This window comes from Dipodomys merriami, unplaced genomic scaffold, assembly GCF_024711535.1.
Source record: "Dipodomys merriami isolate MVZ:Mamm:240054 unplaced genomic scaffold, mDipMer1.0.p SCAF_584, whole genome shotgun sequence".
NCBI classification, from domain to species: domain Eukaryota; kingdom Metazoa; phylum Chordata; class Mammalia; order Rodentia; family Heteromyidae; genus Dipodomys; species Dipodomys merriami.
In genome coordinates, this window is record NW_027206162.1 from 386,389 (window position 1) to 458,477 (window position 72,089).

General features: G+C 37.3%; 1 long non-coding RNA gene, 1 other non-coding gene and 1 pseudogene across 2 annotated transcripts in view; 2 read left to right on the forward strand and 1 right to left on the reverse strand.

The window, feature by feature from the left end:
• Positions 1-1,468, forward strand: part of LOC138813094 (uncharacterized) — a 5,442-nt gene extending 3,974 nt beyond the window's left edge. Inside the window, exon 3 of the long non-coding RNA XR_011367723.1 lies at positions 1,201-1,468. This is a non-coding gene — a long non-coding RNA (uncharacterized lncRNA). The remainder of the gene's footprint in view (positions 1-1,200) is intronic.
• Positions 1,469-7,966: 6,498 nt separating this feature from the next.
• Positions 7,967-8,066, forward strand: LOC138813098 (U6 spliceosomal RNA; annotated as a pseudogene).
• Positions 8,067-38,650: 30,584 nt separating this feature from the next.
• Positions 38,651-38,757, reverse strand: LOC138813101 (U6 spliceosomal RNA). The gene has a single exon (XR_011367725.1). It is a non-coding gene; the product is annotated as a U6 spliceosomal RNA (small nuclear RNA).
• Between the last annotated feature and the right edge of the window lie 33,332 nt (positions 38,758-72,089).

Consider the following 72,089-nt stretch of genomic DNA (forward strand, 5'->3'; position numbering starts at 1 on the left):
CATCAAAATTTGTGAATTGCCAAGCAGTAATTCTCTGAAAAACATAATTTGGGTCAAAATATTTAGGGAGAAAGTGTTCTCCACAATGAAAGAAGGTATTGGGTTTACACTTTTCTGCTTGTAATACTTTCCATAATGTCTTTGCACGTGAAGCAGTGAAACAGAAAAAAATCTTATTGGATACTTCAAACCAATGATTTCACATTTCTAAGTAGCTCACAAAATATAATATCCTTATTAACATGAGATAGTGAAGACTTTCCTTATTACATAAGCCAAAAAGGTTTGGAATCAGAAAAGAAGTAAGCAAATTGAAAAGGAAAGAAAAGGCGTTCTTAGAAGCCCTACCTAAGCATATTGGCTCCAACAGTGGAGGGAGGCCAAAACTTTATGATATAGATTGTGATAATATTTTTGGTACCTAATGTGATTTTACAGAGCTTATTTGGCTCCTTAATGCAGAACAGATTGAATGAAAACATGACAGTAAATTCCACATCCAAATAAATGAGCTTTAAAAGAGAAACCATCAACATGTAGCAGTGAGGGAGGCCGAATAGTCCTTCAGCTTCACTAGACTTGAAGTCCAGAAGCTGTGATTAATTGGAAATCAGGCAAGAGCTAAGAGGAGGACATCAAAGTAGAACACAGAAGTATTGTCCTTTGTAACAGACACAGTCATTCAAGGTATGGGTGATTTAAATCTGGTCGCCTTAGTAAACCTTGTTGAGCAAATGAAAGACCAAGAAAAAAATAATCGGTTGAAATCATTTTGCAACGAGTAACTTCCTGTTCCCGATATGGCATCAAAGGAGAATACTGAAAGAGAAGATAAAAGTGGAGTATTCTTCGATTTCCTCTAAACATCTTGTTAGCAAAATATATCTTTGAGTTTAGAAGTGTTTGAACCAAAAAGTGGTGGAGTACTTATTTTTGTGGGCACTTTAAACACAGGAAGACTTTAAAGGTAAAAGAAAAAAGAAAACGAATAGCTAAATATTTGTGATCACAGCTTCTTGGACTGGTTTTTTGGAGACAAAGATTTACATTAGAGTTTGTCCTCATTAACATAGATGTTGGGTTTTCATGGCAACCAAATACAAGTGTAAAGTTTAATGGCTCGCTTGGACAAGTAAACAGCATGACAGAAAAAAATGGCAAATAATATTTAGTGAATTACTTCGACCAATTATTTTCCAGAACAAAGAAGAAAGATATAACTCAAAATCACTTGACTGAAAAGTACGAGAAAAGAGTAGTGAAGAGAGATGAGCGAAAACATAGAGGACTGTTTTGTTTCCAGTGGAGCACTGGGTTCTTGATCTTGTTTCTTCCATTCTATTCACAAGCTATCAAGTGTGTCTCAGGACTGGAGTATCCAGTTCAGAAAAAGAAAACTCGCTGAAGAAAATATTTGCAGCAGATATAGGTGATTTATAACCTTAGACAATCTATTTAAATCTGTTCAAAACTCTCCCCTGCCCCAAACTGCTCTTTCGAACAGCTTTGTTTGCTTTTCCAAAGACTGCACTTCATTAACTATTTAAAATTTTGAGAGGTCATATTCAACAATCTAGGGATTACTGTTTGGTTGCGATTTCTGTGTGTTTTTGTTTTTTTTGTTGTGTTTTTTTTAACTGAATTTCAGAAGGTTTGCAAGTGTGTTACAATAAAATATGTCCATCTAATTGTCCAATGCTACTGGATTAGAGTCACTCCTTCTATCATTCTCAACCAACCCCTTCTGCAAGATTAATTTCAGATTTACTAATTCCTTTATCCCATGTGTACATTGAGCATTCTAGCTGTACTTGCTCCTTGTTCTATTTTTCATTCATTCTATGTCTTTACTATTATTCCTCTCTGGTTTCAAATTCGTGATAGTCATTCTGTTAAACTGTTGGTTAATATTTTGAAAGTTTTATATACATTCCATGGAGTTTCAATCCTGCAAAAACTTGAACTGATGTCAGTTTATATTTCCATAAATCACTCATCTGCAATAACAATTTGCAAGACTGGAGACGTGAAGCCCCTAGACATGATTTTATTCTCATCGATTTGGAAGATGAATCTTTAGTAAACAAGAAAGTATAAAAATGGCTTAGAATGTATTCCTAACTACCAGTTTTTATAAATGGCTTTGTACAATGGTTTTTGATTATTTTATTTTACATGGGATAATATTTTCTACTACCTATAAGTTTTGGAAAAAGAAGGAAGCTTCGATTTACTAGTATAGAGGAATATGATAGAAATAGAAGACAGATTTTATGTTTGTCACATCTCTGATGAGTACCCATATTTAAGGCTTAAATTTATATTTCTTCCTATGTTAGACAGATAGGGAAAACATAAAACAACATATGCTAAGGCAAATATTTGTGACTTTTTAAAATGTACCTTATTAAGTAATGAAATTTACTTTATTAGCTAGTTTGGGTTTGAATTATGGGAGGCTGATCTATTAACACATTTCTGGAAGGCACATATTGAACAACACAAATGCTGGTGGGTATTATTTCTACACTTTAATGAATGGTTGAACCTGTTTGGCATTAGTGCTGGGTAAATAAATCAACTCTGTTGTAACTTGCTCCCTACACATGAAAAACTTGTAATGTCACTAAGTATCATCTACTTGTCAAATGTTATTTTTGCGAATGTGATTTTAAAAAGTTTATTTGAAAAGGAATACACTTTCAGGAGATTAAATGTAGGTTATCATTGGTTTGAGAATGACAACATTTTTTACTATAAAACCAAGTTTTACTGAAGTACCAGTGTTTTGAAGCACTAAGGATCTTCTCAATTAATGTTTTACTGTATTATATTTGATCTCTAAGTCAAATTTACCTAGCCTTGGTAGACCAATTATGGATCTATCGTTTCAGGAACTATTTTTTTGGCCTACTTATGCTGGACTGAAATTTTTCATTAATCATTAGAGGAAGGGTATTAAAAAATCCTGTGACATTTGTGATTTGTTCACTCATATGGCCTGGTCATTTGTAAATTGAAAGTTTGAATTACTGTACTTTCTCTCAGATTTTGTGATCTCATTTTTAAATTTTTTTAAAATTTCTTTTTTAAAATTTTTTTTAAAATTTTTTTTGGGTCCAGTTGTGGGGCCTGAACTCTGGGCTTGGGCTCTGTCCCTCAGCTCTTCAGCTCAAGGCTAGCGCTCTACCACTTGAGCCACAGTGCCACTTCTGGCTTTTTCTTTTTGCTTATGTGGTGCTGAGGAATCCAACCCAGGGCCTCATGCATGCAAGGCAAGCACTCTACCACTGAGCCACCTTCCCAGCTCTGTGATCTCATTTTTAATTTTAAGTTGCCTTGCATTTCACAATTGCTTACTGTCTTAAGCAATTGGGTCCCTGAAATAGGAAATGAAAAATTGAGATGGGTCTTCAATTACTTTTTGTTGGCATGTTACAAGGGCCTAGAGGAGAAGTCTTGTCCTTGTTATATGATGATGGGAGCTGGGATCCTAGGACCCGTGGGTCCTGCAGAAGAATAATACATTTTAGACATCATATTGGGTATAATCAGTAGGAATGCTTCAGAAATATGTTGAAAAACAGTTTGAGACCAGAGAGTTAAAATCCCTAATAGATTACAGAAAAACAACATCTTTTTTTTACCATGTGAATTCAGAAGATCAAGAACACTTAGTAGGTATCACAGGTTTATACCGAAGACATTGCATTGATTCTTTTTATATTCTAATATATATTCTAAACTGAATTATTTATATTCCAATCTATTTATTGGCATAAATATCAATTTGTCAAATTATCAATTAATTCTAGTAAGATTCACTGTGTGAAACACTGTGATTAAAACATTACCAATTTAAGGCCTAATATCGAGGAGAAACCTATGGACTGCTGTAGAGAGCTGTGAGAGGCCGCACCTGGAAGATGGTGCCAGCTTCCGCCCTCTGCCTTCCCGATGGCGAGTGCTCTCGTGGTAAACAACTCCTGATATGGCTAAGGCAAAGAATCTGGCTTGCTTCTGCGCACCTGAACCTATTGGTGGTTCCCACGTGGCGTATCAGGGTTGGCTACCCAGCGGGTACTTAAGGCTGTGGGGAATTCTCCCCGGGGTTGGGGTCAGAAGATTACAAAAAGGTCCTGAATAAACTGCAGAGAGAAGAGTCCGGTGTCACGTCTTCCTTGCTGGTCGAGGCGGTAGCGACACGTGGTGGCCCGTACGGGGACTCAGCCATAACCCCAACGAGGACTCAGAACTCTCTGCGGTCAGGGTGGTGCACCGGTAAGTCCCCAGGTAAAAGGGGAATGGGCCACAAGAGCGGGGTGTAAGTTCCCAGGTAAAAGGGGAATCCGCCACAAGAGCGGGGAGTAAGTTCCCAGGTAAAAGGGGAATCCACCACAAGAGCGGGGAGTAAATTCCCAGGTAAAAGGGGAATCCGCCACAAGAGCGGGGGGATTTTTGCTCTTCTCGGTAGATAAAGAGAGAGCGAAAACCCAGGGCTAGTCAGTAGAGTAGCCAAAAGTGAAAGTAAAAGTTTGTTTACCAGCTTTAAATGTTTAAAACATGGGCGCTTCTTCTTTGCACCCAATTTTTTTGGCTCTCAATGAGCTACAGCACTCAAAACAGTTAAAAATAAAAAAGAGTACTTTAGAGAGATTTTTGAATGAATGTGACACCGTTGCCTCATGGTTCGCTGTCTCCGGAAGCCTCACGGTGGCCTCTTGGGAGAAACTAGGGAGGGACCTAGATTTTGCCTCTGAACAAGGAACGCTTAAGAGTGGAGTGAGACCAATATGGAAACTGATAAGAGGCTGTCTCGAGGACCAGCGTTGCAGTGAGGCGGTAGAGAATGGTCAGGCCGCCCTAGAAATGCTGCAGGAAGAAAGATCGGAAAGGGCAGACAGCGAAAAGGAGGAGAGCAGGGGGGGGTTATACCCTGATTTTGCCGAACTAGAGACCTCTGAGTCTACAGACTCAGAGGAACTACAATCACTCATAGAACAAATAGAAAAAACAAAGATAAGAAAGAGGAGGAAAGGGAAGGAGAGAGAGGACCCAGATAAAGACGAATGCATGCCCTCCATGTGCCGCGCCACACCTTTGGCCCCTCAGCTCTATGCGGAGGACCCTGGAAGTGGCAGCCCCGGCTGTTCTTTCAGCCCAGGCATGTGGAAAGCGGTCAGAACCGAGTTACATCTAGCCTGTCCAATATTTCAGGATCCACAGGGACAGCGGTATCATGAACCCTTAGATTTTAAGGTGATAAAATCTTTAGCTGAGTCTGTGCGGACATACGGAATCACGGCCTTCTTTACTGTAGCCCAGGTGGAGGCCCTAAACAGACATTGCATGACACCCGATGATTGGAGTGGGCTCGCACGAGCTTGTTTGAGCCCAGGTCAGTATTTAGATTGGAAGGCCTTTTTGATTGAATTTGCTAGTGAAGAGGCTGCAGCCAATCAGGCTAGGGGGAACCCAGCTTGGGACAGAGATATGCTGCTTGGACAGGGGAGATTCGCCAATCAGCAGATAGGCTACCCGGTTCAAGTTTATGAACAAATCAATAAAATTGGCATAAAGGCATGGAAGGCCTTACCAAATAAAGGCGAGGTGAGTGGCAATCTCACCAAAATCCTGCAGGGCTCTACGGAGCCGTTTTCGGACTTTGTTGCCCGTATGGTCGAGGCCGCTGGCAGAATTTTTGGTGACCCAGATGCAGCCATGCCATTAATTAAACAGCTTGTTTACGAGCAGTGCACTAAGGAATGCAGAGCCGCCATAACCCCATATAAGAACAGGGGACTGGAAGCATGGATGAAAGTTTGCAGAGAGCTGGGCGGACCACTAACTAATGCTGGATTAGCTGCTGCTGTGGTGCAATTAACCCAGAAGAATGGGGCTGGGAAGGTAGCTCAGTGGTAGAGCGCTTGCCTTGCATGCATGAGGCCCTGGGTTCGATTCCTCAGCACCATATAAGCACAATAAAAAAAGCCGGACGTGACGCTGTGACTCAAGTGGTAGAGTGCTGGCCTTGAGCTGAAGAGCTGAGGGACAGCGCCCAGGCCCAGAGTTCAGGCCCAGGAAAAAACCTATTCAAAAAATGCTGCAAATTTGTCTAAACAGTTGTTTAGTTATCTTTTAGGTAATTGAACTGGGGAGTTCGACAGCCTGATGGAACAGCTCAGGGTTGCCATCGTCATGGTGAACTCGACCGGAGTGGATGCCGGATTGGCGGAGGGGTTATCTTCATGGATCTCCGCTGCTATGATTCATCTCAAGGAGGGGGCGGATTTGGGAGCCCTGATAGGCCTCCTGGTGTTAGCCTCCTTGGTATGTCTGTGGTGCATTTGCCAAATTAGAGGTTCTCAGCGTCACAGTGCAGCCATGATTATCCAAGCCTTTACAGTCATTGGAGCAGGTCAGTCCCCATAAGCGTGGCTTGCCACCCTAAAACAATGAACACAGATTGCAAAGCCAAAGTACTGCAGTCGAGAGGCATGAGTTTTGCCCTCGAGGAGAGCATGTTTGATTGCACACGGGTTCGATTCGCCTTTTCCCATCCTTGTGAAAAACGAATCAATGGACAGGCTGAGTCATCCCTAGAGAAGGCTCCCTCTGGGAGAAGGCTTGTATGCAGTCCTTGCAATTGCACAACAGGGATCAGACCTCTGTTCTCATCTGTGTTCTTTAAACAAAAAAGGGGGAACTGTAGAGAGCTGCGAGAGGCCGCACCTGGAAGATGGTGCCAGCTTCCGCCCTCTGCCTTCGCGATGGCGAGTGCTCTCGTGGTAAACAACTCCTGATATGGCTAAGGCAAAGAATCTGGCTTGCTTCCGCGCACCTGAACCTATTGGTGGTTCCCACATGGCGTATCAGGGTTGGCTACCCAGTGGGTACTTAAGGCTGTGGGGAATGCTCCCCGGGGTTGGGGTCAGAAGATTACTAAAAGGTCCTGAATAAACTGCAGAGAGAAGAGTCCGGTGTCGCGTCTCCCTTGCTGGTCGAGGCAGTAGCGACAGACTGCTCCTGGAGCTATGGAAATATTTTGTGATAGAATATCAGTGGTGTGAGTTCCTGCCTGGTTCGATGGTAGACAGACCAGGACATTAGGTAATCATGCATATGAACATTTTTTTCATCTTCTTGGCTTTAGCTACTTTTGTAATGGTAGGTATAATAATTACATTTTGATAAAATACCTTCTAGTCAGAACAGTTATATCTGAACTGTTCATCTCTCTATGATCCCTTGTTACTAATATTAGTTTTGTTCAAGTAAGATAATCTATGCTGTCAGGGTAACATATTCTGGTTGGTCTGTTCCTACATTGAAGAAGGGTAAAGTGTCAGGTAGACATTTGTGCCTGTAAGACCTCATTTGGGAATTTTAAGCTGTAGAAATTTAGAAGTAGCTCTTAAGCAAGGCTTACTTTGAATATATTAGTTCCACAAAGGTAACTCATTAGATAAATAAGTACTTGAAAAGCCATCACCTTTTTTTGAGGTCGTGGGGCTTGATCTCTGGGCCTGGGCGCTGTCCCTCAGCTCTTCAGCTCAAGGCTAATGCTCTACCACTTGAGCCACAGTGCCACTTCTGGCATTTTTTCTTTTTGCTTATGTGGTGCTGAGGAATTGAACCAAGGGCCTCATGCATGCAAGGCAAGTGCTCTACCATTGAGCACCTTCCCAGCCCCACAGCCATCACCTTTGGACCTAGGTATAAAGACTTCAAAGTATGATCAAATTTAAAATGAAAAAGATGTAAAATAGTCATTGACCAAAAAAATTGCAAATGTGAGCAATCGACTGAACAATATAAGTATTTCCCACTATACAGAGAATTTAGGAGAAATAAGATCAATAGCATTTTTAGGAACAATAAGATTTCCTTGTTATAAAGAGGCAACCAAGGATATATTCCTGTATAAAGATTGCATCATTAACTACTTAAATTTACAGGATACTACATGCTTCAGCAGTACGAATATCAAAGTTACAACAATACAAATATTAACATGGCACTTGCACAAGCATGATATGAAAATTTGTAAAGTATTCCATATTTTTCATTCTTCAGATGCAAGAAATGAAAAATAGTTATTAAAAAGTTGATTGCAAAAATACAAGTGTGACAATACATGTAAATCATAGAATTAAAGTTAATTTGATATAGTGTATTAAATCTTCACCTTAGAAAGGCTTTTACATAGCATAACCTTTACAAAACATTTGAAATTAGATAACATCTTCATTTTATCCCAAAGAAATAAAATACTATAAGGAGCTAGGAAAAAAGGAATCTTAAACTGTTTCTTTATGGAATGTAATCTGAAAGGACACATTTATTAATGAACCCATATATTATAAAACAATGTAGAATTCAACGTATTATACCTAGGAGAGAATGTAATAGATTATGGACATTATACAATCAGAATACAGAATATTTTAAAATGTACTTTTCTCAGACAAGCACCAGACATATCTTTAATTTCTGTACTACTAATGTCAACAGGTAAGTTAAAATTATTTCTGATTTAAAATAATCACAAACTCATGGGGCAGGGAAGGTGGTTCAGTGGTAGAGCACTTGCCTTGCATACATGGGGCCCTGGGATCGATTCCTCAGCACCACATAAGGAAAAAAGAAAAAAAGCCTGATGTGGAGCTGTGGCTTAAGTGGTAGAGCGCTAGCCTTGAGCTGAAGAGCTGAGGGACAGCGCCAAGGCCCAGAGTTCAAGCCCCATGACCGGAAACCCCCCCCAAAATCACAAACTCTGGAGAAATCATTATAGACGTATACAAACAACTCGAATACATTTTGACATCAAAGTCAGGCAATTCACTTGGAAGAATACAATGGAATCCATGCATTTTTAAAGTAAGATATTGCTGTTATTTTGTATTGTAGAAATATTTTGTAAGGACACAATGGCTGGACTGGCGTTTTTGAAATTTAAGAAACCTAATCAAACCATTATGACTTAGGAGAACAATTTTTAAAGCTTTCCACAATTTCAAAGAGGTAGTGATACATACTTATCCTTTTGGCAATATCAAATGCAGTTTCTTCCAACTTGTTCTTCATACCTGGTTTGATATAATGCTTCAACAGAAGGAGATCCAGCGTATCTTTGCTATTTCTATTCCCAGCAGCAAGATTAAAGGTGGTCAAGAGGAATTTAGTTTGGGCATTGGTATCTGCATCATGATGAAGTAATAAAGAAGCCACTCTGGTATTATTCCATGTGTAAGCATTGAGCAGGGGTGTCCATCCATTCACAGTTATTGCATGAATATCTGCCGTGAGCCACCAACTCATGGATATTGTCTAAGTGTCCACTGTAGCCTTCCTGATGAAGAGGGGTATACTCATCGTCATCCCGAGTATCCACATAAGTAGCCTTTTTGGGAAGTAGTCTCCCCATTGTAGTTACCTTATAATTTTCGGCAGCTCAAAAATGAAATTTGCTGGGATCCTTCTCCATCTTTTCTTTTTCTTGCAAATGATACCATTCCTCACTTTTTCATCTTGTTCTTTGTCTTCATTAGAATTGCCTAACCAGAGACTTTGAGTACCAGTGGGCATGAGGTGTACATATATTTCCCAAATAGTTCCCGATGGATGGTTGGACTCATCAGAAAAATCCGGTGAATTTTCTGCATCTGTTTTTTCACCATGAATTATTTTCACATTTTCTAGTTTTACTATTCTAAATTATTCTAACTCGAGAGTAGGGAATTAATTGGAAGCAGAGGAAAGATTTTCCTCTATATTCAAAGGTACAGAGAGAAAATGAGGACCAATAGTGCCTTAGTGTGCAGTTGATTCTAGGAATGAGAAAATAAGAAATAATGTGTTTTATGTAAATAATTTGGGAAATGGCATAGCAGAAAGTTAAATGATGCAACCAAAAATAGAAAAGCAAAATAAATTAGGAAAGTAATGGATCAATCATATTATCTGTGAGAACCATGAAAGGGAGAGAGGAAGAGAGAGACAGATGTGCAATGACCTAGCAAGCCACAAATCCATGCCTCTGATAAATTTATACGGCAAACAATTTTATTTTTTAAAGGAGATGTAAATAGAATTTCTGTATTTACTTGAAATTAATAAATGCATTTTTAGTAGCCTAGATAAAGAGACATAGCTTTGACCAATTTACAAACAAGAATCTAAATCTTTGATAATTCTAATAACAGATATGACTGAAATCAGTTGAATCACACTTTTCCTGTACAGTGAAGGAATAGGTCCTTGTTAGGAAAGCAGTTAGAGAAGGCAGGCCGATTGTATCTGTGACAAAACTTTGTGGAAAATGGTATTGAGGATTACTTACTGGTGATCCACTTGCACTGGAAGTGTGATTCTGAACTATTGCTTGCTGATTCTAAACTATTGCTTTAATCATTATATTCTCCAAGAACAAAAAGTGAGATTAAATTGATAGCAAAGGACTACTAAAGGACTTCTAATTATGCACATTCAATCATCAAAATCACATGGAGACAATAGAAAGGCCTACTTTTTTAGATGAAAAGTTTCTTTAAAAAACAAGGAAGTTAAGGAGTCCTACAAAGGACTTCTACTTTATTACTTAATTATACATTTTTTCTAGTATTGGGTAACAATAAAGAATGGACCTATTAGAAAGATCTTTAAGCTCATATGTTCAATAGTGAGTTCCTTGATATTATAACATGGTATTATTTATGCTCTTAAGAAGAAATTTACTAGCTTAAATTTCTGACAGCACAATATCATCATGTCCATCTTGCTTCTATACTCTCAGTTTTAAATTACTAATTATGTGCATTAGATAACTATAGAGGAAAAAGTAGAAGCCACAATGTTGTCTCAAGTCTTTAATCCTAGCTAATCACAAAGATAAAATCTCAGGATTGTGGTTTGAAACCAGACCAAGCAAAAATAAAAAGTCCATTAGATTCTGATTGGAAAGTAACCATCAGTTGGGCTGGGAAGGGGGCTCAGTGGTAGAGTGCTTGCCTGGCATTCTTGATATCCCGGGTTAGATTCCTCAGCATCACATAAGCAGAAAAAGCCTTAAGTAGCTATGTGGCTCTAGCGGTACAGTGCTGGCCTTGAGCAGAATTGCTGAGGGACAGTGCCCAGGCCCAGAGTTCAGGCCCTATGACTGACAAAAAAAAAAAAAAAAGAGAAAGTAACCAACAAAAGCTAGAAATGAATCTGTGGTACAAGCAATAAAATGTTTTAGAATGTCTGGGAAGTGACATCTGTCATTTTTGTATGACCCTAAGTGATACTTACATGCAATCTTTTTTTAAAACAATATGCCACTCAGTAGTTGAACGAATTGACAAAATGTGGTATATATATATATATATATATATGTGTGTGTGTGTGTGTGTGTGTGTGTGTGTGTGTGTGTGTGTGTGTGTGTGTGTGTGTACATATATATATACATATATATATATGTATATACACTGTGGATTTCTATGTTTCCAATTTATAAGGAAATGGAAAGACTTGGTAAAATCCTACTAAATAATATAAACAAGACACAAAGAAAGAGATTCCATGGATTCGCTAATTTGTAATAATTAGGAAATATCTAGGATAGTCCTAGCAGATGAGCAGAATGGCTCAATAGCTATGTATAAGATGATGATGAGGGACTGGGAAGGTGGCTCAGTGGTAGAGCACTTGCCTTGCATGCCTGAGGCCCTGGGTTCGATTCCTCAGCACCACATAAGCAAAAAGAAAAAAGTCGGAAGTGGCGCTGTGGCTCATGGGAGAGTGCTAACCTTGAGCTGAAGAGCTGAGGGACAGCACCCAGGCCCAGAGTTCAAGCCCCACGACCTGACCCCCCAAAAACAATTTAAAAAAAAGCTGATTATGAGCAAAATGAACTCCTACATATGGAAACAGAGGTAGTTCTTTTAGGTGTACTATGTGATTTCTTTTTTCTGTCTTCCCCTATGGCTTGTCCCCTGCTGTAGTTGATTTCACATTTATCTTAATGTGGCAAGGGAAGAAGACTAAGAAAATGGCGACTCAAAGGACAAAGGGCAAACCAATGTAATAGCAATTCTCACAAGACAACATGGTGGAAATTTACATTACAACTTGTGAGGGTTACTGGGGTGAATGAAAACTGTGAGAAAAGTGTGGGAGGGGTAAAAAGTTCGACATGTTATGTATTCACTAACTTACAATTACTGCAACCCCTACTATATATCAACTTGACAATAAAACTTAATTTAAAAAATTAGCTACATAAAATATAATTTCAATGTATTGGTATAGTAAATACTAATCTATTACCCCTTTATTAGAGGGTTATTAACTTGAATGTTATCAAACTATACAATATTTTCACAATATACTCACCATTATTTAGAAAAAAACATTATTTTAGTATTGCCTCATACTAAAACAGAAAACAGTTCAATTCTATGGAAACTCCTAACTTTTAAAATTGAATAATTAAGAGAACAGAATATATGTGTTCTCCAAAATTCCTATGACTACTAACTACTCATTGTCAAATTCTGATCATGCCATACCAGAGATATTTTTAAAAGTATCTGTTTGAATATTAGTACTGCAATACATGCAATTTCCAATAGATGTTACATATTTAAAAGTCAACAGAAAAAATAGCCACATTCTGATAGAAGATAAGATTATGACCTATCTATAATAATTAATTCCTGAAGAGTAAACATTTGTTCATCAGAGTAAGCTATTATTTCTATGACAATCAATCCCATGTTTTTATTTCGTAAAGTCATCCTAGCCCAACAGTTTCCAACTTGTAAGGTGCACCTTAAAATTCCTTAAATTCACATCAAGACTAGCTTATCACTATTGTGAAAAAATACTACACTTCTGCTGTGATGCCCTCCCAATTGTTCAAAGAACAGTACAATAAACTTTGCTGCATCATTTTCCCCCAGTTGTATTCTTGAGATTGGAACACTTGCAAATATTATTTATTTTTATTTTATATTTATTTTATTTTATATTATTTTATTTATCTTAAATATTCAGGAGATTTGAATATCAGAATATTAAGATCTGAAGATTATGGTTCAAAGGCCACCCAGGCAGGAAGGTTCCTTATATTCTTATCTCCAATAAATTGCTAAGAAAAGCCAGACAAAAGTGACACTAAGGTTCAAGTGTTAGAACAGTAGCCTTGAGCACAAACAGGATCTGGGATAGTGTCCAGGACCAGAGGTCAAGCCCTAGGACAAACAAAACAATAAAAACAAACCTCAAATCTAACATTTTTCTCATTGTATATAGAGGTATGTAATTAAGGACATTTCTTCCTGTGTTATGTATATGTAGAAGAAAAAAGATGTCACACAAATAGTCTCTTATACGATGTTACATCAAAGTCTCAAAAATTGCTCTTTTTCTAACTTTATCAATTAATAGCATCCATTTGATGGCAACTCTGTCCAGATTATTCACATTATCATGTTATACATGATCTGTTGGAATTATCTATTAATTAATTTCTAATTATACCTCAATTGAAAGAATATTCTAGGAAAATAGAATGCCAGAATCATTTGTGAATTTGTAAATTAAATCTTCTACTTGAAAAGAATTTTGTAGTATCCTATAGAATATGAAATTACAAACAAAAATATTTTAAATCTAATTTCCAATTTAGCCAAGTCGACAAAGTCCTACATTAGATGAACTTTGCTATTTTTCCAGGCTTAAGTCTTTGTAATCCTTCAACATTTCTTTGTAATCCAACAGAATTACACTTACTTTTTCAAATTTTTGGTTGGGAATCATGAGCTATTTTGCATCTAGGAATGTTCTTTAATGAAGAGCGTGTCTAATACACAAGTGAGGATTATATATGAGTTGCAATTCAATAGGAAACTTCCCAAAACATAGTGACAAAATTAGCCCAAACTTCTCACTGTGTATTCCTTTCTTGTTGTTTGATTTTATTTTTTTATTGAGAAAAATTATACTACCTGGTCCAAGGAAGGTATCGTTATGTAATTCCACTTCCACAAACGAGAGATAACAGGGAAATTACGCTATATCTAGCTTTCTTTGTTTTTGTAGTCTCTCACGATTTTTTTTTTGCCAAAACTGGCCTGATATCAGTCTTCTAAATCTCTGCCTTTTAATTTGCAATGTATATTTCATCTCAAGCTTGGACCCAGACTAGTTTTCAATGTAAACATTTAATATTGACTTCTGTTTTCTAGATATTATTAAATCCTATTGAGGTTAATATGGATCGTTATGATGTTGTAAGAACACAGATAAACACCTTGAATACTTTTTCCAATTCATTTAAATATTTCTAGTATACATCATAAATAAGACATTGATATTTCACAAGTATCTTATGCAGACTTCAGTTACTTTAATTTTTGTGCACATATTAAGTCCAATATAATTTTATCAACTCTATGTGAATATACAATATTTACAGATACTTTTCTTTACCAAAATAAGTCTGTGTCATGCTTCCCTTTTATAATTAAACCCTCTACTTCTGTTTGTCCCATACCAAACCTGTTTCATCCTGGCAACTAACACATTTTTTTCTCCTACTTCTACATCACGCAATAAATAAGCTTTTTAAGATTGCCCTCAAATCTATGGTAGATTATTCTCAGTTATTGTATGCCTTAATATTGTATGGTATTCAGTCTAATTGCCTCTTGGTTCTGTTATTGGAGCATGTAGCACAATTAATTTCCCATTAATCTGAAGAAAGCCCAAATTGATTTCTATTTCTTTGACTAGAGGAAATACTGCTGCTATAATCCTCTGTGTTTTTGGCCTTTGGATGAATGTTATATGTTATTTCTAGGAGACAAAGCCTGAAGAGCTTAATTCCTGTGCTATACTGTGGGTGGTTGCATATTTCATTCTGGGAACCCGTCAAAATGTTTTCAGAAGTGGCTTTCCCATTTGACATTCCTGCCAGCATCCTGTTTCTCTGTTTCTTGATAGCATTTAGTATGGTAAAAATGGTATTATGTGAAGTAATTCTCATTCATGTTTTATGATGTCATTTTTGTTTTAATGTTCATTTATTTGATGACTAATGATGCTTTTTTGTGCTTATTTTTCACAAGATGTATTTTGCTTGTTTCTAATTGATGTTCTTTTTAATATTGGGTTTTGAGAGGCTAGATTTGAGGCATTCTTCAGGTATAAGATTTGCAAATACTTTATCCTTGACTATGGGTACCCTTCATCATCATCATCATCATCATCATCATCATCATCATCATCATCATCATCATCATCATTATCATATAACTATTACTACTATTACTTTTGTACATCTATGTATGGTTGTGAGACTTGAACTCAGGGTCACTGAGATTTGTTGCAATTTGTTAACAATTTACCATTTCATTCATGCCTCAATTCTGGCTTTTTTGCTGATTAATCATAGATAAGATTCTCAGGGACTTTATTTTGTGGGCTGCCTTCAAACAGCAATACTCAATTCAAAGCCTCCCAAGTAGCTAGGATGAGATATATGAGCCACCTGCTCCTCTATTCACTACATGTATGTGACCTTTCACAGACTAAACTGTTTTACACTTTTATTGAGTTCAACTATATTGTTTTCCTTTCCTATAATTTTAAATCCAAGTTTAAGAATGCTTCATCTCCAAAATTGTCAAAACATCTTCCTTTGCTTTACATTTACATCACTCTTTTTGTTTTATATGCCATGTTTTAATCCTGCTTGAAGTTAACATTTGAATAAATTGTTATGTTTAAGTCAATATTCACTTTTTAATTCTCCCAAATACTGTCTAACCTATCACTACTTATTAAAGAGAATGTCATTCCAGAAATGTTTGGTTTTATGTCTTATTAAATTTTCCTTGATAATATTTATGAGAATTTAATCTGGTGCCCTACAGACCCATTGAGCTGTATAATCTTTCCTCTACAAATATAACAATTTCACACTAACAGCTTTAATATTGGACAGAGAATATATTCCAGATTATTTTTCTTTGTCAGTGACTCAAGGAGTGCTAGTTAGGTGTTTTCCGAAATTGTCATAAACATAAATAAAACTGTGAACCTGAGCACTGTTCGCCCATGCTTGTAATCCTAGCTGCATAGGAGGCTGAGATCTGAGGATTGTAGTTCAAAGCCAGCTGGAATGGGAATGTCCACAGGATTCTATGGTCCAATTAACCACCAGAAAACCAGAAGTCGCACAGTTGCTCAATGAGTAGAGCATTCACTTTGAACTGAAGAGCCGAGGGACAAAGCCCAGGACCAGATTTCAAGCACCATGAATGACCAAAAAGAAAGGAGGCAGGGGACAATTTATATCTTTGCTCCATTGTATCCTCCAATCCACAAAAGTTATGTCTCCATTTATTTAGATTTTTGCTTTTATACTCAGCATTTTATAATTTTCAATGTTGGTGGGTGAACAGCACTCTCATACATGTTGACGATAAGTGAAGATAGCACAAAGAAATTCACAGAAAACTGTTGAAAAATAAAGGGCAATGGGAATGGAGAAAGCCAGAAATGGGTTAATCAGGACCTTCATCAATATGTGAGAGTGTAAAATATTTCAATAAGATTTCTTCATACAATTAATATACACCAATGAATAAATATCATCCAAAAGCTTTGGTATTCAAGTATGACATAAAGGATAAATACACATTCTCTGGTGCAATGAAAGAAAGATGAGAAAATACATACTTCTAGTGAATGTGTACATAAACTAAGAAATTCTGTCAACATTCTGAGGGCTCATGGCTCATTATACTAGAAGGCTGCTGGTATCTAAGATAATACTAAAAAGTTAGACTTGAGTCTATTTGTAAGACTGCTTAATACTATTGCTTTTTGAGTCAGTATTCTTTTTATTGTTGTTGTTTTTGGTGGTGGTGGTGGTCGTTGGCCTTGAACTCTGGGCCTGGGTGCTGTCCCTCAGCTATTCAGCTCAAGTCTAGAGCTCTACCACTTGAGCCATAGGGTCACTTCTAATTTTCTGGTGGTTTATTGGAAATAAGAGTCTCATGGACTTTTCCTTCACAGGCTGGCTTCAAACCACCTTCAGATCTCAGCCTCCTGAGTAGCTAGGATTAGAGGGATGAGCCACCAGCACCTGGCTCCTCTGTACAACATCTTGACCATAAAATAAAATAAAGTAAAATCAATAAAGGAATGTTTGGCCAATAAAGTGAAATGATAACTTACAGAAAAATGAAAATAATAATATTCATATATGTATATATACATGTATGTACATATCTGTATATTCTTATATATGCACACATATATAATTATTAGTATATATACACATAAAAGTATGAATACATGCATTTGTACACATAGTGTGTATACATGTGCATTTATTTAAATAGACTTGAATCAGAAATATATAAAGAGCATATTAATGATAATGAAAATCTTTAAACATCCTGAATACATTATCAAAAAATCCAAATACATATCTCTATAGTAATATAACAACAACCAAGGAAGGAACATATGGAAATATCATAATATACCTAGACATTGCTTACATGTAGTGATTAGTGGAAATAGAAACAATCAGATAGCCCTGCACAACCATTATGTAGAAATTGGAATCCTTATACATTGGTGCTTGGCACTTAAAATGATATGGTCAGTTTGTTAAAAATACTGGCAGGGCTAGGAAAGTGGCTCAGTGGTAGAGTGCTTGCCTTGCACGCATGAGGCCCTGGGTTTGATTCCTCCTCACCACATAAGCAAAAAAATAAAAAAAGCCAGAAGTGTCGCTGTGGTAGCCTTGAGCTGAAGAGCAGAGGGCCAGCGCCCAGGCCCAGAGTTCAGGCCCCACTACCTGACTCCCCACACACACATACAAAAATACTGGAAATCTTTAAGATATTACATATAGAGTTGCCTCTATGATCCAGCATTTTGAACCATAAATTTACATACAAAACATATTTCAATATATGTCCAAAGAGACACATGTACAAGAATATACATAGCAAAACCTTTTGCAATAACATATAATAAAATATTGAAATGTTCATTGAGTATATTATTCAATTACACACATGGATTCAAAACAATATGCTCTATCCATGAGAAAAATTTACATGGATTTACTTTGGAAAGAGTGACATTACATGGGAGAATAGATAAAGTAGACTATATTTTCTAATTATAAGAGATTTTAAAATGGGCACATCTGTGTAGGTAGAATATGAAATAATAGCTGCTCAAGGGGAAGTAGGTTGAAATGATGACAGAGAGTGACTACTAATAAATATTGGAGTATTTTGAGAGGGTAGTAATAAAATGTTCTAGAACTGAAAGTGATGTTCTTACTCTAACTCTTTACATTCTGAGAATCATTATACATTACTGACGAAATACAGATCGCATTTGCATTAACTTGGGAACATTTTCAGACTAGTAATGGGTGAATCTGAGTGATAATTTAGAATTTAAAATCAGAATTCTGTAACGCATAACTTAATATGTTGATGAAAAAGACTATCAAGAAAATATGGTCTATGTTATAACCAGAGTGACTATACATGACATTGCAAGTTAGTGAATATTCTACAAAATTAGGTAAATTAAGGGATGAGATAGGATTGTGAAGGATGAGGAGTAATGATCATAAAGATGTATTGTATTGTCCATGGAATGTGGCTTAGTGGTAGACTGCTTGCCTTGCATGTGTGAAGCCTTGGGTTTGATTCCTCAATACTTCATTAAAAAAAGCTGGAATTGGCACTATGACACAAGTCATAGAGTGCTAGTGTGAGGAAAAGAAGATCAAGGATATTGCCAAGGCCAAACTCCAGGACTAGCCAAAAAAAAAAAAAAAATACAAGATCATGTCATCTGCAAAGAGGGAGAGTTTTATTTCTTCTTTCCCTATTTGGATCGCCTTTATGTCTGCATCTTGTCTTATTGCTGTAGCTAGGCATTCTAATACAAGATTGAAGAGAAGTGGAGAGAGTGGGCATCCTTGTCTTGTTCCTGATCTAAGAGGAAATGGCTTTAGTTTTTCACCATTGAGTATAATGCTGGCTGTAGGTTTGTCATATACAGCCTTTCTTGTATTGAGGAATGTTCCATGGATTCCTAATTTTTCCAAAACCTTCATCATAAAGGGGTGTTGGATCTTGTCGAATGCTTTTTCTGCGTCTATTGAGATAACCATGTGGTTCTTGTTCTTGCTCCTGTTAATGTGATGAAAAATATTAATTCATTTGCGTATATTGAACCAGTTTGCATCCCTGAAATGAATCCTGTTTGATCATGGTGTATGATTTTTTGGATGAATTGTTGAAGTCGATTGGCCAAAATTTTGTTGAGAAGTTTTGCATCAATGTTCATGAAAGAAATGGGTCTATAGTTCTCTTTCTTTGATGAGTCCCTGCCTGGTTTTGGGATGAGGGTTATGATGGCTTCATAGAATGTGTTCGGTAGTGAGCTTTCTCTTTCAATTTCATTGAAGAGTTGGAGGAGTATTGGTGTGAGCTCTGCTTTGAAGGCCTTGTAAAATTCTGCTGTAAAACCATCTGGTCCTGGACTTTTCTTAGCAGGGAGGTCTCTTATTGCTGTTTCTATTTCAATGCTTGATATGGGCCTGTTAAGATAGTTTAACTCATCTTGGTTTAGTTTTGGCATGTCAATATTTGCTAGGAAGAGGTCCATTTCTGTCAAGTTGTCGAACTTATTAGCATAAAGTTTTGAGAAGTATTCCCTTATAAGGTTCTGAATCTTGGTTGTTTCCGTGGTGATGTTTCCATTCTCATCTCTGAGTTTATTAATTTGGGTGTGTTCTCTTCTTTTTCTGATAAGATTTGCTAAGGGTCTGTCAATTTTGTTAAGCTTTTCGAAGAACCAACTCTATGTTTTGTTGATTCTTTCTATAGTTTTTTTGGTTCCTAATTCATTTAATTCTGATTTAATTTTGATTATTTCTTTCCGTCTATTGGATTGGGGTTTATCTTGCTGCTCTTTTTCAAGGAGGTTTAGATGTGTCATTAAATTGCTAGTTTCAGATCTCTCCAATTTGTTGATGTAGGATCTCAGAGCTATAAACTTGCCTCTGAGTACTGCCTTTGCTGTGTCCCAGAGGAGCTGGTAATTTGTGTGTTCATTTTTGTTGAATAGCATGAACAATTCTGTATGCCAACAAAGAGAAAAGTGTGGCTGAAATTAGGAAAGCAACTCCATTTGTAATAGCCCCACAAAAAATAAAATACCTAGGAATTAACTTAACTAAAGAAGTGAAGGACGTAAATGATGAAAACTTTAAAATCTTGAAAAAGGAAATAAACACAGAACATAAAAAATGGTAAAGCCTCCCATGATCCTGGATTGGAAAGATTAACATCGTGAAAATGGCAATACTTCCCAAGGCTATCTACAAATTCAACGCAATACCTATCAAAATTCCACCCTAATTCTTCAAGGAAATAGAAGAGGCAATCCAAAAATTCATATGGAACAATAAAAGACCCCGAATAGCAAAAAAACTTCTCAACGGAACGAACACTGCTGGAGGAATATCAATACCAAATTTCAAACTCTACTATAAAGCCATAGTAATCAAAACAGCTTGGTATTGGCATAAAAACAGACCTCAGGACCAATGGAATAGAATTGAAAACCCAGAAATGAACCTACAGACCTATAGCCATCTAATCTTCGATAAGGAAGCTAAAGCAATAGAATGCAAGAAAGACAGCCTCTTCAGTAAATGGTGCTGGCAAAATTGGTTAACTACATGTAGAAAACTAAAGCTAGATCCTTATATATCACCCTGCACCAGAATCAACTGCAAATGGTTCAAAGACCTTGAACTCAAAGCAGACACTCTGAAAACATTACAGGATGGAATAGGAGAAACCCTAGGTCTCCTTGGCTCAGGCCGAAATTTTCTGAATAGAGACCCGGAAACACAACAAATCAAAGAAAGGTTGGACAAATGGGATTGCATAAGGTTGCAGAGCTTCTGCAGGGCAAATGACATAGCTAGCAAGATCAATAGAAAGCCCACCGATTGGGAGAAGATCTTTACTAGCCATACAACGGACAAGGGTCTCATATCTAAAATATACTTGGAACTCAAAAAATTAAACCACCCAACAACAAATCCTCAAAGAAACAACTGCCCAATAAATAAGTGGGCGAAAGACTTAAAGAGAAGCTTCTCTGAAGAAGAAAGAAGGATGGCCAATAGACACATGAAGAAATGTTCAACATCCCTAGCCATAAAAGAAATGCAAATCAAAACAACATTGAGATATCACCTCACTCCAGTTAGAACAGCAAAAATCAAGAACTCTAACAACAACAGATGCTGGAGGGGATGTGGACAGAATTGTTGGTGGGAATGTAAACTTGTTCAACCACTTTGGAAAGCAGTATGGAGGTTCCTCAAAAGACTTCACATAGATCTCCCCTATGATCCAGCAATCCCACTTTTGGGCATTTACCCAAATGTATACAAACAAGACCACACTAAAGCTACCAGCACAACTATGTTTATTGCAGCATTATTTACCATAGCAAAGATATGGAACCAACCCAGAAGCCCCTCAGTAGATGAATGGATCAAGAAAATGTGGTATATATACACAATGGAATTCTACACCTCCATCAGAAAGAATGACATTTCCCCATTTGTTAGGAAATGGAAAGGCTTGGAAAAAATTATATTAAGTGAAGTAAGCCAGGCCCAAAGAAGCATAGGTCCCATGGTTTCCCTTATTTGCATTATCTAGTATAGGTATGAGTCAAACGGAAAAGGTCAGATAATGTGATGTTAGGAAAACGAACCCTTAAATATGTATTTTAATGTTTTCGTTTCTTTCATGCATGTGTTTCTAAAGCATTTATAAGATTATTTCTTTGTTGCTTTGTATGTCCCTCCCCGACAGTGTAACCCCCGTTTCACTTTATTTGATGTCAGTATAACATGTGGAGGAGATGGGGACATACAAGTCGTTTAAGGATTCAGGTGGACCTGTTGCAACAAGGAGAATTACAAAATGTCATGTCGAAGCAAGCTTTACAATGTCGGTGTGGGGGGGGAGGGGGGTATGATTGGGTGGGCGGGAGGGTGGAGGCTGGGAAGGGAGGTGTAGGGTAAACAAAGGAGGAGGCTGCAATGCTTGGTAAGAAATGTATGCATTATCCTGCCAATGTAATTGTAACCCCTCTGTACAGTATGCTCTCAAATAAAATAAAATAAAATTTAAAAAAAAAGGTGCATTGTATTAAGCTGGGAAATAGCTGTTTACGCCTGTAATCCAAATACTCAGGAGTCTGAGGATTGAAGTTTGAAGACAGCCCAGGCAAAAATATCTGTGAGATTCTTATCTCCAATTAAATCTCAGAAAAATCTGAAAGTTCTGCTGTGCCTCAAGTGATAGAGTTCTAGCATTCATCCAAAGGCATCCCTGGGTAAGGGATAGGGCCCAGCCCCAGAGCTCAAACTTCAGGAAAGAAAAAAGAAAAAAAGAACTTACTAAACACTATTCAGAAACTGCTTTGTCAAACAGTAACTCCCACACAACTACTTAAAGTTAATTAAAAATATGATAAAATTCCAGTCATTTTGGGAGCCAGACATAGATACTATACATGGGACAAAGTAAATTTTATATCATGCGCTTTGAGTTGAAATTTGTTCTATAGTCTTCTTACATCATTTATTAATATTGCCAATTATAGGTCAATTTCCTTGAGGAACAGATTGTTTTCTATCATCTTTTCATAGGAAACCATAGAGGTGATTTTTTACCTCTTATTGAAGTATATCTGATATTTTAAAGTAGATTTGTTCTAATATAATGTTAATTTAATACATCATTGTATTAGGGCGATGTTAGCCAGATTTTTTTCCTGTAAATCTTATCCCTCATAATAAATGAGAGCATGCTGTGAGAGTCTCCTTTTAATATGACAAAATACTTTATAAAATTAACTTAAAAGGGGAAAAGATTATTCTTGCCTTCTGATTTTATACATTTCAGTTTATGTTTCTTATCCTCATTGCTTTGGGTTGGTGGTGGCACAGTACACCATGTCAGGAACATGTGATGGAGTATGTGTATTCATGGAAGCCAGGAAGTAAAGAAGAGAAGGAATAGGAGTGGGAGAGGGAGACGGAAAAGGAGAAGGAGAAGGAGACAGAGACGAAAAAGAAGGAAGAGGAGGAAAAGACTTTGATCTTAACACCCTCTTTGATCATAAGTCCTCAGTGACCAAATCTCTTACAACTATGCCCACTTGAAAGGGTTCACCTCTTTATGGCAACATAGTTAAATATTTATTTGATTAATCAGAGAAACTATTTGGCAAGGAGGTGGTTTGGTTATAACATTGCTGGAGAGATATTTTGAGTGCAAATACATTTTGTTTAAAAGAAATGGAAGCTTCAAGAGGTGATCTTCAAAAATGACTATTTCATCTAACTCTTAATGATGAATTTTTCATAATTTTATGACCCTTCCATTCAAGTTTTTGTCATCTATGATGAGATTCTTTCTTTCTAGATGAGGGAAAAATGAATACGATCATTTATTTCTTAATTATTCTATATTGTAGGTATAATATGAATCTCCTACCATTCAAAAGTAAGGTATATTCAAGTCTATTGGAATAATTGCATAAGTCATGGAATATCTTGCTTTATCTCATATGGAGATTGATTCAATTTCTAAAAAAACCTTGACATAAAATCCATGAAATTCAGTGTTTATCTGAAATGTCTTGGTAATCAAACCTCAGAAATACATGACCAGTTACTAAGATTATTTTGGGGGCGGGGTCCGTTTTTGCGGCCTGAACTCTGGGCCTGGGCACTGTCCCTCAGCTCTTCATCTCAAGGCTAGTGCTCTACCACTTGAGCCACAGCACCACTTCTGGTTTTTTTCTTTTTGCTTATGTGGTGCTGAGGAATCGAACCCAGGGCCTCATGCATGCAAAGCAAGCAGTCTACCACTGAGTCACCTTCCCAGCCCACTAAGAGTTTTATCTATTCAAAAAATGTATGAATCTAAATTTTAATGTCAAAAAAGTTTAGGTTTAAAATAAGAAAAAATCAGGTTATCGCAGGAGATAATATTTAATTTATTGAAAAATTGCTTCATTCACCCTTACAGAGCCTACTGCTTTTTCCTGAATAAAACCCTAGTAATATTCCTGTCTTCCACCACAAAGCCTAAATAACTGTCCTATTTGAACATCTAATTTCAAGGCCACTGACAGAGCAGATATGGTGACATCCTCTTTAAAATTAGGTATTCAAAAGAGACAAATTTATTTCGGCTTTGAAAGAACTGAAAAGGAAGTAAAATGCATATGATTTTTGTTAGCCCCATCATTCTTGTAAACATAAAATGCATATATCCATGTATGTATGTATATACATGTATGTAAATATATGTACAAGTGGTTCATCTCTTTTCTGTGTAGCAAATGGTAAAAATGTATTTGCACAATCACTAATCAAAGTCATGAATATACAAAATGAGCAAAGACATCATATTCAGGAATCTATGGATAGCCAATAACTCTGAAAATCTTTTACATCAGTTTGCATGTTGTAGGGAGCCGAGGCGAGACTCTGCCCACTCCCTTGCAGTTTTGAGGATTACCACTCCAGACGGTGCTTGGCGGGACGCCTGGGCTGTGCGCGTGCGCGAGCAAGGTAGTGTCCCCAGCCAATCCCATGACACCTGGTGAAGGTAAAAGGCAGGCGACCAACAATAGAAAAGACCCGTGTTCGAATTCCCTATATAAGCGGCTGTATTTCGGGTGCACGCTCTCTCGCGCCCAAGCTCTCCTACAACTAAAAGGCTCTCCAATAAAGCGTGATCTGAGAAGACTCCTGGAGTGGTGGTCGTTTTTCCTCGCTGGTCGAGTAGGCGGTCACTACAACTGGTGCTGAAACCCGGGAACGAACCTGGGACGGGACCCGCGCGAGAGGCCGAATTGGAGCCAGAACTCAACACGTGGAGAGGAGACGTTGGTAAATATCCCCCGGTATGCTGTTCACTGTAGATTTAGATATTTATTGGTTGCTTGCATTGCTTCTTCCCTTGTGGCTTGTCTTTTTGATGGTGCGCACTTGCCTCGAGGAGGGAGGGTTTGATTTAATCCAGGAAGGACGCAAAGTACTAACGCAGCATCAGGATAGTCTATCAGAGTCAGTATACAGTAATGGGGAGGAAAAGAGGCCTAAAAGAAAAAGGGAAAAAAGACAGAAGGATCCTAAAGAATTGAAGCGAGAGGGGCTGCAGCCCTCACAAAAGGAGAAGGGTTTTAGGGAGGGGGTCTCAAGGAGACCTCCGTGCCCTTCTTTAAAAGCAAACCGGTTCTCAGCCCTACATGTGGAAGGGCGGGACCAAGAATATAGTAATCTTGTGAGTGACTCAGAGGAAGAAATGTTAGAGGAGGAGGGAGAGCAGCTCGATCCAGCTGATAGTGAAGAGTTAGAAGAGGCTGCGGCGGAGCACGTGGCAGACAAATATGGAGGGTGGCGCCCCCTAGGGGTGGGAGTACCGCAACAGCCAGGGAGAGGAAACGGAGCTGGCCCTCACCCGTCGGCCCCCCCCGCCGTGCCCGCTGGCACGGAAGAGTCACTTTATTAAAGAAAATACCTGGTCGCAGCTGGCAGCTGCTTTCCCAGTTTTTGAAAATCCGATTACTGCTGAAAGAAATTTTGAGCCGGTTTCCTACTCCCAGCTTAAGGATTTAGTTGAGGCAGTCCGGACTTATGGAGTGACGGCTAATTATACCACTGCCTTGCTCCGAAGACTGACCTTCAATGCCATGACGCCCACGGACTGGTTTGAGGTAGCCCGTACCTGCCTTAATCATGGGCAGTACCTCAATCTCCGGTCTATTGTTCAAGACAAGGCTCAAGCCCAATACAGACAAAATGTCCGTGACGGGCACCCGGACTGGACCGTAGACATGCTTCTCGGGCAGGGAATCTACTCGGTAGACCAGACAGGATATCCCTTTGAAGTATACCGCCAGGTAAACGAGGTTTTTTACATGTCCTGGCGAGCCCTCCCAAACAAGGGAGAGGTGGCTGGCAATCTAACAAAAATCATGCAGGCCCCTAATGAGCCATTTTCTGATTTTGTTGCCCGTATGCTAGAGACAGCCGAGCGGGTGTTAGGAAATCTGGAAACAGCCATGCCATTTGTACAACAAATCATTTTTGAACAAAGCACCAAGGAATGTCAGAGGGCAATTACCCCAGTAAGAACCCAAAGCCTAGAAGCTTGGTTAAAAGCCTGCAGAGAAGTAGGTGGCCCCCTGACCAATGCGGGGCTGGCAGCTGCTGTCTTGTCGGCTGCCAGGGCCGCAAAAGATAGTAAAGGAAAAGGGTGTTTCCGGTGTGGTCAGTTGGGACATTTTAGACAGCAATGCCCACAAAATGGTGGTCCTGCACAAAACATACCCAGGCCGCCAAGGACTCCAGGAGTGTGTCCTCGTTGTAAAAAGGGAAAGCATTGGGTCAACGAATGCAGGTCAGTTAGAGACATCAATGGACATTTTATCCCCCAAATTACTCCAAACACTAATTCGGAACAGGAGCCAAAAAACGGAGAGAAGGGCCCTCGTCCCCAGGGCCCGAAAGTTTATGGGGCATTTCAGACTCTGGCTCCCGGACAGCACCTGCTACAACCCCCCAGCCAAGAAGAGCAACCTCAGGCTCCGCAGGGTTGGACCTCTGTGCCACCTCCGGACAGGTATTAACACAGCAGATGGGAGTCCAGATTGTGGAGACAGACATGACAGGACCCCTAGATGAAGGCACTGTAGGAATAGTTTTAGGACGCTCCTCCTCCACAATGAGAGGATTAATAATTTTCCCGAGAGTAATTGACCCTGACTATACGGGGACTATCAAGGTCCTCTGCCATGTCCCCCATGGAGTGGTGTCCATTTCTCCCGGGGATAGAATTGCACAGCTCCTGCTTTTGCCTTCTCTTCATGGCAACTTCCCTGCTAAGGAGATAGAGAGAGGAGATAAAGGGCTAGGCTCCACTGGAGTCGACCTTACATGCCTGTCCATAACTTTAGACCAAAGACCCATGTTAACTCTCCAAGTAGAAGGGAAAAGATTTGAGGGACTGGTGGATACAGGGGCAGATCGAAGCATCATCCAAAGAGGGGAGTGGCCAAAGCAATGGCCAACTCAGAAATCCTCCCAGACCTTGCAAGGGCTGGGCTATGCTGATGCCCCACAGTTAAGTGCAAAAGAATTGACTTGGAGAACAGACGAAGGCCAGGTTGGAAAAATGCAGCCATTTGTGGTAGACGTCCCTGTCAATCTTTGGGGAAGAGATGTGCAGCAACAGCTAAAGTTAACTTTAACTAATGATTATTCTGAGGCCAGTCAGAATATGATGAAACAGCAAGGATTTGTGCCAGCCTTGGGGCTTGGTCGGCGTCTCCAAGGACTCAAGGAGCCGATAGAGCCACTTCCTAAACAGGACAGGAAGGGTTTGGGTTTTTCTTAGGGGCCTCTGAAAACAAAGCTTCCACTGAAGGTGTGGTACCCATACCTTGGTTAACGCAAAAGGCGGTGTGGGTTCCTCAGTGGCCCCTCTCTCGAGAAAAATTGGAAGCGGCTCAAACTCTTGTCCAGGAACAGCTGCAGCTGGGGCATGTTGAGCCTTCAGTGTCATCTTGGAATACCCCAATTTTTGTTATCAAAAAGGCCTCCGGAAAATGGAGATTATTACATGACCTTAGAGCAGTAAATGCCCAGATGCAAATTATGGGACCCATCCAAAGGGGACTTCCACTGCTGTCTGCGTTACCTAGGGAGTGGCCTATTCTGGCCTTAGACATTAAGGATTGCTTTTTTTCCATACCTCTTTATGAAAAGGATAGGGAGCGCTTTGCCTTTACTTTGCCCTCGGTTAATCATGAAACCCCGGATGCTCGCTATCAGTGGAAAGTTCTCCCCCAAGGGATGGCTAATAGCCCAACAATTTGTCAATTGTTCGTGGGGGCTGCATTAACCCCTGTTAGGGAAAAATTTCCAAAAGTACGGATTGTCCATTATATGGATGATATCTTGTTGGCTGCTCCCTCGGTAGAGACTCTTCATAAAGTGTTTGGGCAGGTAACGGAGACCTTAGCTAATAAAGGATTAATTATTGCCCCTGAGAAGGTTCAGCAGACTAGTGTTGTTCAATTTCTGGGAACCATTGTTTCCCCTACTGAGATTAAACCACAAAAACTTTCCATTCGAACTGGTCATCTTAAAACACTTAATGATTTTCAGCAATTGGCAGGAGATATTAATTGGATAAGGGGGTTTCTTAATCTCCCTCGGTCAGAGTTGTTACCTTTATTTGCTATTTTGGAGGGCGACCCTGAAGTCACCTCCTCTAGATCCCTGACACCTTTAGCACTAAATTCCCTACAAAAGGTTGAGGCAGCTTTGTCTAGGGCTCAACTTTCAGGGGTTGATTTAAAATTACCTATTGATTTATGTATATTAAAAACAAAAAATTACCCCACGGGGGTTCTTTGGCAAAATGGCCCCTTATTGTGGCTCCACGGCAATTCTGTGGGAGCAAAAACTGTTCAATATTTTCCTGAATTAGTGGCTAAACAGGCAATTTTGGGTATGAAGTATTGTTTAATGCACTTTGCAAAAATTCCAGATAAATTAATTATTCCATACACCCGTGAGCAAGTTGAAATTTTAGCAGCCACAATGGATATGTGGGCAATTCTTGTTTGCTCATTTCCAAATGTAATTGATAATCATTATCCTAAGCATCCTCTGCTTGCCATAGTTAACAAAAATTTAGTGTATTTTCCTGTTGTCACTTCAAAGGAGCCCTTGGCTGATGCTCTGACCATCTTTACGGATGGATCAAAATCTGGACAAGGTGCCTTTTTTGTTCAAGGACACAAACAGCCGGTAGTCTTTAATTTTCGGCCGAATGTCCCACAGGCTGTTGAATGTTTAATTGTGCTTGAAGTTTTTAAAAGATTTGATCAACCTTTTAACTTATTTTCTGATTCATTGTATGTTGTAAATGCCGTTGCTTCTCTTGAAGTTGCTGCTTCAATTAAGCAGGCCAGTACAATTTCTAATGTTTTGTTACAGATTCAATCCCTTATCTTAAACAGAAAACATCCTTTTTATATTGGACATATTCGTGCCCACTCTATGTTGCCGGGCCCGATGGCAAAGTGTAATGATTTGGTGGACCAGGCAACTCGGGCTATGGCTCTGGTTGCTGCTGATCCTGTAGAATTGGCAAAAGACTTTCATAGATTGTATCATGTACCTGCTAATACCCTTAGGAAAAGATATAATTTGTCCAGGCATGTGGCAAGAGATATTGTTAAAGCCTGTAAATCTTGTGTTACCTTTCTTCATCCTCCCCATGTGGGGGTAAACCCCAGGGGGTTGAGACCAAACGCCCTATGGCAAATGGATGTTACTCATCTGACAGAATTTGGTAAGTTGAAATATTTACATGTGTCTGTGGACACCTTTTCCGGTGTCATTCATGCCACACCTTTGGCAGGAGAAAAGGTGTCTCACGTCAGAATACACTGCTTAGAAGCTTGGGCAGCTTGGGGAAAGCCCCTTAGACTCAAGACGGATAATGGCCCTGCTTATACTTCCCATGGTTTTCGCGCCTTTTGCGCACAAATGCAGGTTGCCCACACCACCGGATTGCCCTACAATCCTCAAGGACAAGGTATAGTGGAAAGAGCTAATAGAAGCATAAAAGAAATGCTTCAAAAACAAAAAGGGGGAGTTGCTGAGTCCGCGTCCCCCAGGGAAAGACTTTCTCTTGCGCTCTTTACCCTTAATTTTTTAATTCTAAATGACAACGATCAGTCTGCCGCAGATCGGCATATGACAAGAGACTCCATGGATACTAAAGACATGGTTATGTGGAAGGATGTTATTAATAATAAATGGTATGGACCGGATCCGGTAATAACGAGATCCAGGGGAGCTGTTTGTGTTTTTCCACAGAGTCAAGAAGTACCTCACTGGGTGCCAACGAGACTGACCAGGCCAGTGGAGACTGCAGAAGAACCCCATCTTGAAGATGCCATCCACTCGTCTCCTGATACAGCTGATCTTCCTGCTGTTAGCAACAGTGCTAATAGCAATCCCTGTGATAGCTAAACCGATGATGCTGTGGGCTGTCACAATTTACTGACTGGATTGCCTCTGCGGTGTCCTTTGTCAAAGAGCGGGTGGGAGTCGGAATGTTTTTAGCCTGCTGCTTGGGAGGATGCGTGGTCTGCCTATGGTTGGTCTGTCGCCTTCGAGCCCAAACCAGAAGGGACAAGGTTGTTATCTTGCAAGCATTAGCCGCTTTGGAGAGTGGATCCTCACCCCAGATTTGGCTGTCGGCCCTGAGAGGCAGTTAAGCCTTACCATTCTGCATAGCCTTAGCACCCAGAGGGATCAGGGGATCCCATTGCACCGGGACAGGTATGCAATTTGCAATTTGGGACAGGGTGCCAGGCAAGTGCACTGCACTTGAGGGTACCATCTCCTCAAGAAGAGCATGCTGGGTAGCAAGTGGGTTGATGCCCAAGATCCCACCTCTGCAAAAAAGGCATCGGACGGGCCTGGTCATCACTGGGGAAGGCGCCCCTCAGGTGAAGGCCAGTGCAAGGTCCTCTCATTAATGTCTTAGACAGAGGCCTAACCTCTACTCTTACTTGTTGCCATAAAACAAAGAAGGGGGAACTGTAGGGAGCCGAGGCGAGACTCCGCCCACTCCCTTGCAGTTTTGAGGATTACCACTCCAGACGGTGCTTGGCGGGACGCCTGGGCTGTGCGCGTGCGCGAGCAAGGTAGTGTCCCCAGCCAATCCCATGACACCTGGTGACGGTAAAAGGCAGGCGACCAACAATAGAAAAGACCCGTGTTCGAATTCCCTATATAAGCGGCTGTATTTCGGGTGCACGCTCTCTCGCGCCCAAGCTCTCCTACAACTAAAAGGCTCTCCAATAAAGCGTGATCTGAGAAGACTCCTGGAGTGGTGGTCGTTTTTCCTCGCTGGTCGAGTAGGCAGTCACTACAGCATGTGGCAGTTACTGCAGTACAGAGACAGTAAGGCAAAAATGGGATACCAGGCAGAAGAAATGAGAAATGAGAGATACAAATGGTACAATATTCTTTCTGATGGGTCAGTAGAATTTCCAGTGTGTGTGTGTGTGTGTGTGTGTGTGTGTGTGTGTGTGTGTGTAGCAAATTTTTCTCTCTTGAGGTGTATCTGGGCTGATTCAGTAAGCATGGTTGTGCTGAAAATTTTACTATATCCTGGCTTGCAAACTTTCAGATAAATGCCTAGGAGTAGAGTTGATGGATAATATGGAAGTGGGTAGTCAAAAGAGAGGTAAAGGGTGAAAAGAAGGTAGAATGAACAGGAGGAAAGGGGGGAAGTTCAGAAAGGAATCCAGTAAATATCCTACAAATTTAAGAAGAGTGAAGGAAGAGATTCATTGAGGAGGGATGGATGAGACTATTGAAAGAGTTGGCATTGAGCAAGGTATTTTGTATGCATAAATTGCTTTATTTAATGATAACTCCTTTGCCACTTAATAATTAAAAAACCATGTCCCTAAAATGTTATGCATTTATAAGCAAAGCATGAGAATCTGCTCAGATCATCTCTAGGGTTTATAAATCTTTTTTCATTAGGATGAATTTTAGAACAACTGTAATGATGCCTATCATCTGAAGAAAATTTAATGATTTCCAGCTATTTAAAATAATCATTATTGGAGATATGGCTCAAGTGGCAGATTGCTACATAGTGAGCAAAGCTGTCAGATATTGAATTCATGTCTCGATCTCCAACAAAATAAAAGCATTCAGTAAAAGTCAGGCACATTCCTGGGAACCAGTAGCTCATTAATCCTATTTTTAATCAGAAGGCAGAGATCTGGGGATCTCAGTTCAATGTCAGCTGAGATAGGAACGTCTGTGACACTCTTATCTCCAATTCACTGCCAAAGAAAGCTGCAAGTGGACTTGTGGCTCAAGTGGTAGAATGTCAGCCTACAACAAAAAGCTCAGGGACAGAACCCAAGCACTGATTTGAAGTCCTGGAATAGTGCATATACATTCACAAAGGAAGTAAGTCACTCAAGTTCTCAACCTTCCATTTCCCTAATCCTAACTCCTATTCTGGTCAGAACCCTAAGAGTAACCTTGATGATAATAGTAACCCCATCTGAAATTAATGGAAATTACTCAAGTTTAGATTACTTCCTTTTAGATAAGCATTGTCTTTGAAATGATTTGCAGTTTGCTCCAAATCCTAAAGATTCTCTGACTTGGACACTGAAATCTATCTTGTTCCCTATTAGGAATCATTAATCTCAAATCCTCATATCATAAAAAATACCATAGTTTTCACAGATTTTAACTTTTACTGAACTCCTGTATCTCCAAAAACAAGTTGCAGGTTTACTTAAAATCTACTCTACTTCTAAACCATAACTATATACCTAATCCTTACTAGAAACCTAACTCTAAATTTAACCCTATTGAACCCTGAATAATAAACTTAGGGAAACTCTGTAGTTTTTGTTAAATTTCATACTTAGTTTACTTGAAAGTGTCAGCAGAAAACTCAGTTTTACCTTAAAGGTTACCGTTCCCTAACCTTAAGCCTAAACTTAATTAGAAAAGTAAACCTAAACCTAGAACTAATGGCCTTTGGTATCTAAAAAACACACAAATACATTAGTTTTATTCATCCAAATTCTATTCAACTTATCTTTCTTAACATAGTTTGTAGTTTCACTCATTATCTTGTCTTTATTGTAATCCTAGCCTAACTGGAATATTGAGGTTAACCCTCACACTAATCATACCCTAATCTTAATATTATTAGCAGTTTCTTATTTCACATTCATTCTAATTCTAACTTGACTTCTCATTGAAAGATTTACATTCAGTTTGACCCTAAATTTTCCATTTCTCTTATGCTTACACTAACCTCAGCTGGAACTGAAACCTAACTTTCACCCTAATTATAATCCAATTCTAATGTTAAAGAAAAAGTCTAGTTTTTAATCATTCTCATGAATATTCCAGTTTTCGCTCTGGAAATGAGTTTGTTTGCCCTAATTCCCACAAATTATCTGACTCTACCTCTGAAGTTATCTTGTTCCCTAACATGAACCATTATATTATTTGTCCTCAAATTGTCTTACCAGGAAAAATACTGTAGTTTCCATTGATCCTACCTTTTCCTGAACCACTGTATCCTAAAACAGTTTCAGATTTACTTACCATCTAGTACATTACTTAAAGCTAACTCTCAACTTAAACCTGGCTTGAAAACTCTTACTAATCCTTACAAGAATGGTCACTGAGGAATAAACATAATGATAAACCTCTAGTTACTATTCATTCTCACATATTTGCTTCTACTTGTTAGTGAGAACCTAATTTTATACTAAAAACTTTCTTATTCATAACAGAAATATAATCAGAAGAAAATACTGACCCTAATCTTAATCCAAATTATATGACAATACTAACACTAACACAAGTACACTAGTTTTCACTCATCCTAACTTGTTTCAAATAAGACTTCCAAACATATGTTTCAATTTTTTTCCAATATCTTAGTCATTTTCTAACCCTAAACTTAATCTTTCTTAACTGGAACATTGAGTATAACCATCAGCCTAATTGTAAGTACATTCTATTATTAATAGCAATTCTCTAGTTCACATTCATTCTAATACTTACTAGACTTATAATTAAAATTTAACTTCAATTTGACCCTCATTCTCGAAATAAATTGCAGGTTTTCTGTAAACTCTACAGACTTTCTCACTCTTAACACTGAATGTATCTTGTTCTATAACAGGAATCATTATACCCATTGATCTCAAATCCTGATATTATGAAATACATTGTACATCCATTATTAAATTTTTTCCTGAATTCCTAGAACCTAAAAAAGAAGTTCAGCTTTACTTAACATTTGACACATTTCTTTTTTTTTTTCTTTTTGTCGGTCGTGGGGCTTGAACTCTGGGCCTGGGCACAATCATCGAGTTCTATAGCTCAAGGTGTGCACTTAACCATTTGAGCAACAGCACCGTTACTGGGGCTACCTTTCAACTGTTATCCTCAGAAATCAGCTTCCTGAGTAGCTAGGATAATAGGTGCGAGCCACCAGTTTAAACCATTTCTTTACTCTATCCTCAACCCCGGATAACCAGAAACCTAATCCTAATCAAAGTTTGATTTAACACCAAATGGTTAATGTAAAGAAAATTGTCTAGATTCTATTCAATCACACATTTTTTGGCTTCTACTTCTTAGTGGAAAACTAAAATTTACCTTAAAACTTATCCTTCCCTAACCCTAACCAGAATAAAACTGTATCTCACACATTAAACCAAATTATAACTGAATGTTTAAAGTAACACAGATTGGTTTTCATTCATTCTTGCCATTCATTCTTCTTAAAATGTGTGGCAGTTTTACACAATACCTTACATCTTTTTCTCATCCTAACCCCAGCTCTAACTGGAACACCTTGCCTAATCCTAAGCCTAAATATAACCGAACCATCATGTTAATATAATCCTCTTTTTTTCACATTTATCATAACTCTTGCTCAGCGTGTAGGCCTAAATTTTACTTGCGTTTTAAACCTAAATTTTTAAATTGTTTTTCTATTTCCCGTTAGGTTTTATTTTCATTATTTAACAAAAAATTATTTTGTTGTAAAGATGCTTTAAAGAGGGATTAGTTACATGTGTAAGGTAAGGAGTACATTTCTTGCTGAGTATTGTTACCCCCTTCTTTCTTGTTCACCCACAGGTTGTAGTGAAGGCTCCAGTAAGCAGCGTGGTCAAAGCCGTTTCCTGAATTCTAAATTTTAAATCTAATCATTTTTAGGCTTTGATAATATCATTTACTATCTCTTCAGAGCAATTAAGCTAAAATAAATACTACTTTTTAAACATTACACACACATTGTAAATAATATTAACATAGGCCAAAAAGAGACTAATTATTTCAGACTCATCATATTTGGTGATCTTACTGTGAAGAATGTAGAGAGTAGAAGGTCCTTAAACTCAATAAATAGTTTTGGTTAAATTAAATCATATATCTGGATTTATAATTTAGAGGTTAATCACATGATAACAGGAAAATAATAAAAAAAATTTACTTTGGGATCAACAGAAAAAAGATATTTGTGCAAGTACCACAGTTGCTTTATTAATCTGTAGTTGAACACTGAACTTCGATCTATATCTTGGCTATTGTTGTGAATAATGTGAATAACAATGAACTACAGATGTATTTACAAGTTACCCAGAGAGAAATAATCACATGATTGGTGTGCCAGATGATATTTCAACTTTGGATATCTTTAAAAAACTGCATACTACTTTCTACAACGAGAACACTAACCTGTATTTTGACCAAGAGTGTAGAAAATTTCCTTTTCTCCACAGTCTCGCGATCCAACATTATTACCTTTTGAGTTTTTTTAAAGGGCAGGTTTTTTACTGTGTGAAGTACCCAAGACTGGCCTTAGACTCAAATCCTTTTACCCCAACCTCCTAATCGCTTGGAATTACCTGGTTCCTTGGATATTTTTGATGAGTTATGATAGTTATGAAGTAGTAAGTATCTTAGTAATTTTGAATTGCAATTCTCTAATGACTTCTCTTTACAAAGAATTAAGCCACATAGAAGTTGTATTAAATACAAATTTGTAAACCCACACGCGATTTTCAGGGCTTTTTGGAAAACATGTCTATTCAAAACATTTGTCCATTTTTAATCAAGTTTCTTGTTAACCTCATCTTTAATCTCTCTATACAAAATCAATAATTAGTTCACGGTAGTAGAAAGGAAAACATTAAGCAACTCCTAACATTTTTCAATTTTTTATAACATGATATTGCTTAGATCATTTTCTGTTAACGCTTGAGACTATATAACTCAATTTAGTTAGACCTTTTACAAGGCTATATGTATTTTATTTATTTTACTTTGATTTTTCTTTCCAAAGTCTGTGTGACTAATTTCCCTTGGTTTCTTTCTGTCTCATGTTGTTCAGATTTGAAAGTGAAGAATAAATGTAAGGATGAAAACAAAAAAATATACAGTTCCCCTCATCTGATGATTCCTCTACAAGAATGAGGAAAGTGTTCATCCTTCTAAGGACCTATGATAGCACATCAAAAAGAGAATTCATTTTCTATGTCTTCCTTATCTTTGTAACTTGAATGATGTAAACACAATATACTGCTCTGATACTTTTATGTTTTTTCAGTTTTGCACATTTTCATATGTATTTCACCTCAGTCTACAACATTCCTTCATCGTTCTGTCCCTGATATTTTTACACGATCAAGGCATGAGATAACCAGTTTGATTTACAGCATGAGAAGTTATCTACCTGGCTTCCTTGGAAGCAGAGTATGGTCAATAGATATTACTTCTGGTTGCTCATTACATGTAATGGTTTCTGCACTACTCATCACATTCTGTTTAGTATTTTAAAAAGACATAGCTAAACTAAAAGTTCATTCATAGAAGTATATGTTAAGTGTTTCATAAGTTTTATTTCTCTTAATTCTTAAGATAACATTTGCTATAATGCTAATGTTATTGCCATTTTACTGTTGAGAAAAATTGTAATTAAAGACAGTAAGTGCATGTCCCACAGACACACACAGTAAGGAAGGAAATGAGTCAAAGTTTCCAAAAGTCTTTCAGAAATATCAAAAAGGTGGGTAAAATCTCTCCATTCTCTTACACTCTCAATTCAATATTCATATTGACCAAGAAATAATATCATAGCAATACTTGCTATGTTATTATGGTGATTGTTTTCTATCACATTTTGTCTTCAACACAGACTATGTTTGTGATATTGGGTTATCATGCACAGAGCAGAGCTTATAAATTGAGGTCCAAAGAGAGCCAAATTTTTTCTGTCCCACAGTTCCAGTTTCCTTTTTAAAAAGTAATAAAACCTTTAAATATCATCACTTACTGTCTTTTAAGAATCCAAAAACGAAATAAATTCACATATAATCACTCTAAAATGCTTTAAAAGTAGGAGATAATAAAACAGGCCCCACGAAGTAAATTTTCTTCTATTTTAAAAATTATTCTGAAAGCCTTGTGTTGGCTGGTCACACCTGTAATCCTATCTAATCTGGATATCTACTCAGGAGCCTGAGATCTGTGGATAACATTCCGGAGCCAATCAGGTCCAAAAAACAAAAACAAAAACAAAAACAAAAAGAACAACTTCATGAAATTATTTTTCAAAATTTTTAATGAACTAGCAAAAAGCCAGGAATGGAGATGTAGCTCATATAGTAGCTCAACAAGCTAGATAGGAAAGGCCTTGCAAGACCTTGAAGCCCTGATTTTAACTCTGAGCACTCCAACACACATGCATTGGGTGCGTTTGCATGCTCACGTATGTTTGCTGGTGCGCTGCCGAGATCACACACACACACACACACACACACACACACACACACACACACACACATTCAAATTACCTTCATATCAGTGTTCTGCATTAATTTCTTTGTTAACGATAATATATGGGTAAAATAGAGGAAATGAACTCTTCCATCTCAGAACATTTTTATATGTTTTTTATTGTAATAATACTGTGCAGAGGGGTCACATTTACATGAGGAAGGAAATTAGTACATTTTCTAACAAGCATTGTTACCTCCTCCTTTATATTTCCCCTACTATCCTTTCCCTCCCACCTCCACAAATACACTCCCCTCCCCATTTTCTATCCCCCTGCCTAAATTGTAAAGTTCATTTTTCAACATAGTGTCTTGTGCATCTCATGGTTACAATTGGTTAAACTGCATCCCTATTTGAGCATTTTTCGCTTCCTCTCCCCAAATTTCCTACAAGATGTAGTGCACCAACTTCAAATACAGAGAAAACAGGGGTTATAATGTGGGGGAGGAACATACAAAGAAACAAAAATAAATGACATCGTACATTATAAGTAAGTTAGAAACAATAGCAAGAAACATAAAACCACTTGTGTCCCTATCTTGGGGCTCAATTCCCTTAACATCATCTTGTCTGGTATTATGCACATATCGTTTGAGCTTTTCTGCTTATCCCAGATATATATTCATTATTGAAAATAAGGGAAACGATGGGACTTATGTTTTTTGGACTTGGCTTACTTCACTCAATAAATTTTTTTCCAAGTCTTTCTATTTCCTAACAAATTTGGAGATGTCATTTTTTCTGATAGAGGCATAGAATTCCATTGTGTATATATACCACATTTTCTTGATCCATTCATCTAATGGGGGCATCTGGGTTAGTTCCATATCTTAGCTATGGTAAATAATGCTGCAATAAACATAGTTGTCCTGCTGGTTTTAGTATGGTCTTGTTTGTGATCATTTGGGTAAATCCCCAAAAGTGGGATTGCTGTGTCATAGGGGAGCTTTATGTAGAGTCTTTTGAGGAACCTCCATAATGCTTTCCAAAGTAATTGAACAAGTTTACACTCCCACCAAGATTGCAGTGCTGTTCCCTGGGGGCCACATCCCTTCCAGCATCTGTTTTTGTAAAAATATGGAATATTCCACGAATTTGCATGTCATCCTTGCACAGGGGCTATGCTAATCTTCTCTGTATCATTCCAATGTTAGTGTATGTGATGCTGAATTGAGCAAAGAACTTTTTTTATATATAAAGTATACTTTTATTGATTTTATTAAACTAGTAAGTTTTTATTAAACTAGTAAGTTCAAAACTAGTAAGTTCAAAAGAATTGTTGTGTAATTTTAGAACCATATATTTCTTACATAAGCACACTTTTAAGAATAAAATCAAGACTGACATGTCAAAACAAACTAATTCCAGATATTTGTTGTTCAAGAAATGTGTAGGACATTGCCCCATTAGTTAGGAAATGGAAAAACTTGGAAAAAATTATATTAAGTGAAGTAAGCCAGGCCCAAAGAAACATAGGTCCCATGGTTTCCCTTATTTGTAATATCTAGTATATGTATGAGTCAAGCGGAAAAGGTCAGATAATGTGATGTCAGGAAAATGAACCCTTAGATGTGTATTTTAATGTTTTTTTTTCTTTCATGCATGTGTTTCTAACGCATTTGTAAGATTATCTCTTTGTTGCTTTGTATGTCCTTCCCCCTGCTTTCACTATATTTGATTTCAGTATAACTTGTGGAGGAGATGGGGAAAAACCAGTTGTTTAAGGATACAGGTGGACCTGTGGCAACAATGAGAAGTACAAGTTGTCATGTCCAAAATGAGCTTTACAACGTAGGTGCGGGGGGGGAGGGGAAGGGGGGAAGGAGAAGGATTGGGATTGGGGGAGAGGGGGGAGGCTGGGAAGGGATGTGAAGGGTAAACAAAGGAGGAGGCTGCAATGCTTGGTAAGAAATGTACACATTATCCTGCCCATGTAATTGTAACTCCTCTGTACAGTATGTTCACAAATAAAATTAAATTAAATTAAAATAAATAAAATAAAATAAAAAATAAAAAAAGAAATATGCAGGAAGAGGAATTCAATTATTCTATATAGGCACCTGTCATAATGAACACTCTAGCAAGTGTTAAGTTTTGTTAAAAGTTTTAATGTTTTACATATGTTTAATTTTGGGATTTTGCTTATATATGCCAAAATTTGGATTGTTTGGGAAGTATAAAACTTTTCTATAAAGTATTTAAGATTTATGGTAGCAGATATTAACTACTAAATACTTACATTTCAGAGTTTATAGAAACCTTATTAATGAGAAGTTGCAAAGTCTTTGTGTAAAGAAGTAGATTGAAGAGTTAAGACTATGTTAACTACACAGTTTCTGTTAAAACATTAGGGCTAACTTCCTTTATATGTTAGTGAGGAAAAAATGATGATGTAAGTCATAAACAAATGATGAGATGAGCCATAAATAGTCATCTTAGTGGGAAACTTTAAGAGTATGCATATTCTATAAAACTCTGGTTGAACATCAATACCTTAGCCAGTGTTAAATGTACAGATATTTGAAAAAATAATAAAATCTAATATTTCTACACTTCAAATACTGAAAATACTGATAATTGTTTTGTTTTTTATTTTATTAATCATTAATATTTAATTATTGGTTTTCTTTATTTGTAGCATTGTTTTCCTTGTTGTAATATAATACAACATTTGGTAAGTCATCATTAGGAGGTACTTTGAGAAGCTTACTGGGATCGCCAATCCAGGTTTTATAGGTGCATGTGAATTTACAAAGACGAAAATTAAAAACAAAATATTTATTAAAAAATGATCAAGTAGAGTCTGAATCAGGAGTGTTGATAAATGTCCACACCTGAATGCTTAACCCTAGGCTGAAGCAGCGGTATTACTGAGTTAAAGCCATAAACTTGAGAGACATATTGTTGTTTTTTTTTTTGATTTTGGTGGTCATGGGGCTTGAACTCTGGGGCCTGAGTGCTGTACCTCAGCTCAAGGCTAGCAGTACCACTGAGGCACAGTACCACTTCCATCTTTTTCTGCTTATGTGGTGCTGAGGAATGAAACCAAGGGCTTCATGAATGCAAGGCAACACTCTACCACTGATCCACCTTCCCAGCACTTGAGAGACTATGTTTTAAAAAATCATTTAAACAACATTTGATTTCTGCTTTGGGTTATGTTATGAAATATATGAATACTTTTTATATTTTTGTGAATTTTAATACTTCAAAATTTATACTAACTTTAGCCACTTCATCCTTTTCAAAGTCATGAAATATCTCTGAGTGTTTGTTTTTGTGAAGATTGTTTTTGCATTTATAATTTCTTCTGAGTCACTCTTATTTTTCCCAAAATAACTTTATATTTCATGTTGATTTGTTGTCATACATCAAATATCTTCAAATATACAAGTAGAGTCTAAAGATAGCAGTATGAATATTCTCATACAGCTCTTGTTTATCTGTTATGCACTTTCAGTATTATGATATTCCTCTCTCACTCTCACACTCTCTCATTCCCTCTCTTTCACTTATATGCTCCATGTCTGCTACTTAGAATTTCTGCTGGTCTACTATTATCATTCAGGATCCAGGGGTTTTGTGTGAACATGATAGCGACCATCACTTACCCTTGCATTCTTTAAGAGTTATAACAGTGATGTGATATTATTCTCTAACATTTAAATGGCAAAACAACAAATCTATTAATTCCTTTTCAATTTTACTACTATTATAAATTTTATCACATAGCAATCATTGGGATGGATAAAAGACAGTGACCTGTGTCCTAAAAAGTTCTTTTTCTTTTACAAACAAACTTTTTCTTTTATTATCAGTAAGTACATGCAATGAAAACAAAGCTATACTATGGAAAGTAGACTAAAGATGTTCCCAAGGATAAAAACAAAGGACTGGGGGAAGTGAGTACAAAGGATGCCCATTTATCATGAACACTTTGTGAGAATGACAATGTGCTGGGATCTATAGATTAAATCACTGAACAACTGATATATATATATATATATATATATATATATATGCACATATATTTAGATATCTATATTTATTTACATATGCATATATGTGTGTATATTTCCTTATACATGTACACATGTATGTTACTATACTCACATACATATACACATGTATACATGCACACATGGAGAAAGACACATAATTACAGCCAATACAAGTTTCATTACTTGCTGAATATGCCTTAGACAGAATGCTTGGCACAATATATATTGAAGATGTATTTGTCTCTAAGAGTTTTTTTTTACCACTCCTCTTATCTCTTAAATCTGGTAGTTTTAGAGAGATTCGACTTACAAAATGCAGTACAAGTGACAGCAAAATACTCGGAAGTCTCAGTAAGTATAGGTCATGTGTTGTCTCCCTGCTCCCTATGGGATATTTGCTCTTGTAAACACTCTAAACAACCAAAGTAGCTGGAGAAAACCCTGGTAAAGAATAAAGTATAAGGCTTTAAATGGCATTCTTACTTGAGCTTTTTCCAACAGCCAGCATGAATTCCTAAGCAGATGAGTGAGTCCTCAGAAAACTGGACTCTACATATACATTTAACCAACCTATATGAAAAGTTCTATGACAGAAATGCTGACTGAGGTCCTGCTGATTTGCTGGCCAAGAAAATAAGAAAAAAAGAAAGTACTTTTTAATGTTTTAAAGTTTGAGAATAATTTGTAATCTGTCAATAAATGTGTAGAACACAATTATACCAACTGACAGAAAAATGATGGCGTTTCATTTATGTGCTTTTGGACATGGAGAGTGGTTTTAGATGTGTCTACACGAGCAGAATAAGCATAAATCAAGCCAGCATTTCTTTATTTAAGATATAAAGAAAGGATACAGGTTGACCCATTGGAACAATGAGATGTACAAGACACTCGACCAGAGTGGGAGGTGAAGGAGGGAGGTGGGGAGGTGTGAAGGGAAGGGATGGTAGGGGAACAACAAAGGAGGGGGTAACAATGCTCAATAAGAAATGTACTCATTACATTATGTAACTGTAACCCTTCTGTACAGTATATTTACAACAAAAATATATATTAAAAAGATACAAGGAAAACTTCTACACTTATATGAAGTTGTATTTGTCACTCAATATCAGTAAGGTATTGGTTTTAGGACCACAGGCTTATTACTTTTGATAATCAAAATCTCTACGTGAACACAATATATTATTTAAGTTAGAATCTGCCCACAAGCTAGTGCAGTGAAATTGCTATGAGAATTTTTACTACATTCTATGTTTGTAATGAAAAATAAAAGTATATGCACTATCAACAGATACAAATTTTATTCAGATAAATTTTGTCTGCAGTTTGTGGATGGAATTGGGAAAGCAATTTTGAAAAACAAATTTCATCAAAAAGACTAGTCTGAAAATTTTAACAAGGAGCTAATACAACATCATTGAATAATATGGAACTCCAAAGAGAAGTACTTGCATTGAGACAATATCAGAAAGTGTATCAACTCAAGGACTTTTTAGAAATGCAGCTGCTAGATTTCTCCTGGAGAGCTTTCATAACACTTTGTGAAGCACAAGTCAGAACCTCACTGAAGTGTAGATGGTTTTCCCTCAACTTTCTGTCATGTTCAGTCATTATTAATCAACATATAGCTAGTCTTCAATAATCCTTTAATAAAATGTTGATGGAGTGTTTATATGCAGAAAGGCTGGGAAGGCTAACTTTTTCCAATTAGGAGAGTCTATTCTATGATCCAGCTGAAAGAAAGCTAGGTAAGCATCCATTTATAACCTTCTGAATAATTGTGATTCTGCCCATATCACTTATCTATCCATACCTGTGACCGAGTGAGAGGATTTTAAAAGAATTTAGTTATTTAAAATTTATATTTATGGTTCCGGGAAGATGGCGGCAAAGAACCTGGAGGCTAACAAGCTTTTGCATAGAAAGCAGTTTTAGTGCTCCAGTGAACAGTCCTAAGCCAGAGAATCACAGCAAGTGTGCCATCACAGTTCAGAGAGTTATGTCAGAGAGGGAAAATCTAGGCAAGGAGACAAATCTGAGCACTTGCCAGCAACTGCGGCTGCCGCGAGAGCTGCAGCATCCATAGCCACCATACCTGAAACACAGAGAGGCCAGGACAAACGTGCCAGATGCAGCGGGTGAGCAGATTCTCCTCAACTCAAGCAAGAACTGACAAGAAGCAGTCATCTTCATCCTGTAGATCACAGAACAGAGATGACCCAGGAACCAAGACTATGGCATTAGTAGAAGGCTGACATCCTCACTCCTCCTCATGGAGCAGAGGAGGGAAGGCCACCCCTCCCCACCCACTACCGAAGATCTCCATCTTTGATACTGACAAATGCCTGGCTGAGCATCTAGCTCCAACTCAGGCCTTGGAAGAAAACAATACAGTCATTTAGCAGGTCACAGGAAGCTTACCTGACCTGCCAGGCTCAGCTTCACCCAGGAAAATCACCCAGCCTGGGCCACCATCCAAATCAATGTCTTTCTTCACTGGGTAAACAGAGCCAGAGGTTGCCCCTCCCACTAGCAGCCCTGACAATCAATTGAAATTCGGTAAACATAAATCTGGAGAATGTCTCCAGGCTGTGCTCTCTGAGTGTCTCAGAAGCTGGCCTCTCAGGGAAAAGCTACTGTTCACTGAAAGGCCTCAACTCTACCCAGAACCTACACTCATCGCAGCATCTCCAAACTAGAGGAAACAGCCATCTCCCTCTTTTGTGATACTCAAAGCAGATCTCCCTCCCATTGAACTAGCCTGGGAGGAGGATCAGAAAATCCTGTGTAAAGCATACCATTTTTCTGCCTGCACAAACAATCTGATTTATGAAACCAGCCAAGAACAGGAAAATCAAACACCACAAGCAGACCAGAGACTCCAGTAAGAGACTGTTATGGACACAAGGGAGAAACAGGATCTTCCCATCCCGCCCCCCTCCAATAAAAAGGAAAGAACTCTTTTTTTTTATAAATTTTATTAAATTTTTTTTAATTTTTTTAATTTTTAATTTTTAACTTAATTTTTTTCTATTAACTTCTTTTTCTTCTAATATGTTTATTTTAGGGGTATATGTGTGTGTGCTTTTTTTTCTTTTTTTTTATCTCTACTCACCTTTTGATCCTTTTTTTCTTCCTTTCTCATTCTTTTGACATTTTCTTCTCTTTCATTCTTCTTTATGTGACTGAATTGCTGTTCTGCTCCTCAAATATACCCGTAGTCAATTAGTAGACCTTACCCCACATTGTATACACACTTAATGCAGAAATTTATTACTCAATTCAAAACCTCTTAGACTTAAATTACTTAATAACAGTACAACCTCTTTATATCTATATAATATTTTAAGCATTTTTATTTTTAAATTTTTCATGTCTCCTTTCTATCCTTCTCCTCTTATCCTATTCCTGTTCTTCTCTGAATATTGCATTTTTAAATTTGCATAATTTTAAAGTGTTTCACTTTTTAATTTTAATTTTTGTTTTTCTATCATTTCTTGTCTCTTTTTTTCTTTCTCCTTTATTTTCTCTCTAATATCAGTTATCCAACCTATTTCCCGCTTTGAGATTAGGACTTAGTTAACTCTCCTTCTACCTTTCAACATCCCTCTATTCCTATTTTTACCCACATCTCTCCCTAAACATTATAATTTCTGGTTTGCCAAATTCTTTGTGGTTGGTAGCCCATTAATACATAGTAGTTTGAGGTTTAATAGATATTTCTGTTGAACACTTTTGACTGTGAAACTAAAGAGTTTGGTTGATGCTTGCCTTAAGATAGTGTTCTAGAACAAAACTGGTGTTACTCTCATCCCAAATGGGCAGATCAAGCTGGAAAAACATAACAAAAATGGCAAGTCCGTGTATCTCAATTCCCACTCACGATAATCAGGGGAAAGGACAGATAATGAATAATTCAGAGGAGAGATCCCAAAAAGCTCTCTAAAAACTACTGGTAAACAGGGTAAATGGAAATATTGAAAATCTGCAAAGGACTCTGTGTGAGCATGACAGGGAGAGAGAGGATGCAAAGCAAAGATCTATACAAGAATATCATGAGGATGAAGAAGCTACTCAACGACTGATACAGGAATTGCATGAGCAGCTTGATAAATCTCAAAGAGAAATAAAGGAATGGCGTGAGCAGGCTGAGATCAGCCAAAGAGATAGACAGGAATTGCGTGAGATGGCTGAGAACAGACAAAGAGAAAATCAGGAATGGCGTGAGCAGAATGAGAACACTCAAAGAGAACTACAGATATTGCATGAAAGTGAGGAAGCTAAAAAAGGAATAATACAAGAATTCAGAGAGTGGGATGAGAATAGACAAAGATTACTAGAGGCATTCATGGAATCCACAAACAGAGAGCTGAAAGAAGTCAAAGAGACCACAAAGAGAATAGAGCACAACAGAAGGAATGGGAGTCCAAGGAAACCATAATCAATCAACTAAATGATTTGAGATTAAACACAACACCAAATTAAGGAAGTAAAGAAGTTCATACAAGATCTAAAACAAAGCTCCAACAAAGAATGTGAAGCCATAAAAACCGACCAACTAGAGTGAAAAGAAAAAAAAAAGAAAGTCTTAATAGTAGGTTAGACCATGCAGAAGATCAAATTTCGGGCATTGAAGACAGCGTAGATATATAGAAAAAGAACATACAACCATCCAGGACAAATCCAAGAAATATGATAGATTTAATAAACACTTGGAAGACACCATCAGAAGGCCTAATCTGAGGATAATGGGTGTAGCGGAGAACCTAGACACAGAAGTTAATGGTCTAGGAAATTTGTTTAACAGAATGCTAGCAGAGAACATCCCATACATGCAAAAAGAAAGACCTATTCCTATACACGAAGCTTTTAGACACCCAAATAGACCAGAACAGAACAGGATATGACATCGTCAGTTTATAATTCACAAAGGATCAATTCAGACCAAGGAAATGATCCTTACAGTTTCTCTATAAAGGAAACCAATTAGAATCACCTCAGATTTCTCATCAGAGACAATCAAAACAAGAAGAACCTGGAATGGTGTATGCCAGGCCCAAAAGACAAACAACTATCAACCAAGAATAATGTACCCAGCTAAACTCTCCTTTATAATCGAAGGTCAAATAAAACCCTTCCATAGCAAAGAAAAATGGAAGCAATATATCTCCACAAAACCAGCCCTACAAAAGATTCTTTAAAATGTCCTAAACAGAGAAAACCAACAAGACCACAATAAATTCCAAAAAACCTCACCCAAACTGAGAATCCAAGAACCATAGGAAGAACCCAGTTGCCACAGCAACTGGGTTCAAGAAATCCCAAATACCTCTCAGTCCTATCTCTCAACATTAACGGACTTAACTCTCCAATTAAAGGACATAGAGTCTCTAGATTAAAAAGAAAGATCCTTCTATCTGCTGCCTTGAGGATTCACATCTTACCCATAAAAACAATCACATTTTCAATGTGAAAGACTGGAACAAAATCTACCAAGCAAGCAGCCCCCATAAACAGGCGGTGTTGCAATTCTAATATCAGATTAATAGACTTAATATTAAAATTAGTGAGAAGAGATAAAGAAGGTTGCTACATACTCATTAAGGGATCTCTCCTTCAGGAGGACATTACAATTCTAAACATCTATGATAAAAAAAAATGAAGTACCCAAATTTATCCAAGAAACACTACTCTCCCTCAAATCCCACATAGATCCAAAGACAATAATTATTGGGAACTTTAACACACCACTCTCCCCACTAGATAGATCAACTCGGCAAAAACTCAAGAGAGAAAACGCAGATCTAAAAAACTGCATAGATCAATTAGATTTAACAGACATCTACCATATATTTCACCCAGCAGCATGAGACTATACGTTTCTTTCAACAGCACATGGATACATTTTCCAAAATAGACCAAATTTTAGGCCACAAAGCAAACTTGTCCAAATTCAGAAACACTGAAGTTATACCTTGCATTCACTCAGACCACAGGGGAATAAAATTAGAACTCAAAACCAAAAGCACCCAAAAAAGTCCTGTAACACATGGAAGCTGATCAACACACTATTGAATCATGATTGGATCATGTAAGAGATTAGAAATGAAATTCAAATCTTCAAGATATTCAACAAAAATGAACACACAAAAGAGCAGCTTCTCTGGGACACAGCAATAGCAGTACTCAGAGGCAAGTTTATAGCTCTCAGTTCCTACACCAACAAATTAGAGAGATCTGAAACCAACAAATTAATGAGACATCTGAGCCTCCTTGAGAAAGAGCAGCAAGATAAACTCCATTCCAGTAGACAGTAAGAAATTATTACAAGTCAATCAGAATTAAATGAATTAGAATACAAAAAAAATCATAGAATGAATCAATAAAACAAAGAATTTGTTTGAAAAAATTAACAAAATTGACAGACCCCTAACAAATCTCGTCAGAAAAATAATAGAACACACCCAAATAAATAAACTCAGAGATGAGAATGGAAACATCGCCACAGAAACAACCAAGATTCACGAGAGGGAAGATGGCGGAGGAGAAGCTGGAATCTGAACAAGCTCTCACAGTTTTAGAGTTCCAGTGAACAGTCCTAAGCCAGAGAATCACACCAAGTGTGCCGTCACAGGAGATAGAGTTAGACAAGAGAGGGGAAGCCAAGGCAAAAAGACACATCTGAGCGCCTGCCAGCAGCCGCTGCGGCAGCGGCAGCAGGGTTGCGGCGGAGAACGCAGCCGGGGCCATAACTGAGCGCTCACACAGAGAGTCCAGGACAAAGGAGCCAGACGCAGCGGGCAAGAGGATTCTACTCAACAACAACAAGAACCGACAAGGAGTGGACATCTTCATCCTACAATTCGCAGACCAGAGATGGCTTCTACTCAAAGTGAGTAGAAGCCCGACATCCTCACTCCTTCTCAGGGAGCAGAGGAGGGAAGGCCACCCCTCCCCTCCCCCAGCACCGGTGATCTCCATCTTGGATACCGACAAAGCTCGGAGGAGCTGCCAGCTCCAACACAGGCCTTGGAATAAAACGAGTCATTTAGCAGGTCACAAGAAGTTAATGGCGGCGAAGTGACCTGCCAGACTAGGCTCCATCCAGGGAAAAGTCACCCAGCTCAGGAAACAGCCATGGGAGTGGCTTTCCTCACTGGGTAACCAGAGCCAGAGGCTGCCCCTCCCTCTAGCAGCCTCAACAATCAATTGAAAAACAGAAACCCTGAGAATGGCTCCAGGCTGGGCTCTGTGAGTTTTTTTTTTCACAAAATAGCCCCAGGAAAAAGCTACTGATTGTTGAAAGGCCTCAACTCTACCCAGAACCTAGCCTCACCACTGCATCCCCCTCTTTTGTGATTCTCAAAGCACATCAACCTCCCAGTAAACTAATCTGGGAGGGGGATCTCAAAATCTTGGGTAAAGCAGAGCATTTTTCTGCCTGTTCGAACAAACTGACTTAAGAAACCAATCAAGCCACAGGACCTCAAGCTGACCAGAGACTCCAACAAGAGGCTGTTTACAGACAAAAGGGAGATACAGGATTCTTCCCACCCCTCCCCCCCCAAAAAAATCAAAGAACTTTTTTTTTTCTTCCTCTTCTTTTTTTTTTTTTGGTAATATATATATATATATATATATATATATATTATATATATATATATTATATATATATATATATAATATATATATATATAATTTTTTTTCCTTTTACAAAATTTTTTTAATCTTTAATTTTTGCCTTTTTTGAAAATATAATTGTTTTCCAGTAACTTTTTTTCCTCTTATAATTTTTATATTAGGAATACATGAATGTGTGTTTTCCTTTCTTTTCTTGTCTTCTTTCTCTTTTTCTTTCTTTTTTAACTATCTTTTTGTTTTTTTGTCTAGCTCTACTGAACTTCTGATCTTTTTCTCTCCCTTTCTAATCCTTTTCGCCTTTTCCTCTCTTTTGATCTTCTGTGTGTGACTTAACTCTTGTCCTGCACATCCTCAGATTAACCCGTAGTTAAATAGTAGACCCTATCCCCCATTGTGTACACACTTAATCCACAAATTTATTACCCAATTCAAAACCTCTGAGACTTAAATTCCTTAATAGCAGTACTACCTCTTTATACCTATATAATATTTTAAGCATTTTCTTAAGATTTTAACTTCTCCTCTATGTCCCTACCCTTCTATTAATATAGGAATCCCACAAACGGGAGGAAGCTAATCAAAGAGTAATTCAGGAATTGAGAGACCAGGATGAGAATACACAAAGATCACTAAAGGCATTCATGGAATCCATTAACAAAGAGCTGAAGGAAGTCAGGGAGACCACAAAGGGAATGCTGAATGGAACCCAACAGAAGGAATGGGAGTCCAAAGAAACCATAACCAATTAACTAAGTGATTTGAGAACAAACACTGAACACCAAATTAAGGAAGTAAAGAAATTCATACAAGACCTAAAACAGAGCTTCAACAAAGAACTTGAAGCCATCAAATCTGACCAATTAGAAGGAAAAGATAGAACAAAGTAGAGAGTCTTGACAGCAGGTTAGACCATGCAGAAGATCGAATCTCAGGGATTGAAGACAGCCTAGATATTATAGAGACAGAACATACAACCATCCAAGACAAATCCAAGAAATATGATAGATTTATCCAACACCTGGAAGACACCATCAGAAGACCTAATCTAAGGATAATGGGTGTAGAGGAGCACCTAGAAACAGAAGTTAATGGTCTAGGAAATTTGTTTAACAGGATCCTAGCAGAGAACTTCCCAAACATACAAAAAGATAGGCCTATTCAGATACAAGAAGCTTTTAGAACCCCAAATAGAGCAGACCAGAATAGGACATCCCACCTTCACATTATAATCCACACAGGATCAACTCAGAACAAGGAAAACATCCTTAAAGCTGTCAGGGAGAAAAGGGTAATCACCTAAAAAGGGAAACCAATTAGAATCACCTCAGATTTCTCAGCAGAGACAATCAAAGCAAGAAGAGCCTGGAATGACGTATGCCATTCCCTAAAAACAAACAACTATCAACCAAGAATACTGTACCCAGCTAAACTCTCCTTCGTAACTGAAGGCCAAATAAAAACCTTCCATAACAAAGAAAAATTGAAACAATACATCTCCACCAAACCTGCCCTACAAAAGATTCTTAAAGATGTCCTACACATAGAAAACCAATAAGACCGCAACAAAGGCCAAGAAAATGCACCCAAACTGAGAATCCAAGAACGATAGGAAGAACCCAGGTTTCGCAGCCCCCAAGAAGGTGGATAACTTGGCAGGAACTCCCAAATACCTCTCAATCCTATCTCTTAACGTTAACGGACTGAACTCTCCAATTAAGCGACATAGATTGTCTAGTTGGATTAAAAAACAAGACCCTTCTATCTGCTGCCTGCAGGAGTCACATCTTGCCCGTAAAAACAAACACATTTTCAATGTTAAAGGCTGGAACAAAATCTACCAAGCAAACGGCCCTCATAAACAGGCGGGAGTTGCAATCCTAATATCAGATAAAATAGACTTCAAATTAAAATTCGTGAGAAGAGATACAGAAGGTCGCTAAATACTAATTAAAGGATCTCTCCTTCAGGAGGATGTTACAATTCTAAATATCGATTCGCCAAACAATGGAGCACCCAAATTTATCAAAGAAACACTACTTTCCCTCAAATCCCATATAGATCCAAAGACCTTAGTTGTTGGTGATTTTAACACACCACTCTCCCCACTAGATAGATCAACTCGACAAAAACTCAACAGAGAAACCGCAGATATAAACAGCTGCATAGATCAACTAGACTTAACAGACATCAACCGAACATTTCACCCAGCAGTATCAGAATACATGTTTTTCTCAGCAGCGCATGGAACATTTTCTAAATTAGACCACACTTTAGGCCACAAAGCAAACTTGTCTAAATTCAGAAACATTGAAGTTATACCTTGCATTCTCTCTGACCACAAGGGAATAAAATTAGAACTCAGCACCAAACGCCACCAAAGAAACTCCGGTATCACATGGAGGCTGAACAACACAATGCTGAATCAAGAGTGGGTCATGGAAGAGATTAGAAAAGAAATTCAAATGTTCATGCTATTCAACAAAAATGAACACACAAATTACCAGCTCCTCTGGGACACAGCAAAGGCAATACTCAGAGGCAAGTTTATTGCTCTGAGCTCCTACATCAACAAATTGGAGAGATCTGAAACTAGCAATTTAATGACACATCTAAACCTCGTTGAAAAAGGGCAGCAAGATAATCCCAATCCAGTAGATGGAAAGAAATAATCAAAATTAAATCAGAATTAAATGAATTAGAATCCAAAAAAACTATAGAAAGAATCAACAAAACAAAGAGTTGGTTCTTCGAAAAACTTAACAAAGTTGACAGACAATTAGCAAATCTTATCAGAAAAAGGAGAGAACACACACAAATTAATAAACTCAGAGATGAGAATGGAAACATCACCACGGAAACAACCAAGATTCAGAACATTATAAGGGAATACTTCTCAAAACTTTATGCTAATAAGTTCGACAACTTGACAGAAATGGACCTTTTCATAGGAAAATTGACATACCAAAACTAAACCAAGATGAGTTAAACCAGCTCAACCGGCCCATATCAAGCATTGAAATAGAAACACAAATAAGAGACATCCCAGCTGGGCTGGGAAGGTGGCTCAGTGGTAGAGCGCTTGCCTTGCATGCTCGAGGCCCTGGGTTCGATTCCTCAGCACCACATAAGCAAAAACAAAAAAAAAGCCGGAAGTGCCGCTGTGGCTCAAGTGGTAGAGCGCTAGCCTTGAGCTGAAGAGCTGAGGGACAGCGCCCAGGCCCAGAGTTCAGGCCCCATGACCGGACCCAAAAAAAAAAGAGACATCCCAGCTAAGAAAAGTCCAGGACCAGATGATTTTACAGCGGAATTTTACAAGGCCTTCAAAGCAGAGCTCACACCAATACTCCTCCAACTCTTCAATGAAATTGAAAGAGAAAGCTCACTACCGAACACATTCTATGAAGCCATCATCACCCTCATCCCAAAACCAGGCAGGGACTCATCAAAGAAAGAGAACTATAGACCCATTTCTTTCATGAACATTGATGCAAAACTTCTCAACAAAATTTTGGCCAATCGACTTCAATAATTCATCCAAAAATCATACACCATGATCAAACAGGATTCATTTCAGGGATGCAAAGCTGGTTCAATATACGCAAATCAATTAATATTATACATCACATCAACAGGAGCAAAAATAAGAACCACATGGTTATCTCAATAGATGCAGAAAAAGCATTCGACAAGATCCAACACCCCTTTAGGATGAAGGTTTTGGAAAAATTAGGAATCCATGGAACATTCCCCAATACAATAAAGGCTGTATATGACAAACCTACAGCCAGCATTATACTCAATGGTGAAAAACTAAAGCCATTGCCTCTTAACTCAGGAACAAGACAAGGATGCCCACTCTCTCCACTTCTCTTCAGTCTAGTATTAGAATGCCTAGCTACAGCAATAAGACAAGGTGCAGACATAAAGGGGATCCAAATAGAGAAAGAAGAAATAAAACTCTCCTTCTTTGCAGATGACATGATCTTGTATTTAAAGAATCCCATAGACTCCACTCCCAAATTACTCAAGCTGATTCAAAACTTTTGCAAAGTAGCAGTTTATAAAATTAACCCCCCAAAATCAATGTCTTTTCTGTATGCCAACAATGAGAAAAGTGTGGCTGAAATTAGGAATGCAACTCCGTTTGTAATAGCCCCACAAAAATAAAATACCTAGGAATTAACTTAACTAAAGAAGTGAAGGACCTCTATGATGAAAACTTTAAAATCTTAACAAAGGAAATCAACAAAGAACTTAAAAAATGGCAAAAGCTCCCATGCTCCTGGATTGGAAAGGTTAACATTATGAAAATGGCAATTCTTCCCAAGTCTATCTACAAATTCAACGCAATACCTATCAAAATTCCAACCTCATTCTTCAAGGAAATAGAAGAGGCAATCTAAAAATTCATATGGAAAAATAAAAGACCCCGAATAGCAAAAACGCTCCTCAACGGAAAGAACACTGCTGGAGGAATATCAATACCAAATTGATAACTCTACTATAAAGCCATAGAAATCAAAACAGCTTGGTATTGGCATAAGAACAGACCTCAGGACCAATGGAATAGAATTGAAAACCCAGAAATGAACCTACAGTCCTATAGCCATCTAATCTTCTATAAGGGATCTAAAACAGTAGAATGGAAGAAAGACAGCCTCTTCAGTAAATGGTCCTGGCAAAATTGGTTAACTACATGTAGAAAACTTAAGCTAGAACCTTATATATCACCCTGCACCAGAATCAACTCCAAATGGATCAAAGACCTTGAACTCAAAGCAGACACTCTGAAATCATTACAGGATGGAATAGGAGAAACCCTAGGTCTCCTTGGCTCAGGCCGAAATTTTCTGAATAGAGACCCGGAAACACAACAAATCAAAGAATGGTTGGACAAATGGGATTGCATAAAGTTGCTTAGCTTCTGCAGGGCAAATGACATAGCTAGCACGATCAATCGAAAGCCCACCGATTGGGAGAAGATCTTTACTAGCCATACAACAGACAAGGGTCTCATATCTAAAATATACTTGGAACTCAAAAAATTAAACCCCCCAACAACAAGTCTTCAAAGAAACAACTGCCCAATAAATAAGTGGGCGAAAGACTTAAAGAGAAACTTCTCTGAAGAAGAAAGAAGGATGGCCAATAGACACATGAAGAAATGCCCAACCTCCCTAGCCATAAAAGAAATGCACATCAAAACAACATTGAGATACCACCTCACTCCAGTTGGAACGGCTATAATCAAGAACTCAAATAACAGATGCTGGAGTTGATGTGGACAGAATGCAGCCCTAATGTACTGTTGGTGGAAGTGTAATCTTGTTCAACCACTTTGCCAAGCAGTATGGAAGTTCCTTAAAAGACTCCACATAGAGCTCCCTTATGACCCAGCAATTCCACTTTTGGGTATTTACTGAAATGTTCACAAACAAGACCACACTAAAGCTACCAGCACGACTATGTTTATTGCAGCATTGTTTAACATAGCTAAGATATGGAACTAACCCAGATGCCCCTCAGTAGATGAATGGATCAAGAAAATGTGTTATATTTACACAATGGAATTCTGTCCCCATCAGAAAGAATGATATTGCACCATTTGTTAGGAAATGGAAAGAGTTGGAAAAAATTATATTAAGTGAAGTAAGCCAGGCCCAAAGAAACGTAGGTCCCATGGTTTCCCTTATTTGCAATAACTAGTATATATCTGAGTCAGGCAGTAAAGGGCAGATAAGTTGATGTTAGGGAAATGAGCCCTAAGATGTGAATTCAAATGAATTTTTTTCTTTCATGTGATTGTATCTAACACATTTATAAGATTATTTCTTTGTTGTTTTGTATGTCCCTCCCCCACGATATAACCCTTGATTTCCTTGTATTTTATGTTGGTATAATTTGTGGAGGGTAAGGGAAAAAACAAATCGTTTAAATAGGGATACAGTTGGACCCATTACAACAATGAAATGTACAAGATGTTATGTCGAAAAAGAACTGTACAATTTTTGTGGGGGGGGGAGGATTAAATTGGCGGAACTTGGAGAGAATGGGTAGGTATGGGAAGGGGAAACAAAGGAAGAGGCTACAATGTTTGATAAGAAATGTACTCATTATCTTACCCATGTAACTGTAACCCTTCTGTACAGTATTTTCACAACAACAAAAAATATTAAATTCAAATATGGAATGAAATTAATTCCAATAATGCATTGCATTAAGATGTTTAGAAACAAGTGAGAAACTTAAAGGTCTATAAGATATTTTTTTGGAAGTGAAGGGATATAGGAATTTGGTTCTCTAGTTTAAGCAATTTGCAAAAGCATTAGGCAAAACAAAATTTACATTTGCAGCAGACTTGACACATTAAATGTTGTATGTTGAAAGGGACACACGCCTCAACAATATGTCAATGCTCTCTTCTTATTTATTTCTAAAGGTTTAGGCTTCTGGTCTCTTAATATCATAACTTCAAAAAATTATCTTTATCTAGTTGTGCAAAGGGGTTTTGCTTCATCATGTCAGTGTTGAATAGAGTGTATATGCATTTGAATATACAGTGCATCTGGATCATTGTCAAACTTTCCATTTTTCTTCGGCCCCTTACCCTAACCACACTTATCCCTTCAAGTTTCCTACTTATATTGTCACATGTGTACATTAAGTGCTATGACTGTATTAGTCCACCATTTCATTCTCCATTCTTCTACCCTACTCCCTTTTAGCCCAGATCCCCTTTCAAGACTTGTTTCAACTTCATGGTTTTTTGTTAAATATCTCTAATTTGGCATTTGGCTATGGGCTTGCCCCATCCTTTCTTCCATGTTTGACCTATACAAATGAGTATATTTCTCCACATTTCTAATCTGTGAATGGCTGAGATTTGTCTCCTTTACTATTCACCTTCTGTCCTAAATTTAAAATTGTACTTTCAGGGCCATTCATTAGAGCATTTTTTATTCTCTACACACTGAAGAGAATTTCCATGCTCTCAGCTTTATGTTATCTATCATGAATTTCCATCGCTTATCACTTCAGCAGTCTAAATTTAAAGTCATATTTTTTGCATTATATTCACACAGTTTAAGTGAATATCAAGGGTAATTTTCATAGTATTGGAAGTTTAGGGACAATCTTCAATTTCTGATGATAGAAGCAGGAGTCAATTTTAATTTTCAGATTCCACTATATAGTGACCCCTGTAGTCTTCTAAATTTTCAATAAATTTCGAGTTAGTTTTTATTAATAATTTAAAAAGTTTTATTTCAGTATTAGAAATACTGCTCCATGTTCCCCATGTTCCCCATGTTTCCCACTAGTTCAGGTTAAGGCCCCTTTGTCTTTATTTTTTGAGAGGCCATGGGATGTGGATAAACAGAGAGATGATCATTACTCAAGTATCTCCTTCTCTTCTGTTTCTGCTGTTCTTGTTGAGAGGAGGACTGGAGCAGGGAACAGGAGTGATGCTTGACTTCACCATACAAGGGAGTATTCCTGGCATGTCCATTATTGTTTCTCAGAATCAATTAAAGTGCTTATTCTTGCCTTCTCTGTTACAGTAAACTCACAATGGCTTCCTTAGTTCAGGAGGAAGCATACTAACAGGTTATTACTTGCAAATTGGTATTTTATATCTCAGTATACTACTACCAAATATAGAAAGCGGTGTCTACATAAATGCAAAGGTACTGATTGTCCAACAATACCTTAGTGAGTAGTAGACAATTCTACTCAGCTACCCCCTCCTCTCGTATCCTGTCTTCGACTTCCCTCCCTTCATTTACCCTCCCTTCCTTTCTTCTTTCTTTGTGTCTCTCTCCTCCATATTCATCTTTGTCTTCTCTCTTTTTCGCTTCCAGTAGCAAGTGCTTTGGTTTATCAGACAACACATAAATAATTGAACAAATATTTCTTTCTCCTCTTTTTGTGATTATTTATTCTTAAGAAATGAATTCTAGCACAGCACCAGTGGCTTACACCTAGATAGTAGGTAGGTTCAAATTTGACAATTGCAATTAGAAGCTATTCCAAATAGATAAATCTGAGATTCTTTTCTCTACTGTGGTAAAAGGAAGAAGTGAAGGTGTGGCTCAGGTGGTATAGAGCAAACATTGAGCATTAAAGACCAGATAGAGCTCAAGGCCAGGGGTTCAAACCCCATTACCAGTACAATACTTAAAAAAAAATTTAGTCCTTTGTCTTTGAAAATTGATATTTTTCCAAAAATTCGTACCCAGGACAATTTTCAAGGTCCAAGACTCTTTTTAAGGCTCTTTCACATCTTAAACTGATTCTTCTGCTTGATTCATATTATGGAAAATAGAAGTCAGTCTTCATAGTATAAAGTATGCACATTACTGAACAGTTCTTACCATTTTTAATGTAAAGGATGCATGAGAGAGGAATTCACCACACTTGGGTGAGTTAGATTTGACTCATTGACAGACTTTTACAATTAAATGAGGGTCTGTTTACATGTAAAGAAGTATATATATATATATATATATATATATATATATATATATATATATATATATATACACATATATATGGTTTTCTAGGCGAGAGAACGAGCTAGCTGTTGTCCAAGTTTGAATCAGAGTAAGTTTATTCCTATGATATGGTAAAGAGAAGCTCATCTCATAGAACACTTTGCAGACAGTAATTTCAAAAGGATTAAAAGCCCATGCCTATATTTTTGGGTTTTTTTGTTTTTCTGTTTTTTTTGGTCGGTCGTGGGGCTTGAACTCTGGGCCTGGGTGCTGTCCCTCAGCTTTTCAGCTCAAAGCAAGCACTCTACCACTTGAGCTACAGCACCACTTCCCCATGTCTATAATTTGAACAGCCAAGTTTATACAAACAAAAAACAGTTTTCTGAGCCAAAAAAATAAGTTAGAGCAAAAGGAACTATGTTAAATAGAGTTAATGGCTGAGTGATATGTGTAAATGTTTTCTGTATTCACAAATAAACTATAAGTCTTTCGTCATGTCCCTAACATCAATCTCCAAGATAGGCCTTGCTAAATCTGTCACAGAGGACTGGGTTTATGCTATTGTCAGTTTTTTTTAGGGTCCAATATCTTTCACAGTCGCTGGGTTGCAAACTGCTCACACCACATGCAGTGTCTGGAAACAATTGCTGTCTAGCTAAACACCTAAGGGATTTTTTGTGCTTCTCTGGCTTAGGACTGTTCACTGGAACTCTAAAACTGCTTTCTTTGCAAGACGCTGTTTAGCATCCAGCTTCTCCTCTGCCATCTTCTAGTTTTTAATCCTTTTGAAATTACTGTCTGCATAGTGTTCTATGAGATGAAATTTTCTTTACAGTATCATTGGAATAAACTTACTTTAATTCCAACTTGGACTGTAGTTAGTTTATTCCCTCCCCTAGAAAACCATCTGTCCAGTCTTCTTTATATGTCAACAAATGCTCATTTACCTGCAAAAGTCTGCCAGTGATTCAAACCTAACTCACCCAAGTGAGGTGAATTCCTCTCCCATGTTTCCCTTACATTAAAAATGGTAAACATGTGCATGTTTAGCCATGCACATACTTTTTAATGGAAAGTGTGGTTCCTATTTTGCATAATGTGAATTAAACAGAGGAATCAGGTTAAGAAGTGAAAGAGCCTTTGAAAGAGTCTTTGACCTTGAAAATTTTCCTGGGCATGAATTTTTGGAGAAATTTCCCCATTCAAAGAGGTAGGACTCATTTTTTATATTGTCCTGTTACTTGGGTTTGAACTCCTGGCCTTGAGTTATATCTGGGATTTAATTCTCAATGTTTGGACTATACCTCCTCACCCCCACCTTTACTTCTTCCTTTTACCACAAATGGAGAAAAGAATCTTTAGGTTTGTCTCCTTGGAATAGCTTTGAATTGCAATTGTCAAATTTGAACCTACCTAGTAGCTAGTTGTAAGCCATTGGTGCTCTGCTAGAACTCACTTCTTAAACATAAATCATCACAAAAAAGAGAAAAAAAATTCAATTATTTGTGTGTTGTCTGATAAATCAAATCACTTGCTACTGGGAGATAGAATGCATGAAGTTAAAGATGAATATGGAGGATGGAAACACAAAGAAAGAAAAAGGAAAGGAGGGTAAATGAGGGGAGGGGAAGGGAGGATGTGAGAGGAGAGGCGTGCTGAATAGAATTGTCTATAAGGTGTTATTGGACAATCAGTGCCTTTGCATTTATGTAGCCAAAGCTTTATACTTTTGGTAGTAATAAGTTGAAATATAAAATACCAATTTACACGTAATAACCTGTTAGTGTGCTTCCTTCTGCACCAAGGGTAACACCGTGAAGTACTGTTACAAAGAAGGCAAGAGCAAGCAGTTTAAATGATTCTGAGAAACTACTATTTACATGCCAGGAATGCTGCCTTTTATGGTTAAGTCAAGCATCACTCTTGTTCCCTAATCTAGTCTTCCTCTCAACAAGAATAGCACAAAAGGAAGAGGAAGGATATATCTGAGTAATGATCATCTCTCTGTTTTCCCTCTTCCCTTGGCCTCTCAAACAATAAAGTCAAAGGAGACTTAACCTGAAACGGTGGGGGAAATGGCAGGAAAAAGTTCAGTCTAGCTTAATGTGAAAATTTTAAAATAATTGGGGTAGTGTTGCAAATACTGAAATAAAATGTTTGTAATTAGTAATAAAAAGTAACTCTAAATGTATTGAAAATTTAGAAGACTAAAAGACTCATTCCATAGTGGAATGTACATAATTAAACTGACTCATGTTTCTATCATCAGAAATTGAAGACTGCTACTAAACATACAATACTAGATAAATTACCCTCGATATTCACTTAAAGTGTTTGAATATGATGCAGAAAACATTACTCATGTAACTGTAACCCTTCTGTACAATAAAAAATGGATAAATTTAAAAAATAGATTGCTGAAGTGATAAGTGATAGAAATTCATGATGGATAGCATAATGCTGAGGGCATGGAAATTATTTTCCTTCCATCATCTGTGTGTAGAGAAGAAAAAAGCTTTAATTGATGACCCTGAAGGACCAATTCTGAATTTAGGACAGAAGGACAATAGTAATGGAGACCTATCTCAGCCATTCAGAGATTAGAAAAGTGGAGAAATAGCCTCATTTATGTAGGTCAAACATGGAAGAGAGAATGTTGCAAGCCCAAAGCCAAATGCCAAAGTGGCAGAGAAATTTAACAAAATACCATGAAGTTGAAATAAGTCTAAAAACGGAGAGCTGGGCTTAAGGTGAGTAGCGCAGAAGAATGGAGAGGGAAATGGTGGACTAATACACTCATAAAACTCAATGTGCATATGTGAGAATTTAAATAGGAAACTTGAAGGGATAGGTGGGGTTGGGGTAAGAGAAGGACGAAATGTGGAAAGTTTAACAATAATCCAGATGTATTGTACATTGAAATGAACACTTTATTCAACTGAAATGCACATACACTTTATTCAACACTGACATGATGAAGCAAAACTCCTTTGCACAACTTGCTGAAGATGAAAACAATTTTGAAGTTTTATTATTAAGAGACCAGAAGCATAAACCTTTAGAGACAAATAAGAGGATATCATTGACATATTGTTGAGGCATGTGCTCCTTTCAATATACAAAAATTAATGTGTTAAGTCTGCTGCAAATGTATATTTTATTTTGCCAATTTGTGTTGCAAATTGCTTAAAATATAGAGTAGCAAATTCCACTATCCCTACACTTCCAATAAAAAAATTCGTATAGACTTTTAGGTTTCTCAGTTGTTTCTAAACAACTTAATGTAATGCATTGGGGCCAATTTCATTCTACATTTAAGTTTAAATTTTAAAACCCTAAATTCTTTTAAAATGCTCTCACTTGGACATATGTATGGACAGATAAATGATGTGGGCTGAATCAAAATTATTCAGAAGGTTGTAAATGGATGCTTACCTAATTTTCTCTCTTCTGGATCATAGAATGCAGACTATCCGTGTTAGGAAAATGGAGGAGAATGGAAAATGAAGAGGCCAGACTTGATCATCAACAGGTGAGAAGTGTTTATTGATGAACAGCTAGGGGCACAGCCCTTCCAGCAGGTTTGGAGGTATTGTGAGGGAACTGGGACAGGATCTGGGTTTTTATAGGAGGTCTGAGCAAGGTGGTAGAGGCTAATGAAAAGCCCCAAAGTCAAGGAATGTGGGGGCCTTTCAGTTGGGGCAACAATGGGATGTTTACAGCTGGGATTAGGTGGATTGCCCTGCCTACACTTCAAAGGAGTTCACATATACCTGGGATTTTCTCTGGAGTCTGTATGGGCACTTGACAGTAGGGTGGGAGTCAATCCTTCATATTCCATCTTTAGATACATAAAATGATAGGGCCAAGGGAGGAGAGACAAATTCTTCATATAGGATCTTTGGATACATAAAAAGAATTGGGCTGAGAGAGGAGTATCATGGAGTTATGAGAACAAAACAGATTCCATCATTTTAAACTCTGGAGTATAAAAGGTGGAGGGGCATAGTGATCTTTTCTGGCTACTTCCAGCTGGCATGGGGGTGTCAAGGAGTTACTGGGGCTGCGGTCTTCAGGTCCAGGTGTGTGCTGTGTACAGGGCCCTGTAAGCAAAGCCTCTGGTTGTCTGTAGTAATAGGATGGCCTTGACTTGGTCCCAGGTCTTTAGTGAAGGATGTTATCCTGTAAGAGAGATACTTGAAAACGCTGAGATCAAGCAAAAGACTGACAAGGTGGCAGGACTAGTTGATATGAGTCACATAGTACACCCTGGGAACAAGTCAGAAAAGTTCCATTTGGATCATGAGCCCATAACCAGTCAGAAACTAGGACTGGATTGGAGTAGTTAAGGGCCTGGTGAGAGACCTTGATCATTTCCTATAAATAGCAAGTAACAAAGGCAAGAATGTAAATTCCTGTCTAGTTAGAAGTTAGACAGATATGGATATTAGATGGACAAGCTTCTCACTTGTTTCTATTGACCTCCTGGCTCTGGTTAATTTTGAAAGGGCAGGCACAATGTGGCTGATGTGACATCATTTTCTCTTATTCTTTTCCACCTTGTCCTGGGATCTAGGTGCTTGTGGCTGGGATATGGGCTTTGAACTCAAGGCCTGAGCAATTTCTCTGAGCACTTCTGCTCCTACACTTTTGAATCACAGGCCACATTTAGCATTTGGCTGGTTAATTTTTTGAGCCAGCTTCCAGCCTGGCAATTTGCTGATTAGTTGGAAGATAGAATCTCAGAGGGATTTTTCTGCCTGGCCTGACTTTGAACTGCAATCTTGGCCAAAAACCCCTCATTATTTCCAGTAAAAGCAAAAAGGAGATCCATGGGAACAAGTAAAACTTAGGTGCATCCCGTCAAGAATTGATCAACAAATAGTTGCCAGAACTCTGGAATGACAAAACTCAATAGATAGGATGAGAGTTTGAGCATAGCTTGGCTGCCTGGAAAACCTGATAACCCAAGTGTATAAGAGGCTCTCCTGGCCTATACATGTTTCAATTGCATAACAACATAGCTGGTTTTTTTCAGGTCAGAGAGTGTCCCACAAAAGTCTTAGTTTTTGTAAATGTAAAGCAGTCTTTTACCATTAATCAGCTGTGTGTGATGGAGTCAGGCAGGAGTCCAGTGTACTGTGGTGGAGGTGGGATGGTCCAGGCAGGATCTGGGCTAAACTGCATCCCTCAGATGGATGATCAAATCTCCTGTTTAGTTGCTTACAAAATTATACACAGACTGCTTAAGACACGGCATTAGATGAAAATAGAGAATGACATGCTAGTTTTAATGTTAAATCACAGCCAAAAATTACATACCAGCATTACTCATAAGCTGTTTTTTAAGGCATACTCATACCATCTCCTACATACTCGAACTTTCTGAGAACAGAAACAGATACATGGAACAAACAATTTAAGTCAATTCTTACCTCCTTACTGGTGTCAAAGTCAATGTTAAAAAAGCAAGCTTATTGAAACTTCTAGCTTTTTCCAGTAAACAATCTTATTTTTGCAAGATTAGTTTATAACTATGAGTTATTTTTAGATGTAACTGAATTTTTTAATAGAATGAAATATAATTCTTACTATTATGAAGTATTTCACAATAATCCACTGTAATGGACTTTCCCCAAGGTCAATTATTACATACTATATCTCACACACTATTATGATTACATTGTATATTGCATATAGTGTGAAGTGAAAGTAGTTTGGACCATTTCATAGAAATTCTAGGTGCTATTTTAGCATTATAAATTCACATCTGTGGTTTTAAACTAAGGAAAAATATTTTAGAGTTAAAATCAAATATGAATATGTAGTGTGTCTCAATTAAACCAAAAATTATGTGTTCATACAGACAAAATTATTTTCTTTCCACTAAAGAATTTGAAGTAATGCCATTGGAAATAGTGAGGCAAGAAGTGGCAGAGTTCAAATCACGTCAAACAACGTCTCTGTTATTCTGCTAACCCCTCCACTAAGAAGACCTCCCTGTTCCCAGGTGCCACAAAACTTCAAGCTTCTCTCTTAGAATTCAATTTGGAAAAATCCTAAATCACTGATTCTTTTTGCGTTTTCTGTTATAGGAATCAAAATATAGACACAAAAAAATTGAAATAAAATGCACATATATGTTGAAGCCATCACAGCTGGAAAAACAACCAACAAATTGGAACTTGCCCAGTAACAAAAATATGTTGTGCCAGTTTATTTTTTAAACTACAAAACATTCAAGTACATGTTAATTTGAGTAGAGCTATAAGGATAACTGTCTCTCAAAAATAAGGTTCTGTTAATTTGTAATTAAATTCATCTGTATGAACCTAATATAGCAAATCCCTTGAATGCATCAAATTGTTTAAAATGAATGTAACTGTATATGAAGTAAGATCTGCACATATTTAAATTAAAAATGTTACATTATCAAATCAAAAAGATCATGACATACTTAAAAATTCAGAAATGCATTTAGTAAGTCCAAAATATTCATAATGAGAACTAAATACTACGGACTTTACAACAACAAAATATGCAAAGAATAGAATCTGAGAAGTGCACGAGTGTACATAATTTAAAAGTACTCTAAATTACACTGCTTATAGAAGACTGAATGTGGGTTATCTAAAGGAAAACATCAGCACATTATATAAATGAATTTAAAAATCTCATGAAAAACAATAGAAGAAGTTTTTGGAAAATATTATTTAAATAAAGGGTGGTCAAAATCTAGTACTGACAAAATTGCATACATATTTATTTAGATCCAAAAAAGACCCAAGCTACTTGAGGTGATTTGAAATTTTGGCAAAGTAGTAGAATACAACTGTATTATGGATGCTGACTCTGGCATGGAATTCATTTCCTCTGATCTGACAAATAAATAAATCAAAGAACATAAGTTCTCCAACTAAATATCAAGTTCTAACCAAACATATAACCATAAAAGTCATCATACAAGCCATATTGCAACTGGGATAAAAGAAAAATAAGTCATACTAATTCCATATTTATTGTAAATGTTTATTTTTCATAAATTAATTCCTTTATCTTGCATTTTAAAAACATTGTGTTAAATGATGTATATATTGATAACTAATTTTGGATGCCTCCTTAAATTTTGTTCTGAGTATAATATCTCATTTCAATTCCTAACACATGAAATGATGTAGTTTATAAAACATGCGAATAACCACTATTTATAATACACAAAATCTCATAAGCATGATTTCAGGAAGCATAGGTTAACATTTGGATATCTTGGTCTCATGACTTATGAGGACTATCTGCATGAGTATAGTTCTACCTAGATTCCTCAGCCTAAATTTAGCCACTGTTAATAAATGTTTATATCTTTATCTGTCACCCATCAGAGCTTAAACCTGTGTATTAATTCCAAGGAAAATCATAAGGTAAGAATTTAGCTTTTCTGGATATAAAGTAAATAAAAATGCAGCATAGAGTAACTCATTGGACTAAAGTCAACCTATTTCTATAAAACATGTTAAGCATTTTCTTACATGAAAGGACTTCACACTGACATGTATAATTACAAGAAGAGAAACGATCAATATTCACAGTGGCACAAAAATCCCGTAGGTGCCTACAAGACTGCACCTTTCTCTAAACATTGCATGTTATGTGAGCGGTTTGCAACCCAAGTGACTGTAGAAGATATTGGACCCTAAACAAAATGGACAATTGCATAAACCCAGTCCTCTATGACAGATTTAGCAAGACCTATCTTGGAGATTCTTGTTAAGGACATGATGAAAATTTTATAGTTTGGTTGTGATTACACATGTCACTCAGCCATTAACTATATTTAACATAGTTCCTTTTGCTCTAACTTATATTTTCTTGACTCAGAAAACTTTCTTGTTTGTGAAAAGTTGGCTGTTCAAAACATAGACATGGGTTTTTAATCCTTTGGAATTACTGTCTGCATAGTGTTCTATGAGATGAGCTTCTCTTTACCATATCATAGGAATAAACTTACTCTGTTTCAAACTTGGACAGCAGCTAGCTCGTTCTCTCTCCTAGAAAACCATTTATATAGACTTCCTTACATGTAAAAAGTCCCTAATTTACTTGCAAAAGTATGTCAGTGAGTCAAACCTAACTCAACCAAGTGTGGTGAATTCTGCTCTCATGCTTCCTTTATATTAAAAATTGTAAGAATTGTTCAGCAGTGGGCATACTTTCTAATGTGAAGTGTGACTCCTATTTTCCATAATGTGAATCAAACAGTTGAATCAGTTTAATATGTGAAAGAGACTTTCAAAGAGTCTTGGACCTTGAAAATTGTCCTGGGTATGAATTTTTGGAGAAATATCCCTTTTCAAGCACAAAGGATTCATTTTTTAATATTATGCTGATACTGGGCTTTGAACTCCTGGCCTTGAGTTCTATCTGGGCTTTAATTCTCAATGTTTGCTCTATACCACCTGGGCCACAACTTCACTTCTTCCTTTTACCACAAGTTGAGAAAAGAATCTCTTAGGTTTGTCTACTTGGAAAAGCTTTGAATTGCAATTGTCAAATTTGAACCTACCCAGTATCTATGTGTAAGCCATTGGTGTTCTGCTAGAACTCACTTTTTTTCAGGTAAGGGGTAGGTTTATTCAGTAGACCTGCTGGGACCTGGCAAGATTGGAACTCCACGTGGCTGGGAAAGGCCTGGGAATGAGAGAGAGCTGGGAAAGAGAGGAAAGAGAGGGGAAATAGCTAGAAAAGAGCAGAGAGAGCAGAGAGAGCTAGGAAAGAGCAGGGAGAGAGCTAGGTAGCAGAGAGAGCTAAAATAGAGCAGTGAGAGAGAGCAGAGAGAGTTAGAAAAGAACAGAGAAAGAGCTAGGTAGCAGAGAGAGCTAGAATAGAACAGAGAGATCTAGAACTCACTTCTCAAGAATAAATAATCACAAAAAGAGGAGAAAGAAATATTTGTTCAATTATTTATGTGTCGTGTGATAAACCAAATCACTTGCTAATGGAAAAGAAAAAAAAGAAGATAGAGATGAATATGGAGGAGAGAGACACAAAGAAATAAGTAGGGAAGGCTGGGTAAATGAGGTGAGGGGAGTGGAAGGGAGGATACGAGAGGAGGGGTAGCTGAGTGGAATTGTCTACTCCTCACTAAGGTATTTTTGGACAATCAGTACCTTTGCATATTTGTAGACAAAGCTTTCTATATTTGGTAGTAATAAGCTGAGATTTAAAATAACGATTTACAGGTAACAACTTGTTAGTGTGCTTCCTCCTGCTGCAAGGTAGCCACAGTTAGGTTACTGTTACAGAGAAGGCAAGAGTAAGCAGTTTAAGTGATTCTGAGAAACAATAATTGACATGCCAGGAATGCTTCCCTATATGGTGAAGTCAAGCATCACTCTGCTCCAGTCTTCCTCTGATCAAGTATAGAAGAAACAGAAAAGGAAGGGGATACATGAGTAATGATCATCTCTCTGTTTATCCTCTTCCCTTGGCTTCTGAAACAATAAAGCCAAAGGAGACAATCTGAACTAGAGGGAAAATGGGGGAAAAGTTCAGTCTAACTTATTGTGAAACTTTTAAAATAATTGGAGCAGCATTTCAAATACTGAAATAAAACTTTTAAAATTATTAATAAAAAGTAACTCGAAATTTATTAAAAATTTAGACTACAGGGCTCAATAAATAGTTTTATCTGCATAATTAAAACTGACTCCTGCTTCTATCATCAGAAATTGAAGATCGTCCAATACTAGGTAAATTACCCTTGATATTCACTTAAACTGTGTGAATATAATGCAGAAAATATTACTTTAAATTTAGACTGCTAAAGTAATATGTGATGGAAATTCATGATGGAACCATAATGCTAAGAACATGGAAATTATTTCCCTTCCATCTTAAGAGTGTAGAGAAAAAAAAGAGCACTATTGGATGGCCCTGAAGGTCAAATTCTAAATTTAGGAGAGAAGGTGAATAGTAAAGGAGACTTATCTTGGCCATTCAGACATAAGAAATGTAGAGAAATATACACATTTATGTAGGTCTAACATGGAACAGTGGATGTGGCAAGCCCATAGCCAAATGCCAAAGGTAAAGATATTTAACAAAATACCATGAAGTTCAAACAAGTCTTAAAAGGGGATCTGGGCTTGAAGGGAGTAGGGCAGAATAATGGAGAGGGAAATGGTGGACTAATATAGTCAATATACATATAGCACTCAATGTACATATGTGAGAATATAATTAGGGATAGGGATAGGTGGGGTTGGGGTAAGGGAAGGAAGAAAAATGGCAAGTTTGACAATGATCCAGATGCACTATACATTGAAATGCACATACACTTTATTCAACACTGACATGATGAAGCGAAACCCCTTTGCACAACTAGGTAAAAATAAATTTTTTGAAGTTTTATTATTAAGAGAACAGAAGCATAAACCTTTAAAGATAAATAAGAGGATAGCATTAACATATTGTTGAGGCTTGTGTTCCTTTCAATATACAAATTTTAATAAGTGTCAAGTCTTCTGCAAATGTAAATTTTATTTTGCCAATTCTTTTTGCAAATTGCTTAAACTGAAGAATACCAAATTCCAACATCCCTTCATTCCATTAAAATTTTTTTATAGACCTTTAGGTTTTTCAGTTGTTGCTAAATATTTTAATGTAATGCATTGGAACTAATTTCATTCCATATCTAAATTTAAATTTTAAATGACTAAATTCTTTTAAAATCATCTCACTCAGGCACAAGTATGGATAAATAACTGATGTGGGCAAAATCAGAATTATTTAGAAGGTTGTAAATTGATACTTAGTTTTCTCTCTGCTGGATCATAGAATACAGACTGTCCAAAATGGAAAAAGTTAGCCTTCCACGTTTTCGGCATATAAACACTCCATCAACATTTCGTTATTAGAGGATTATTCAAGATGAGCTACATGTTGATTAATAATGACTGAGTATGTCAGAAAGATGAGGGAAAACCATCTACACTTCACTGAGGTTCTGATTTGTGCTTCAATAAGTGTTCTGAAAACTCTCCTTCAGAGAACTAGCAGCTGCATTTCTAAAAAGTCCCTGGGTTTGAATACATACCTTAGGGTTCATTTCCCTAACATCACCTTATCTGACCTTTTCTGCTTGACTCAGACATATACTAGATATTGAAAATTGTTTTTAGCACATTTATAAGATTATTTCTGTGTTGCTTTGGATATCCTTCTCCCACAGTATAATCCCTGCTTTTACTGTATTTGATGTCTGCATAATTTGTGGAGGGGAAGGGGAAAAACAAATCGTTTAAATATGGATACAGGTGGACCCATTGCAACAATGAGAAGTACAAGTCGTTATGTCGAAAAATGAACTTTACAACTTTGGTCGCCAGGCGGATTGGGTAGGGGGGCGGAGGGAGGGTGGGAAGGGATGGGAAGGGGAAACAAAAGAAGAGGCTACAATGCTTGATAAGAAATGTACTCATTATCTTGCCCATGTAATGGTAACCCCTCTGTACAGTATTTTCACAATAATAAAATCAAAGTCCCTGGGTTGTTACACTTTCTGATAATGTCTCAATTCAAGTACTTCTATGTGGACTTCCATACTATTCAATGATGCTGTATTAGCTCCTTGTTATAATTTGCAGACAGGTCTTGGTGATGAAATTTGTGCTTTTCAAAATTGCTGTCCCAATTCCACCCACAAACTGCAGACAAAATTTATTTGAAAAAATTTGTATCTGTTGATAGTGCATATATTATTTTTCATTACAAACGTAGAATGCAGTAAAAATTATCATAGCAATTATACTGCACTAGCTTGTGGGCAGATTCTAATGTAAATAATTTACTGTGTTCATGTAGAGAATTTGAGTATCCAAAGTTTTAATATACCTCTGGTCCTAAAACCAATACCTTACTGATATTGAGTGACAAATACAACTTCTTTTTTTTATTTTAATTTTAATTTTTTGTGAACATGCTGTACAGAGGGGTTACAATTACATGGGCAAGATAATGAGTACATTTGTTATCAACCATTGCAGCCTCCTCCTTTGTTTACCCTTCACATCTCTTCCCAGCCTCCCCCCGCCCCCTACAACTTCTTATAAGTACAGAAATTTTCCTTCTATCTATCTATCTAACTATCTATCATTTATCTATCTATCTATCTATCATCTATCTATCTATCTATCTATCTATCTATCTATCTATCTATCTATCTATCTATCTATCTATCTATGTTTGTGTGCGTGTATATACATAAAATATAATGTACTGAGGGGTTACAGTTACATAAGTAAAGTAATGGGTACATTTCTTTCTTTTTATTGTGAAAATACTGTATAGAGGAGTTACAATGACATGAGCAAGACAATGAGTACATTTTTTATCAAGCATTGTTGCCCCCTCCTTTGTTTCCCCTTCCTATCCCTTCCTATACCCTCCCACGCCCCCCAACCTGATCCTCCCCCCCCACCGAAGTTGTAAAGTTCGTTTTTTGACATAAAGACTTGTATATCTCATTGTTGCAATGGGTCCAACTGTATCCTTATTTAAACGATTTTTTTTTCCATTCCCCTCCACAAATTATACCAACATCAAGTACAATGAAAGCAGGTTTTATACCATGGGGGAAGGACATACAAAGCAACAAAGAAATCATCTTATAAATATGTTAGAAACAATCCCGTGAAAGAAAAAAAAAACATTTAAATACTTATCTTGGGGTTCATTTCCCTAACATCAACTTATCTGACCTTTTCTGTTTGACTCAGACATATACTTGTTATTGCAAACAAGATCACACTACAGCTACCAGCACAACTATATTTATTGCAGCATTATTTACCATAACTAAGATATAAGCACATTTTTCCTAAACACTGTTACTCCCTCCTTTGTTTTTCCCCTACCATCTCTTTCTTTCACACCTCCCCAACTCCCCCATTCACCCCTCCCCCCCACTGATAGAGTGTCTTGTACATCTCATTGTTACAATGGGTCAACCTGTATTCTTTCCTTATATCTTAAATGAAGTAATGATAGCTTGATTTATGCTGATTCTACTTGTGTAGACACACCTAAAATCACTCACCAATCCAAGAGCACATAAATGAAACATCATTCTTTGTCAGTTCTTATAATTTTTTCTACACATTTATTGACAGGTTACAAATTATTCTTAAACATTAATACATTAAAAATACTTTCTTTTTTATTTATTTTCTTGACCAGGAAATCAGCAAGACCTCAGTCAGCATTTCTCACATAGGACTTTTCACGTGGGTTGGTTAAATATATATATAGAATCCAGTCTTCTGAGGACTCACTCTTTTGCTTAGGAATTGATGCTGCCTGTTGGAAAAGAGCTCAAAGAAGCATGCCATTTAAAGCCTTATAACTTTATTCTTTACCATGGTATTCTCCTGCTGCTTTGGTTGTTGAGAGTGTCTACCAGAGCAAGCATTCCATGAGGAGCAGGGTGACACAATATGACTTATACTTACTGAGATTTCCGAGTGACTTGCTATCACTTGTACTGCATTTTACCAGTCAAATCTCTCTAAAACCACCGGATTTAAGAGATAAGAGGAGTGGTAAAGAAATCTTAGGGACAAATATATCTTCAGAATATATTGTTCCAAGCATTCCGTGTAAGTCATATTCAACAACTTGTGAAACTTGTGTTGGCTGTAACAATGTGTCTTTCTCCATGTGTGCATGTATACATGTGTATATGTATGTTTGTGAATAGTAACATACATGTGTACACATATAAGAGCATATACACACATATATGCATATGTAAATAAATATACACATATAAATATATGTGCATATATATCTGTTGTTCAGTGTTTTACTCTATAGTTACCAGCACATTGTCATTCTCACAAAGTGTACAAGATAAATTGCTCTGAGGATCGGTGCTGTATGATGTGCATCCGTTGTACTCACTTCCCCCATTCCTTTGTTTTTCATCCCTGTGAACAATTTCTGTCTACTTTCCATAGGATAGCTCTGTTTTCATTACAGGAAGTTACTAACTGATAATAAAAGAAAAAGATTGTTTGTAAAAGAAAAAGTACTTTTAGGTTATAGGTTAAAGTATCTTATTTATCCCAATGATTCCTATGAGATAAAATTTACATAAATAGTAGTAAAAGGGAGATCTGGTGTTTTGCCATTTAGAATCGCAAAGAATAATATCACGTCACTTTTATAACTCTTAAAGAATACAAAAGTAACTGATGGTCACTATCATGCTGCCACAAAACCAGTGGATCCTTAAGGATAATAGTAGACCAGCAGAAATTCTAAGTAGCAGACATGGAGCATGAAAGAGAAAGAGGAAATGAGAGAGTGAAAGAGAGA